General features: G+C 49.3%; 2 protein-coding genes across 5 annotated transcripts in view; both read left to right on the forward strand.

Moving 5' to 3' along the window:
• The window catches only part of LOC133352877 (palmitoyltransferase ZDHHC23-B-like), an 11,678-nt gene extending 2,009 nt beyond the window's left edge, over window positions 1–9,669 (forward strand). The window contains exons 2-7 of one of the 4 annotated variants that reach the window (XM_061568860.1): window positions 46–121; window positions 1,638–1,846; window positions 4,798–5,362; window positions 5,767–5,897; window positions 6,788–6,955; window positions 7,221–9,669. In XM_061568860.1, coding sequence (XP_061424844.1) covers window positions 1,656–1,846; window positions 4,798–5,362; window positions 5,767–5,897; window positions 6,788–6,955; window positions 7,221–7,470 — 1,305 coding nt within the window. In that variant the 5' untranslated portion in view covers window positions 46–121; window positions 1,638–1,655 and the 3' untranslated portion in view covers window positions 7,471–9,669. Of the gene's footprint in view, window positions 122–628; window positions 690–1,405; window positions 1,847–4,797; window positions 5,363–5,766; window positions 5,898–6,787; window positions 6,956–7,220 lie in introns of those variants that run through there. The other 3 variants (XM_061568861.1, XM_061568862.1, XM_061568858.1) reach the window with 3 other exon arrangements.
• Window positions 9,670–23,528: 13,859 nt separating this feature from the next.
• On the forward strand, window positions 23,529–54,281 carry LOC133352864 (cGMP-dependent protein kinase 1-like). The gene is made up of 22 exons (XM_061568840.1): window positions 23,529–23,681; window positions 31,151–31,251; window positions 31,755–31,823; window positions 32,208–32,325; window positions 33,917–34,083; window positions 35,373–35,486; window positions 36,004–36,109; window positions 36,902–36,965; window positions 38,679–38,756; window positions 39,337–39,425; window positions 40,296–40,361; window positions 41,803–41,850; window positions 42,722–42,766; window positions 43,625–43,775; window positions 44,609–44,739; window positions 45,999–46,088; window positions 46,485–46,626; window positions 48,152–48,315; window positions 48,983–49,099; window positions 49,774–49,836; window positions 51,258–51,333; window positions 52,873–54,281. Exons 1-22 carry the CDS (start codon window positions 23,656–23,658, stop codon window positions 52,963–52,965), a joined length of 2,118 nt encoding a protein of 705 aa, XP_061424824.1. The 5' UTR covers window positions 23,529–23,655; the 3' UTR covers window positions 52,966–54,281.
• The last annotated feature ends 13,540 nt before the right edge of the window (window positions 54,282–67,821 follow it).

Genomic DNA, 67,821 nt, shown 5'->3' on the forward strand with positions numbered 1-67,821 from the left:
GTGTGTGGTTTTTGGCACCCCCCCCTTCCCCCCTCCCTCCACCAGGTACGGGCATTCATCATTGCCTCGGGAGGGGTGAGAGATGTCTGCTCGGCGGAGTTTGGAGCCATCCATTGAGTAGGTACGCAAAAATCTGTCGAAACTTGACCCACGCAGAAACGATCAAGGATACTCTTGTATAAGGGGCCGTCCATAAATGACGTCACGCACCTAGGGGGGCTGGGGGGGGGGGTCAGACATTTGTGACGATGTGTGACGAGGGGGGGGGGTGAGAAATGTGACGTCACATCAAAATGCGCAACTTTAAATAAATATAGACAACACGTTCTACTTAATTAAATAGACTTTTTAATAAATGTTTTCTCCTACAACATCAGAGTGCAGCGCCACATTAAATACGCACTACCATGACAATAGTTTAAAGCGATTTAAAGCATGTTTTATATTTGGGGGGGGGGGGGGCAGAGCTTTGTGACGTCATAGTTGAGGGGGGGGGGTCTGACTTTTTGTGACGCCATGCGACGAGGGGGGGGGGGGGAAATCGTCCAAAATCGCGTGACGTCATTTATGGACGGCCCCTAACCGCACAACTGTCATGCAGGGGGCGCTGCAAACCTACTCGCCCCCTGCATGAACGACGGAGGCGCAGGGACTGACGTTCGATTACGTTGGAATCGATCTGCAAACAGGTGAAAGTCCGCATCGAACCGAACCCCCATCAAGGCCATCTACTTAACGACGAGAGAAAATTCACACGAAATGTAGTTTTCAATTAAGTCTTCCAGATGTGAAATGAAATATGCTTTTAATTAAGAAATACAATTATCTAATTCAAAACAAAATACAATTCAAAACATCAAAACGGAGCATCCGGTGCTTGTGTGAATGCGTCGTTCGTGTGCAACTTTTTTGTGACTTTCCTGGCCGAAGGCCGTAAATGATTGTGAGGGTCGTCGCAGGCGCCCCCGAACAACCCCTAGTTAATAATATTGACGCGTTTAAGTAAACAGATAGTCCACCGCCCCTGGACTATCTAACTCATTTGAAGGCCAATGTAGACAAATTATATTATTATTGAGGCGTCACCCCCCCCCCCGTTTCCTATACGCATTTGGGTTAACCCCCCCCCCCCTCCATGCGTACGTACTAAATGGATGGCCCCTTTCCCCACCGTACGAGGGCTCGATCCGACCACGGATTTATCAGAGCCTTGACTCGCCACGTACCGGTGTCAAACTGGTGCGCAGTGGCCGGATTAAACTCGTGCGGGGCCTGTAGCATATGTTTTAAAGGGGCCCTAAATATATTTTAAAAAACACAAATATAAAAAAAAATATGGAACTTGTATAGTAAAGTTATTGTATTTTTTTCCATTTGCTATACAGCCAGATAATACGACAAATCGCCAAACTTAAACACCCAGTCGTTCATAAAAGTTGAAGGCGGTATAGTACTATAGTAATAGGGCAAGTGCAGAATCACTTAACCGGAATTGATAGCTTGAAAGCATTTAGCGCGGGGCCCTTAAAAGTCCGGGGCCCGTAGCATATGTAGCTCTACTCTTTGGTTCCTTCAGTAAAGTCACGTAGCTACTTTTGCTACTCATGATAATCTGGCACTGCCGGTGTGGGTCGCAGGTTAGCAGCCCCTGGGCCATGGAGGGGATGAAGGAGGGAGACCGGGCTCCCGGGAGACCCCCCGCGGTCTCGGGCAAGAGAGGCCGGCGGGCACCTGCCCCGGGCAGCGAGGAGCTGTGCTGCTGCGAGTTCGTCAACAGGCAAGGACAGACGACTCACTTGCTGGCGTGCTGCTGTGACTGCGAGGAGCTGGACTCCACCTGCGACAGGTGAACACACGCGCGTGTGTGTGTGTGTGCGTCTGAATACACCTGTGTGTGTGTGAGGTGTGTGTGTGGGAATACACCTGTGTGTGTGTGAGGTGTGTGTCTGAATACACCTGTGTGTGTGTGAGGTGTGTGTCCGTGTGAAGACACCTGTGAGTGAGGTGTGAGTGTGAGTGAATACACCAACATCAGTGACGATTATCTAAACCGGTCCTGGGCCTCCCCTAGGTCGACTCGGCCTCAAATGAGTGAGCCATACAAAATTATCAACTTAAAAATTAGCCTTGTTATATTTGGTCAAACATTTAATTAACTCACCCCTAATGCGATGGCTGGAACTGCTTCTCTTTGGTGAGGCGTGTGATGTTAGCTGGTATTGATGATGTTGCTACTCGCAACTGCTTTTCCAGGTTTGCTCCTAGTTTTATTGAATTTCGAGTCCCGCCTGCGGTTGCCTTGGCAGGGCCACACCAAATGGTTTTGCGGGCATTCTACGGCCCGCGGGCCGGACGTTCCCCAACCCCTGGGCTAGGTGAACCCGAGAAGGGCACGTGACCAGGAGAGGATAAGGACGGGGGCCAGAAGAGGACCGAGGGGACACGTGATGTGAGGTTCCAGAACCTTCGGGGAAGATCCCGAAGGGGGCGTGGCCAAGGGCAGAGCAAGGCCACGCTCGGGGGATAAGGAGCTGGTCCTGTGAGCCGAGCGGGGCTGTTCTCTGGGATCAACCTGTCATGCTACGCTCTTCGCTCTCCGGGCACGACATCGTGAACCAGGCAGCGCGTTAGCTGACCTGGTCCGATTATCTAGTTAGCCCGTTAAGTGGTCAAGTAGTTTCGATTTAAAGCTTTCATGACTGCAGGGATTCATCTTCTTGGTTCTTTCGGTAAAGTCACGTAGAAGGGAAATAATAAAATAATTAGAATAAAATTATACAAAATAAATCGGACGCTGTCTTTCCGACAGCCCTGTTTGCGTTGTGGCTGCTTGCGTTGTGGCCGAAATGTCGTGAGAATTATTTTATAATGTTTTATTTTTATTATTTTATTATTTCCCTTCTACGTGACTTTACCGAAAGAACCAAGAAGATGGTCAAGTTGTTGCCCGTGGTGGTCACCACCCTATGTCGTTATCCCGCCAAGAGTGTATATAGTTACGTAGTTACCCTGTTGTGGTGTGTAATACGCATGTTGCCTCCAAGTTAGAAGTGTCTGCCTCCGTGGAACCCACTACAATAGTATCATATTTTATCGCCGTAACGCGATTATCCTTGCTAATGTTATGTATTTCATGAACTAAACAAACTGTAAAAGTTGTCAATAAATAACTGCGCTCCACTAAATCAGACTGTTGCTCAATGACGGAATGACGGTTAGATGTCACCGTTTGTGACGTGATTTTATTTGAATGTTGTGCAACTTGGTACACGGGCATTATCCAATGTTTGGGCTTGTAAAGTTGCAATGGTCAAACGATTTACGCCAATGCCTTTGCTGGACAAACTCCCGTTCAACGATTTTACCATGCAGCCTTTGGCACTTATCGTTACGATTCATCGTTGATTGTTATTTTTTTTGGATCAGATCGTTGCGTGAGTATACCACGTGCCAGTGTGTTGTGTCGTAACGCCCCTCCACCACCCGACGCAGTCGAATAGACAAAGCTGTCACGTGAATAAATGCGTCAATGTACAATACCTGTCCACCCCTTATCAGTGCCTACCTTATTACAGACCAATTCAGACCTTATTGGTCACCCCGTGCCCCTTACGAATCTCAAATGTTCATCCTACAAAGTCCCATCACAAGAGAGAAACACAAACAAATAGACAGAAATTCTGTTTGAATGCCCGTATTGAAACGGCTGGACGCCGTATGGACCTACAAACTAAATTTTCCTGTACAAGAATACGGGTAAACTGTATAGGTTGACAGGTATGATGTACCATCGCTTCAGCACTATTATTCACACGATCGGACCCAACAGTAATCGATGATGACTTCGGTTAAATATTTTTCGATTTAAAGCTTTCGTGACTGCAGGGATTCATCTTCTTGGTTCTTTCGGTAAAGTCACGTAGAAGGGAAGTAATAAAATAATAAAAATAAAACATAATAAAACAATTCTCACGACGTTTCGGCCACAACGCAAGCAGCCGTCCTCAGGTGAAGAATGAGACAATGCCAAGCTAAGAGCTTATATATAAGCTGCGTTGGAGGTGGAAGAAAGAGCGCCTTAACAAAAGAATGTGCATATGAAGAGGAATTTAGCATATACATACATACATGTAGCATATACATACATACATGTATATGCTAAATGTGCATATGAAGAGGAATTTAGCATATACATACATACATGTATATGCTAAATTCCTCTTCATATGCACATTCTTTTGTTAAGGCGCTCTTTCTTCCACCTCCAACGCAGCTTATATATAAGCTCTTAGCTTATGTATGTATATGCTAAATTCCTCTTCATATGCACATTCTTTTGTTAAGGCGCTCTTTCTTCCACCTCCAACGCAGCTTATATATAAGCTCTTAGCTTGGCATTGTCTCATTATTCACCTGAGGACGGCTGCTTGCGTTGTGGCCGAAACGTCGTGAGAATTGTTTTATTATGTTTTATTTTTATTATTTCGGTTAAATAACTTTAAAACACCAAAGCATATGGAAAAACAGATAAAATAAAAATGCAAAACACATTTACAAAGGGATGGCAAATGGATGTTACAGTTATCGTCATAGTGTGTACATTTACATCATATATCGCAGCACACGCTGGTGTTAGATTGTATATGCGCGTATGCTTGTGTATGTGTGTGTGAACACAGCGATGGGTGTATGCACCCGTGCGTGTGGATACCCCCGTGTATCTAAATGGTAAGCGGGAGTGTAGCGGTTAGTACACTGCGTGATGAATCCTGCGTCCCTCTCGCCTACGCACCACAGCTGCTTCAGGTGTCAGGGCGTCGGCCTCGCCTCGCTGCATTCGCTGTGCGACGACATCACCGACCGGATCCGCGTGCCGCGGTGGTGCCCGGCGGTCGGCCGCAACGCCACCGGCACCGGCACCGCCAGAGCGAACGGCGGCGCTCGCCGCCTGCTGACCCCGGCGGACGCGGCCTCCATCCCGCCGGTGCTGCTGCTCCCGGCCGCCCTGCGGGTCGCGGCGCTCCACCCGGCCGCCACCCTCGCCGCGGCGCTCGCGGCACCAGCGCTGCTGCTCGCCTACTTCCTCGCCACGCACCGCCGCCGTCGCCGCTCCCCCTTCTTCCTGCGTCTGGGCCTCGCCTCGCTGCTCTACCTCTACGCCGTGTTCTCCTGGGAGCTGTGGTGGCGGCGGGGGCGGACGTGGTTCCGAGACGCGACGGAGATGGCGATGACGAGCGGAGGAGGAGGAGGAGGAATCGGCGACGGACAGTGGCTGTGCGTGACGGCCCTCTTCGCGGCCGTGCTGCTGCTGCTGCACTGCTCACGACGCGACCCGGGATACCTGGACCCCAGCGATGCCGAGGTGCGTGCTCACGATAGTTAATTATTTTTATAATTTTCTCTTTCAAATGAGGTTGGTTTCTAACCGAGGCGATGTGTTCGTGCGTACGTATACCCGGCGACCCAGGTTCGATTTATGCTCATGGCCAATGCCAGTGATGATGATCTGAACCGGTCCTGGGTCTCCCCTAGGTCGACTCGGCCTCAAATGAGCACCTAATGCGGTGTATAAACATTGCCACTACGGAGACAAAGGCGGCCGGGTGTGGTGTTGGCCACTCACCCCCTCGTGTGCTGTGCCGGCCTTCATAGGTGCTCGCTAACAGCACTTGCCCCAATAGTCTGTGCTTGTGCGTGTGTGTGTACGTGCGTTTGTGTACATTGCCGTGTGTACGTGCGTGTGTGTGTGAATGTGGTGGAGTCCAGGAGGGGGCGGCTGGCTCTCCCGGTAGCGAGCGTCGTGCCTGTGAGGTGTGCGGCGCGAGGCGCCCTGCGCGGGCCGGGCATTGCCGCGTGTGCGATCGCTGCGTGCGGAGGTTCGACCACCACTGCGTCTGGTGAGAGCCTCTCACCCTCTCAGCCTCTCACCAGCAGGGGGCCGCAAACTCGGACTTGGGTGCGTCAGCTGGTGAGGCCCCCGTTGAGCCAAACGGATCTGTTACCGGGACGGCCACGGCCCAAGAAAGACGGCAACGGTGGAAGTTACCGGACAGTGCAGGGAGGGAATGGGCCAACTCAACAAGAATAATTGATGCAAAACCCACACCAGAGCTTACTGCAAACAGGGTAAACAATAGGGTTAAATAAATAAACAAAACCGCCGTCAAAATATAATTTCACAGACGCGTGTAAATTAAACAGCCTCGCACATAACGGAGCTTGGTTATAGCATTCGTAGCAATAGCGGCAGAGGGAACAAACCCATGCCCATGGGCCAGATAGAGCCCATGACTTAATTTCATACGTCCTCGTGGCCACGTGAGGCCCTACCACTTTTGACGTGGCCCACGAACGAAGCGGGGCTGCAGCCAGAACAGGCGCCAACAGTTTGCCCGAGCTCCCTGGCCCGACATTGGGATGTTTGGCCAACTCCAATTACGTGTGATCATACGCGTGGGAGTGGAAACTGGAGCGCTCGGAAAAAAAAACCCCAAGTGCGTGAAGGAACCAACACTATATTTTCCCCCCGTACAAATTAGTCAGTACTTTTGCTGTACCGCCTTGTGGCCAACCAGGGTAGGGCCCCTCCTCGGCGGCCCACGTAAAGGGGAGTTGCACAACTTTTGTGCGGTGATCCACCAACCTTCGCTTTTGCCTCCAGAGCGCCGGATCAGCGGTAGCCACGTGCAGCAGCGTCGCCACCACCGCCAATGCCACTGCTGCCACCTGCTGGCCGGCTAAATCGCCATTGATCAGACGTTGTGACGACCGTCTTTCCCAAGCGCAGGATCGACAGCTGCGTGGGCGAGGGAAACCACGTGTGCTTCGTGGCGCTGCTGGCGCTGTTCGTGGCCACGGTGTGCGTGGGGCTCGCACTGGCGCTGCCGATCGTCTGCCCCGGCTCCCCGCTCGCGCTGGCGCTCGTCTACTGCCCGCATGCCTACGAGCGCGCCGAGTGAGTGCGCAAACTTCGTCATTATCATCATCGTCGTCGTCGTCATCAGCATCACCATCATCTCCATCATCATCGCCATCATTGTCACCATCACCTTCATCATCGTCACCTTCATTGTGTGTTCCGCAGGGCCGTGCTGGTGTACGCTTGCGCCGTGCACACATGTTAACATACCCGCGTTCATGCGCTGCGCTGTTGTACGTGTGTGCGGGTGTACATATGTTCGTGTACCCCGTGTTCACGCACACGTGCGCGTGTTCCGCAGGGATGCGCTGGTGTACGCGTGCGCCGTGTACGCGGCGCTGGCCGCCGTCTTCGTGTCGCTCCTCCTCTGCGTGCAGCTCTGGCACGTCGCCCGCAACGAGACGCAGCGCGAGGCCGCGCTGGCGGCGCGCGGGGGCCACCGTCACGGGGGCCACCGGAGCCACGACCGCGGGGTCGTGCGGAACTGCAAGGAGTTCTTGATGCTGGGGCGCGAGCGATCGCGAGGGAAGAGCGCGGCGGAGATCGTGTGACGGAATGGGTCGTTGAGCGAGCAAGCGAGTGAGCGGGCGGGCGAATCGATCGATGGCTTGGCCAGTAACCGCGCCTCCCAAACTAAGGTGCTCTTAAGAAACCTAGGTTTCAGTGCAGTTGCTCTAGACTCCTAAAGCAACTATCACGAGAGTGATGAAGTCACGGAAAACCACCAAGTTGAATACAGACACATGGACAAACACGAAGACGGACACACATACGAATCGGACACACGGACAAACACAGAGGCACACGTGAATAAGACAAAGACTCCCCAGCAAGTGCTGTTAGCAAGTAGCACCTATGATGGCCGGCACGGCATACGAGGGGGTGGGTGGACAGTACCACGCCCGGCCGCCTTTTTTTCTCCCCAATGGCGATGTTTACACATCGCACCAGGCACTCATTTGAGGCTGAGTCGACCTAGGGTGAGCGTGAATCGAATTCGGGTCGCCGGGTTAGTTGCGAATCAGGAGATGACAGATTCCCCCTTGCTTACATGAACCGGGATACACACTTAACTTTTTGACTTCATATTTTCTTTTTTAAATCAAAGTTGTTTCTTGCCATTTTGTAGAGATTCCACATTTTAGAGTAAGGTGCCAGTCAACCCCTGACTTCCCAAAGGTTGTGGCACTCATTTTATCGACCACGTAAGGGGTGATGGGCTAGCAAGAACTCTATTGGTTCCAAAAGAAAACACTATCGAGACCTGGCAGACACAACCATCGTGGAGATCCATGTGTTGATTGGTGTAATTGCAAGCATGCAGTTAGTGTTGTTCGACATATTGGCTCCATCTGGAGTGTTATTCAGTTGAACCTTTTAGATTCAATGTGCTCTCCTTCGCGGGAATAACGTGACGAACACTTTTACAAACGCAAGCACTGTCCGCAGCTGATTAGAAAACGCATCTGCCAGAAAAGTGCACACCGGACAGAGACAATAATGATTTCTTTTTTCAAAATCAGCTCAGGGTTCCCGTAAATCGCGTGGCTTCTGTGTGGCCACCCGCACTCTGAATCTCTCCCCTACCCCCAAATATTTGGGGGCTTTTTTAAAATTCCTGTGATGTAAGTTGTCTCGGGTGAAATACGTTGGCTCTGCTTTGACAGTCGTCAGTGGAGTGCAGCCACAAATGTGCCTCACGGAGAGATTCTGAGCGATCAGTTTGCCCACCGGGGGACAAACGGTTCCACGTTTAAGCGTGCTGTACACAAATAACACATTTCCTTTAATGGTTTATTATTATTTTCAAATTTACAAGCACACAGTGTGCGCACTTACGTCGTAAAGTTGCGCGTGTTTTCAATTGTCATTTTTTTTCAGAGTGATAGATGCAAAGACAAAGATCCCCCGGATAGCCTTGAACAGACTTTTAGGGCAAGTTACTGTTAGCAAGCGCCTCTGAATGCCGGCACGGCACACAAGGAGGAGTGGTGAGGCCAGAACCACGCCCGGTCGCCTTTGTCTCCCTCGTGGCGATGTTTTCACATCCCACCAGGTACTCATTTACTGCCGAGTCGACCTAGGGGAGGCCCAGGTACGGTGCAGATAATCGTCACTGGTGTCGGCTGTGAGCGGGAATTGAAGCAGGGTCGCTGGATTCGTAGCGCAGCGCTAGCTCAGCACGACACTACCGCTTCCCCTAGAATAACTCGATAGTGATATACCACACAGGGCAGGGGGAGCGTTGGTGCAGTAGTTCGCGCGCCGTTACATGAACCCGAGTGCAATTCCAGTTTGAGTTAAGAGCCCACGGCTGACGTCGGCGGCGAGTGTGTTGCCCAGAGCCAGTGTCATGTGCCCTTCCTTCGCCAACCGGCAATGATCATCGTGGTGAAGTATGGTCAAGCAACCCTCCGCCAATCCACCCCCACACCCCATTGCATATGCGGTATTGGGGGTAGGGAATGCCTTCATCCGACAGTTGACAAAGTTGTTCAAGTTATTATTTATTGTACGAGTATGTTTATGATATTTGCTGTGCGTCACGCACACTGTAGAATTATTATCTTGGTTCACTGTGATTTTTCCACGAATTATAATCATAAAAAATAAAGTCGTTGCTGTTTAATGGTGGTGTACTGTTACTTATTAGTGCTAGTTTTAACTGTGTTATTTAAGCACCTCTGTTGTTTCTAAGGCGTAACTTACAGCAAGGGTAAGGACAATAAACAATGTTCGGGTTCTCACAATTTTTTGTTAGCTCCTTTGTTATTCCACTGCTGGATGGGGCCTTCACATGGATGAGGATCTTGGAGGGGAGGAGAGTGAGCTGTGAGGTAGGAGAGAGTGATGACTGTGAGATATGATTTCTCGCTCATGGGTGCCCAATTTAAAATGTGCAAGTCAACATTCGATCCATGCAGCCTCAGCAGCAGCAGCATTCAGGTAGCAGACACAACGTTTGGTAGGTAGCCTTGCATGAGGATAATCCGAGCGAAAATATGCACGTTACCTTACTGTTTGGTTCTTTCGGTAAAGTCACGTAGGTAGAAAAATAATAGATCACGGCGTTTCGATCGCATCAGGCGGGACAACCACAGCAAGAAAAAACTGCTGAAGTAGGCGGTGGTTGTCCCACCTGATGACCATTGCTTGTGTTGCGATCGAAACGTCGTGATCTTTTCTTTTTCTGCCTACGTGACTTTACCGAAAGAACCAAAGAGTATGGATTCCTGCAGTCACGAAAGCTTCAAATCAAGATTGCACTTGACCTTGTTTCGCAAGCGCGTGTGCAGTTGAACACGGGACCACATCGAAGATAGTTCAATAAGACGGTGGTAACGACGGCGCGGGCGGTGGGGGGGGAGATAAGAGATTGGAGGAAACCCAAAGGAGGTAAATTTGGTGGGAAACAAGGAGATGCTGAGAGGAGCTTGTGGAAGGTTACAGAAGGTCGGGGGTGAGGGGGGTAAATACGGAGCGTGGGCCTTGAACTCAGCACTCCGAGAGAAGAGAAGGCTGGTTGAAAAAAGAGGTCACAACGCGTGTGTTACTGAGTCCCCTAGGTCGGCTCAGCCTCAAATGAGTACCTGGTGCGGTGTGTCAACATCGCCACTCGGGAGACAAAGGCGGCCGGGCGTGGTGCTGGCCACCCACCCCCGCGTGTGTCGTGTAGGCCTTCATAGGCGCTCGCTAACAGCACTTGCCCCCACAGTCTGTTGAGGCTATAACGGGGGATCTTTGTCTTGTCTTTGTTACTGCAGTTTTCTTCGCACGACTCCCACACGTATGCCAAGTCCATCATTGCTCCTGTAAACAGGTGGCAAGTGCGAAGTCCGCGTGCCTCACACCACCGTTGGGATTATAAATGCCAAAATAATTACGCTTTCATTGCTATTGTTTCAACAGTAACACGCCACTTTTGCGCCTGGAATTCATGGTAATTGATATGCCCCCCACCAACGACCCCCCCCCCCCCCCGCTGTTGCTGATAACTCGGACTCACAGAGATGATGGGCACGATATGCATTCTGACCACACATGACCGGAGGAGCAATGCAATGCAGACACAGATGACCAATGCAATGTAGGATAATTGAAAAACACCTAATTTACAAACATAATTGCATTGCATATTCAAATGAGGAGGGTCCTTCGGTTTTTCCCTCCACATTTAGAGGACTTGGCTGCTCTAAATGTCCACGTGACGATAAGCCAGGTCGCTTCTGGGGAAAAAAAATTAACTATATAGCTCAGTGGACCTTACCTGGTAGCATAAAATAGTTTTAGTTTAATCGTTTTTTTTAATCAAGATTGGCAACTTTTGGACCATCAAACCCATAGACTCACACGTGGGCCACTATGTATTGTTTTTCGAATGATGCCACGGAACATTCTGACGTTCACTGTGAAGCAGACAGCGCTTCTCATCACGTGGACATGTTTTGCAGCCAAATACTCCAAACGCGCGTTCCTCAATGAAAAAAATAACCTGCAAATATACTCGGTTGAGAAAACACCTCGCAACACCGCTCATCCTACTGTACCTGTCTGTAAAACACAGCTCATTCTTTCGTGATAGCCTCGTGCTATGAATGGCGTGAGAACGAAATGTACCGAATAATTTTGATTTGGTCTATTTTGAGGTGTGCTCTCTCTCTCTCTCCACGTCTCACGCAGACACATGAAGGGATCTGTGTGTGTGTGTCTGTGTGTGTGTCTGTGTGTGTGTCGGTGCTCGCTAACAGCACTTGCCCCAACACCCTGGTGAGGCTATATGGGGTATGTTTGTTTTTGTCGTTGTGTATCCGTGTATGTGCGTGTGGGGAGCGGTGGCGTAGCGGTTAGCGCTCTGCGCTACGAACCTGGCGAGCCGAGTTTGATTCCCACTCACGACCAACAACACCCAGTGACGATTATCTGCACCGGTCCTGGGCCTCTCTCAGGTCGACTCAGCCTGAAACAAGTACCTGGTGCGATGTGTAAACATCGCCACTGGGGAGACAAAGGCGGCCGGCCGTGGTGTCATTCTGCCCCCCCCCCGCACTCATGTGCCCTGTCGGCCTTCATCGGTGCTCGTTAACAGTTACTTGCCCCGAAAGTCTGGTGGGGCCACACGGGTGAGCTTTGTCGTGTGCGCGTGTCGCGTCTCAATGATCTCTCTCCCTCCGACTCCCTCTCTCTCTCACACACACACATACACATCGAGGCGAAGGCCCCCCCCCCCCCCCAATATTCAAATATGCTGAAAATGCCCCCCCCCCCCAATATATTGCTATAAAAAATAATTGCTATGCGATGTAAATAAAAACAATTTGCTAAACCTTGGCCACAATATCTGGACTTGTCTTCATTAAAATCAATGCATAGATTTCTGTTCATATGACCACTCACCATGTCACGTGGCGCTGCTGCCTCCAACGTGCGTCGCTTGCTCCTGATCCAAGGCAGCTGAGCCAGCTTGCAGGCGCGATCCACAAACATTGCCATTACATAGAATGAAACAAGAAATGCTTAAAAAAGTAAAAACAGAGCAATGTAATACAATAGACTATTAGACATTATTGTAAAAAAAAAAAGTCCATCCCATGTGTTAGTGAATTTTTTAAGTATTTTAGGCAGGAAATTAGTATTACAATTTCCATATTTTTCTGGGTTGGGACCCCCAGACACGCTAGAAGATTTGGTCCCCCCCCCCAATGTTGACTCCATGGCTACGGCCTTGCTCGAGGCTGCTGCTGCTGTTTGCCCCAGGTTCCAGCGCGCTCCGCGATCATTTGCCCCATAAACGCACTCGGAGAGCGATTACGGCGCCCGGCCAATCGAGCCCACCCACCGCAGACATTACAAAATGATGAAAACCATCACGCACCGGAGCAAAGGTCCATTGCGACGTGAATCGATATACATATGCAGGCGAGATGCACCCTGTCGTCCAATTATTACACCGCTGAGTGGTAGTGGTGGGTTCGTTTGTCGCGGTGGTGGTGGTGGTGCACGTGTGTGCTCCACGCAGCTCTTCTTCACAAGCAGGGTGGGTGGATCATGAAGGGACCAGCATCATCATGGACCTGAGACTGTGATTCCGCTGGGCGACTGATCATTTTGTTATTATTTAGAGGTGCCTATGAATGTCGTTGGAGTGGGAAAATCAAGAAGACACAATCAATAGACATACACGCAGAGAGGAACACAATACGTATGCACAGAAACACGATACACACGCAGACATGTGTGTGCAGAAATACAAACATACACGAAGACAAAGATCCCCCGCATAGCCTTAAAAGACTGTTGGGGCCAGTGCTGTAAGTCAGCACACATATCAAACAAAGACATACATACACGACGGTCATGTATACATACAATGCACACACATAGGCACATACATTCAGACATACACACGGAGAGAATCGCATAAACACAAATACACGTGCACAAAAACACACTTACTTGCAAACTCCGAGACACACACGTACATATAGACACAAACGCATTGCCCACAAAGAACCACGCACGCACATACACAGACCCCACGTGTAGCCTCAACATAATTTGTAGCAAGTGCTGTTAGCGAGCACCTATGAAGGCGTCCACGAAGACACACACACACACGTACAACCACACACGCACCAACAGCCTGTAGGTGAGGTTGACATCACCACAGCGCTTGTGCCAGGCTAGGTGCACACACACACGCGCTTTCAATGTTTGTGGATCGCGCCTGCAAGCTGGCTCAGCTGCCTTGGATCAGGAGCAAGCGACGCACGTTGGAGGCAGCAGCGCCACGTGACATGGTGAGTGGTCACTCGTGAACTGTGCTGGAGATCACGCCTAAAGGTCACCAGGGGTCACCAGTGGCCCGCGGGCCTTATAATGAAGAACACAGGTCTATGGGTCTCGATGTCAGTCTATGAGTCTGAGGGGGGATCTATAGCTCTCAAGGCGAGTCCATGGATCTCGATGTGAGTCTGTGGGTCTCTGTGTGAGTCAGTGGGTCTCAGGGTGAGCCTATGGGTCTCTGTGTGAGTCTATAGGTCTCAGAATAAGTCTATGGGTTTCATGGTGAATTTACGGGTCTCTATGTGAGCATATTGTTCTTCTGAGCAAATGGGGTTCTCTGTGAGTCTATAGGTCTCAGAATAAGTCTATGGGTTTCAGGTCGAGTTTACGGGTCTCTATGTGAGTCTATGAGTCTGAGGGCGGATCTATAGCTCTCAAGGTCTCTATGTGAGTCTGTGGGTCTCAGTGTGAGCCTATGGGTCTCTATGTGAGTCTATAGGTCTCAGGGTGAGTCTATGGGTTTGAGGGTGAGTCTTTGGGTTTCAGGTCGAGTTTGCGGGTCTTAGGGTAAGTCTATGGGTTTCAGGTCAAGTTTACGGGTCTCTATGTGAGTATATTGTTCTTCTGAGCAAATGGATTCCTTTGTGAGTCTATAAGTCTCAGGGTAAGTCTATGGGTCTCAGGGTAAGTCTATGGGTTTCAGGGTGAGTCTATGGGTGTCTATGTGAGTCTATGAGTCTGAGGGCGGATCTCTCGCTCTCAAGGTCTCTATGTGAGTCCGTGGGTCTCTATGTGAGTCTGTGGGTCTCAGTGTGAATCTATAGATGTCTTCTTCTTAGTATGGCTGATGTTGACGAAGAGCAACGACTGTAATTGTACATTGTGGTGGTGCCAGATGATCGCGTCTGGAGTAGCGGATTGGTGCATCGCTGCTGTCATGGCGATTCGTCCTCCTTCATGTGTGTGCATTGGGCATTGAGTCGTCACGTGTTCCATGGTTCCGTTCTGAGCGGTGACCACGGTCTGCAGGATAAATCGATGTTCTGATTCTGACCGGGGAGGTGTTGATTTTCCCATTGGCGCATCATCATCAGCATCAAGTATCCGCATCTGCTGCTGCCATAGTTTGTGTGCGGAAGCGGTTTAGGGGTTGTGGCCCCAGAAGCTTCAGGGTTGAAGATCTTCTGCGTTGAGAATGACTACAAGATTATGAACACCGGCGTCGTTATGGAGCATACAATGAATAGAATGCATCGGCAACGTCTCCCATCACACACAGCTGTCTCTTCGCATAAAATAAGTAATATAAAAAAAAAACTTTTTTTAAAACACGCTTTTATTAAATGTACTAGTAATGGAGAACTCCACGACTCCAGGAAGTGGCCCCGAATCTTGCCATAACGTAAGGGACCGTGGCCAATTACAGCCAACGTTAGTTGACCGTGGACAATTAGACCAAAGCCGAAACATAACATGTAAAAAAATGTTTAAAAATATGTTATTGTTTATGATAAAATATAGTATTGTCATCAGTATGACACAAGTATACCAAGTTTGCAGTCGATACCACATTGGGAAGTGGGTTAAAATTGAGTTACAAGATTTGAGGATACAACGACGACAACGACAACAACAGAGAGAGCGAGTTAAATGAAGGCGTGTAATAAATGAAAGTGTTTGTCACACAACACATCGGTCGCACCGCCCTTCTGCGAGTTCTCAATATCAGCAGCGTTCGCTTCAAGACGAGCAAAGCAGTCAGACTCGCTCTGCTGAGTCAAAGCTGCTACTCAGCCGCCAGATGTCGCAGGCAATGGAACCCTTTCACTTGACATTGGCACCCAGTCGGACGCAAAATCGCATGTGCAGTGCACGCAATGATCATCAACGTCATTGTGGTGAATACAAAGAACTAAAATAAACAATCAGACTTGAGCAGATAATCACCAATTACAAGTGGGGGAAGGGGGGGTTCTATTTGGAGGAGGGTTTCTATAGAGGGGGGGGTGGAGAGGCGGTGGGGGTAGGGGTGGAAGAGGAGGCTGCGAGGAAGCCAGTCGCGTTATGGGAATCCCCGGCGCTGTCGCCGAGGGGATGATGGAGATGCGAAGCGCGGACTTCGCTCAATGCGCGATGCTCAAAACGGGGTTCAATTCCCCCGGTGCTCGGGTTCATTCCGCATGGAGTTGAGTGAGTGTAGTGAATTCTAACAGCACTTGCCCGGACAGCCTGTTCAGGCTATATGGGGGATCTTTGCCAATGGGTGCTCATGACGAGCGGAGACGATTGGTGAAAAGAGGAAAGTTTCGTTTCACACTAAGAGACTACACATTCAATCCGTTTCACACTAAGAGACTACACATTCAATCCGTTTCACACTCAGAGACTACACATTCAATCCGTTTCACACTAAGAGACTACACATTCAATCCGTTTCACTCTAAGAGACTACACATTCAATCCGTTTCACACTAAGAGACTACACATTCAATCCGTTTCACACTAAGAGACTACACATTCAATCCGTTTCACTCTAAGAGACTACACATTCAATCCGTTTCACTCTAAGAGACTACACATTCAATCCGTTTCACACTAAGAGACTACACATTCAATCCGTTTCACACTAAGAGACTACACATTCAATCCGTTTCACTCTAAGAGACTACACATTCAATCCGTTTCACACTCAGAGACTCCACATTCAATCCGTTTCACTCTAAGAGACTACACATTCAATCCGTTTCACTCTAAGAGACTACACATTCAATCCGTTTCACACTAAGAGACTACACATTCAATCCGTTTCACTCTAAGAGACTACACATTCAATCCCTTTCACACTAAGAGACTACACATTCAATCCGTTTCACACTAAGAGACTACACATTCAATCCGTTTCACACCAAGAGACTACACATTCAATCCGTTTCACTCTAAGAGACTCCACATTCAATCCGTTTCACACTAAGAGACTACACTTTCAATCCGTTTCACACTAAGAGACTACACATTCAATCCGTTTCACTCTAAGAGACTACACATTCAATCCGTTTCACATTAAGAGACTACACATTCAATCCGTTTCACATTAAGAGACTACACATTCAATCCGTTTCACACTAAGAGACTACACATTCAATCCGTTTCACATTAAGAGACTACACATTCAATCCGTTTCACATTAAGAGACTACACATTCAATCCGTTTCACTCTAAGAGACTACACATTCAATCCGTTTCACACTAAGAGACTACACATTCAATCCGTTTCACTCTAAGAGACTCCACATTCAATCCGTTTCACACTCAGAGACTACACATTCAATCCGTTTCACACTAAGAGACTACACATTCAATCCGTTTCACTCTAAGAGACTCCACATTCAATCCGTTTCACACTCAGAGACTACACATTCCATCCGTTTCACTCTAAGAGACTACACATTAAATCCGTTTCACACTCAGAGACTACACATTCAATTCGTTTCACTCTAAGAGACTACACATTCAATCCGTTTCACACTCAGAGACTACACATTCAATCCGTTTCACTCTAAGAGACTACACATTCAATCCGTTTCACTCTAAGAGACTACACATTAAATCCGTTTCACACTCAGAGACTACACATTCAATCGGTTACACACTAAGAGACTACACATTCAATCGGTTACACACTCAGAGACTACACATTCAATCTGTTTCACACTCAGAGACTACACATTAAATCCGTTTCACTCCAAGAGACTACACATTCAATCCGTTTCACATTAAGAGACTACACATTAAACCCGTTTCACTCCAAGAGACTACACATTCAATCCGTTTCACACTAAGAGACTACACATTCAATCCGTTTCACTCTAAGAGACTACACATTCAATCCGTTTCACACTCAGAGACTACACATTCAATCCGTTTCACTTTAAGAGACTACACATTCAATCCGTTTCACACCAAGCAACTACACATTCAATCCGTTTCACACTCAGAGACTCCACATTCAATCCGTTTCACACTAAGAGACTACACATTCAATCCGTTTCACTCTAAGAGACTACACATTCAATCCGTTTCACTCTAAGAGACTACACATTCCATCCGTTTCACTCTAAGAGACTACACATTCAATTCGTTTCACTCTAAGAGACTACACATTCAATCCGTTTCACACTAAGAGACTACACATTCAATCCGTTTCACACTAAGAGACTACACATTCAATCCGTTTCACTCTAAGAGACTACACATTCAATCCGTTTCACACTAAGAGACTACACATTCAATCCATTTCACTCTAAGAGACTCCACATTCAATCCGTTTCACTCTAAGAGACTACACATTCAATCCGTTTCACACCAAGAGACTCCACATTCAATCCGTTTCACACTCAGAGACTCCACATTCAATCCGTTTCACTCTAAGAGACTACACATTCAATCCGTTTCACTTTAAGAGACTACACCTTCAATCCGTTTCACACTAAGAGACTACACATTAAATCTGTTTCACACTCAGAGACTATACATTCAATCCGTTTCACACTAAGAGACTACACATTCAATCCGTTTCACACTAAGAGACTACACATTCAATCCGTTTCACACCAAGAGACTCCACATTCAATCCGTTTCACACCAAGAGACTACACATTCAATCCGTTTCACACTAAGAGACTACACATTCAATCCGTTTCACTCTAAGAGACTACACATTCAATCCGTTTCACACTAAGAGACTACACATTCAATCCGTTTCACACTCAGAGACTACACATTCAATCCGTTTCACTCTAAGAGACTACACATTCAATCCGTTTCACACTAAGAGACTACACATTCAATCCGTTTCACGCTAAGAGACTACACATTCAATCTGTTTCACACTCAGAGACTACACATTCAATCCGTTTCACGCTAAGAGACTACACATTCAATCCATTTCACACTCAGAGGCTACACATTCAATCCGTTTCACTCTAAGAGACTACACATTCAATCCGTTTCACACTAAGAGACTACACATTCAATCCGTTTCACGCTAAGAGACTACACATTCAATCTGTTTCACACTCAGAGACTACACATTCAATCCGTTTCACGCTAAGAGACTACACATTCAATCTGTTTCACACTCAGAGACTACACATTCAATCCGTTTCACACTAAGAGACTACACATTCAATCCATTTCACACTCAGAGGCTACACATTCAATCCATTTCACTCTAAGAGACTACACATTCAATCTGTTTCACACTCAGAGACTACACATTCAATCCGTTTCACGCTAAGAGACTACACATTCAATCCTTTTCACACTAAGTGGCTACACATTCAATCAGTTTCACTCTAAGAGACTCCACATTCAATCCGTTTCACTCTAAGAGACTACACATTCAATCCGTTTCACACTAAGAGACTACACATTCAATCCGTTTCACACCAAGAGACTACACATTCAATCCGTTTCACACTAAGAGACTACACATTCAATCCGTTTCACTCTAAGAGACTACACATTCAATCCGTTTCACTCTAAGAGACTACACATTCAATCCGTTTCACACTAAGAGACTACACATTCAATCCGTTTCACACTCAGAGACTACACATTCAATCCGTTTCACACTAAGAGACTACACATTCAATCCGTTTCACACTAAGAGACTACACATTCAATCCGTTTCACACTCAGAGACTACACATTCAATCCGTTTCACACTCAGAGACTACACATTCAATCCGTTTCACTCTAAGAGACTACACATTCAATCCGTTTCACACTCAGAGACTCCACATTCAATCCGTTTCACACTAAGAGACTACACATTCAATCCGTTTCACACTCAGAGACTACACATTCAATCCGTTTCACACTAAGAGACTACACATTCAATCGGTTACACACTCAGAGACTACACATTCAATCCGTTTCACACTCAGAGACTACACATTCAATCCGTTTCACACTCAGAGACTACACATTCAATCCGTTTCACACTAAGAGACTACACATTAAATCCGTTTCACACCAAGAGACTACACATTCAATCTGTTTCACACTCAGAGACTACACATTCAATCCGTTTCACACTAAGAGACTACACATTCAATCCGTTTCACATTAAGAGACTACACATTAAATCCGTTTTACTCTAAGAGACTACACATTCAATCTGTTTCACACTCAGAGACTACACATTAAATCCGTTTCACTCCAAGAGACTACACATTCAATCCGTTTCACATTAAGAGACTACACATTAAACCCGTTTCACTCCAAGAGACTACACATTAAATCCGTTTCACACTAAGAGACTACACATTCAATCCGTTTCACACTCAGAGACTACACATTCAATCCGTTTCACACTAAGAGACTACACATTCAATCCGTTTCACACTAAGAGACTACACATTCAATCCGTTTCACACTCAGAGACTCCACATTCAATCCGTTTCACACTAAGAGACTACACATTCAATCCGTTTCACTCTTACAGACTACACATTAAATCCGTTTCACACCAAGAGACTACCCATTCAATCCGTTTCACACCACCTTGAGCTGTTATGAAATGCGCTTTATATAAAGCTGTACTCGGTATTATGTTTGGATCGTCTATTGGCACGTAAGTCGGGAAGACACCATTGAACTACAACACTTTACTGCATGATGGGCTCTCATTCCAAATTCCAAACGCCACCGTTTGAAAAGTATCGGCGACGTAGATTGCCCAATGGAATAAGGTCGCGGCCGCTGCTCGCCACCGCACACGCGGAAAGCAGTTCCAGAAGAGAGGTCTCGTCCGCGACCGCCTTTCGCGTGGCCAAGTGGAGCGCATGACAGCCGAGTCTTGGCGCGTGACGAGTTGTCGTGCTGCGTGTTTTTTACGGGGCGAGGCGGCGCATGCAGAGTTCTTGATCGCAAGGCCACTGGCGGCCCCTGGTGGCCTTTAGTGCGGCCCCTGGTGCCCTTTAGTGCGGCCCCCGATAAGACACAAAGAGTGAAAACATCATCATCATCCTCGTGCTGATGTCAAACCCCCAATGGTGTCAAACGTGCGGCGGGCCTCACGTTGATGATGTCTTATCGGTGAAAGTGGCCCCCACCCCACCCCCACTCTTGACACTGCAATACAAACACTTGGGAGCGAATGGCGCAATTCAACCTGTCACATCAGAAGGATGAGAAGTGTACTTTACACCGAGGAGTTAAAGCCCATTGAGCTAAGAAGATGTTTGTCAGGGGCGACTCGGCAGGCAGACAACATCAAAGCGTTACGCAATTACAGATGTATAAACAAAAACAAGCTTAATAATAATACTACAATAATAACAATTATGATGTCGAATTGCATTCGCACGTGAACTGGAGTGATTTTTAATAATACTGTAGAGTCAGATTAAATGAGAGACAGAGAAGGCAGAACGGACAAGCCTGAAGACGAACCTATCGGTGGTGTTTCCAAATCGTCGAGGCTTTGAATACCTTTGGTCCAAAAAGTGTGCGCGAAATCGTGGAATTATCCATCGACAATTAAATTGTGCGGTGAAGCTGCTTTGCCGGTAGGTGCACAAGCACAATGAACAACAACACCACCACGTTTTGTTCACGTGCAGTAGCGGTCGTGACGGCAATGGGTCAGGTAGGGGCCCCAATGTTTGATTCGCCTTGCACGGTCGCCACCCTATGAGGCTTCGTCTATCGCGGCTTCTCTTGCCTAATGACATCACGGCAACGCTCACGGTCTCGAACATTTAACGCTGTAGGGGGCTCTCGGTCTTAGCGAAATGTAGCCGCCGCGACTCCGTGCTACTCCTTTGCGATATTACGTTCACCGCACTGATTCGATTGGAACAAACTTTCTCGCTCCACATTGAGCCGTCACATTCGCTCGCTAGTTTCCGCTCCGCACGTACTCACGATGCACTCATTGTTCCCTAGCTCACGCCACGACATCTTCAACTCCCCATCATAACCGTCACGGCTACTGTTCCCCATTCATCTTCTCGTTATATAGCTATCGCTCATTAACCCCACTCATTCAAACCGTTCATCATCATCATTAACCGTCATCGGTTTCGCTTTCACCGAATTTTCGCATCGTCAAAGTTCCGCCCCCCCATTGCTTCCTCTCATCTGTTTCATTCACCGCATCTTCACCATTATACATCCATAACGTACCGTTGTTAATTTTGTGTAAAGTGTCTTGGATATATAAATCATTTCAAGATAAGAGAGCACTTTAATAAAAAAATATATATACAAATCATGTAAGCCGAGTTTTTAATCAGTTTTTGTTCTTTTACACTGTTGTTGAAAACAAATCTCATGACGGTTTTCAAGGGGGGGCCCAACGCGTGGTTTTTGCCACCAGGGATTGGGGGGAGGGGGGCGGGCAAGGCACCCCCCCCCCCGCCCCTCGCTAGCTACCGCTACTGGCCACGTGACCATCGTGTCGGGTGGAGGTGGGTTCACGACGCATTTACATTTCCCCAAATCCAACACCGTCAGAGCAACTGCGTTATTACGAAGAGCAGAGCTCCTGTTAACGAATGCGGCAGGGACGTTGTGTGTTTACCTGTGCGGGCGCTACAGGTGCTTCCATTCTCAAGGGGGCCGGTGCCAATTCGTCACGAGCTTAGAGGGCAGCGGAGGTTGTTGGGGAGCCGTGGGTTGACCCATGATCGTATTGAGTGGTTTTATGACCTCTCTCTCTACCTCCTCAACATCAATGCCTATCCAATAGCGTGTGCTCTTTCTCTCTCGCGCCCTCATCACCCCCACACTCACCACCAATCATCTTTCATTTCCATCCGTGTGTTCGAGTATTTGTCTTTGCATCTAAGTGCCTATATATGTGACTGTGTATGCATGTATATGTAACTGTGTATGTATGTGACTTGTGCTGTCTGTGTGACTGTGTCTAAGTCACTGTGTATCTATGTGACTTGTGTCGTCTATGTTACTGTGTGTCTATGTGTCTATGTGACTGTGTGTCTGTGTGTCTATGTGTCTATGTGACTGCGTGTCTATGTGCCTTTGTGACTGAGTGTCCGTGGCCAAACATTTCCAAGCGGCACCCTCCTGAAATTCAGGTTCTGGGTCTCATTTCGTTCAATGGAAAATGTCTGACCTGAGGTCCAGATCAATCGGGTAACCTCATCGGGCGTCAGGTGAGTGAGTGGTGTTCGCCTTGCAAATCGCACTCGAGTGTGGAGACAGGGGACGGTGATGAGTCCCAGCGTGTAGCAGCACAGGGAATGGAGAGAGAGAGGCGACTATAAATTATAGATCACAGCAGTGGCGATCTTGTCTCACCCAAAATCACACCTCTCAAAGCATTTCATATCTCCCCCCCCGCCTCTCTTTTTTTTACGATCAGTGGAAACAAGAAGATGCTCGATGTAGTCGGCACTTTGCTTCGTTCATCATTTCGTAATTTTTTTATTTCCCTTATTTCCCCTTTCCTCCTCCTCCCCTCTCTTTTTTTATTTTTATTTTTTTATTTCTCTCTCTCCATATTCACGCATCGATTCTCTAATCACCACCCGAGCGCTCTCTCCACTCACGCATCTCGCATCACACTCAAAAACACTCCGCTCTCGCTACCTCTACACTCACACCCCCTCTCACCACGAAATCCCGTCTCGCTCTCTCTCTCCACTCACGCCTCCCTCTCTACAAATGCACTCCCCTCTCTCTACACTCACGTCTCTCTCCCTCCCCATGCACCCCGCTCGCTTGATTTCTCTCGCTCTCTCCGCTCACGACTGCCTCTCTCCCCATGTACCCTGCTCTCTCGCTCTCTCGCGTTCTCTCTCTCGCCCCCCCCCCTCTCTCGCTCTCTTCACTCACGCCTCCCTCCCTAACTGCGTTTGTCTTCAATCCGAATCGGGCCGCCAGTCTCACGGTTGTGTGCATGCGTGTTCCCGTTTCAGAACATGACGGTGGAGATGGGCTGCTTCAGGTACTGTAAAGAAATCGCCATCGTCATGATCAACGGCATCATCATCACCATCATCATCAGCAGCATCGGCATCGGCAGCATTAGGACCATTCTGAGCTTCGGCATTCGTACCCGTAGGATCATCGTCAACAGCAACAGCAGCATTATTATTAGTGGGATCATCGTTCTCATTCGCAGCATTCGTATTGGTTTTAGCAGGATCATCAACAAACAGTAGTATTAATACTAATATGATTAGCATAATCAACCGCAGCAAAAGAAGTAGTATTGGCAGTATCAGCAGCAGCATCAGCCGCATCGGTAATAGTAATAGTCGGGTAATCAGCAGCAGCAACGATCGCATGAGTAAAAGTAGAATCATCATCAGCAGCAGCAGCAGCGCATTATATTAATTAGCAGCAGCAATGACACCAGTAGTAGAATCATCAGCAGCAGTTGTAGCGGAAACATCAGCATCATCAATTATCATCACCACCAACAGCAGCAGCAACGACTTTAGTATTACACACATTTTCACTGTCATCATCATCAACTGCTGCATTATCAGGATCATCATCATCAACAACATTCTTCCATCATTTACAACAAATATCTATCTGGTTTTCAAATAATCAGACGTTAGTTTTGAGCATCGATGTCAGCTCTCTTCGCTGACCGAGTGGATAAGCATCAGCTGAGTATCAATGCCACTTGCTGCAATGTTAGCCGTCACTCATCGATACGATATCGCTGTCAGCCTTGAGATATCAGCATGAACAGCTGTCCTGCATTGCTCATGCTCTCTGTTAATTCCCCGGTCTACGTGAGGTATGGTGTGTGTATATGTGTGCAGTATATACTTTGATATAGAATGGCAGTGGTTCTTCTTCTTAACCTGGGGTGCACGCTGCACCCCCTGGGGGAGCGAGATGTCCTTTCTGGCGGTGCGAGACACGGCCAGATATATATTTTTAGAAGGTAAATCATCGAAAAACAAATTAAGCACGCGCACGTAAGTAAAACTGCTTTGTTGTTTCATCAAACCCTGTGTATTTATTAATACTTTACTTTTTTTACGATTCAGAACCTAAGGGTGGGGGGGTGCGAGGCTGCAGTAAATGTTAAGAATCACTGCAGTATAGCATAATGAACAATGCAACGTGTGTATAAACACATTGATGATCAATTGTGCGTAAGACGACGTCCCCCGAGGAGACGGAGCGATGAAATAAGTTCACGTTGCAGGTGCTGGGTGGATTGTTACAATGCGTCGCGGGATCGTGGGAGGTCATAATCGCGCCTTAGGGAGGCAGTCATCCAGCAGTGGATAATTATGGTGGTGATGGAAAAATGTTTGTCCAATGTTATGAACATACAGGACAACAAAAACGCACGGAATGTCCCCAGACCTCGTCGGATCTCGGAAGATAATCAGAGTCGAGTCTCGTCTGTTGCTTGGATGGGTGATTGCCTGCGCATGCCAGGTGCTGTAGGTTCAGGGCTGCTCGTGGCCAGGAGGTAGCAGTGGAGCTATTGGTTCGGTCCACAGATTTGGTCAACACTGGACTGAGAGGCTGCGGATTGGAGCTGTCTGTGCCGAGGTTTGAGTTGTTATACCTCCTCGGATGTGCTGAGGGTTCTCCGGATACTCTGGCTTGCTTTGACAAAGAAAACAACTTAGTTTAACACGTGGCAGGCTTTAGCGACCAATATTATTCCTAATAGGTTTTTGGGTGAGATCACGTAAGTATACATGTGTCGTAACCCTCCACCACCCGACACAACCAGTAAGGTTTGTCACGTACACAACGCGTCAATTAGTTACTACTTCCGCCCACCGGTGTGTTGGAGAGTAAATCCACAACATTTACAATCTGAGTACGACGTTTCGCTGGCAATTACATTCAGCATAATCGGGAAATCGCCCGATGATGCTGGATGTAGTTGTAAATGTTGTGGATTTACTCTCCAACACACCGGTGGGCTGAAGTAGTAACTAATTGGCGCGTTGTGTACGTGACAAATCTTACTGGCTGTGTCGGGTGGTGGAGGGTTACGACACATTCATACTTACGCGATCTCACCCAAAAAACTCTATTACTAACAACTCAATGAGTGGAGTTTTTTTTGCCAAACATTCCGATGTGGCAGGACCCTCCTGAAAAGGAGTCTTGAGACTCAGTGAGGTTTACCCGGATAAATACTGGACATCTGTGAAGACGAGCTTAATCGGTCATCGGATTCCTTCAGGGTAAATACATATTCTGATTCTGAAATACCATGAATTCATGATTGGTTATACTCTCCTGTCGTTTGATCAGATCAGAACCGATCCAGAGATTGAAATTCTACATTCCCATGCCTCGGGTTACTCTCCTTATCACAGCCAATCCTCATCACAACCAGGCCCCACAAGATGCGTGATATTTTTTAGTTACCACAGCGTGCATGATCAGTGGATAAGATTAGATCTTGATCTTCACTGTAATACCCCGCGTGAAAACGCAACAGTACGGTAACGATTAATAATTACAATAACCATTACATTTGGTATTCGCACCACTCTGATAGGGCGAGGCTATCGCAAGTGGCGCTGCATTTCACAGATGGCTCTGGTCTTCCAGTAGGGGACGGTGTCACTTTGTGTCGTCCCATTTGAGTAATTGGCGGCGTAATTTTTTTTAATCAATATTTGGTAAAAAAAAAAATGTTGGACCACGACGCCGGCACGCAATGACGTCGGGGGATCTTTAGACATCCACCGTGTAGCGGACGGCGCGTGATATTTGTGCGGTCAATAGACACTCGCAGTTATAACCAGAGTGGCCCGGCTGATTCGAACCACGAACCCCTGCAGCAAGGGGCCGGAACGCACTACCGCTGAGCCACGTCTCAGCATTTGCATGTAGCTAAACTGCTGGGATAAGTGGCTTTTCGAATATAAATTGAGTTGGAAAAATTCTATATTAATGATACTAATTTGGCTCAATTGTAGTGCAGCCTGCACTTCAGAAAAAAACAGTCGAGGTGAGTGGATGTCTGATTTTAGCAATGGGGATGCAATTTGGCAATTTTCTTCTGGTAAAAAGCCCTTCCCCATGCTGTGTTTGTCAGCGGGGTTGATTGACCATACTTCACCACGCTGCTCAGTTTGGGTTAGTGAATGAGGGAGGGGGGATTGGTGGGTGGGGGGGTCACAAAAACGGTTCAGATGTCACTTGCCACTGATGTGAGCCGTGGCCGGGAATCAAACTTAATTTGAATGAACGACTGCATCACCCACCGCTCTACCCCTTAGGGTAGAAAAAAAACAATCCTAATTTTTAAAAAGTTGCATTCATTTATTAATCAAGTAAAGGCTCGCTCAATCTCAAGACTCCTGATAACAGGGTCCTGACTTGACACCATTTTTTTCTACAATATGAGTATAACCCTCGCTATGCGGTGCAAGAGGTAACACTCCGCACAGATAGATTCAAGAATGCACTGCTGGACCCGCCGTCGTTTGGCCCTCCCTCGAAGCTGTTCTACCTGCAGCACGTGTCGAGCTCTGGTGGGCATCCATACAAAGACAAAGATCCCACGTATAGCCTCTCCAGGCTGTTGGGGCAAGTGCTGTTAGCATGCACTTATTGAGACCGGCACGGCGCACGAACCCATTGTATGGGTCGCCCATACAAGGGTACGAACCACGGTCAACTCTGTTTACCAGCCACGCTCGGCTCTGATGAGGTCCGGGTGTTTTTTCTAGGGTCATTTGGTTGCATGAAAATCTTCCTGATGATAACTAATTATTTAGTGATGATGATGACGGCGACGATGCTGCTGCTGCTGAGTTGGCGGTGGTGCACGAGCACAATTAACAACAACAAGTGGACACGTTCGTCAATATCACTGTAGCCTTAAAAATAAACAAAAAAATATATAACAGAGAGGCCACGTTTGGGGCAATGGCCCTTCTTTACAGACCATAGCGAGGCGGTGAAGTGGGGCCATTTGCAGTGCATTGAAGACCCATTGCCCAAAACGTCGCCTATTATATAACGGATTCGTTTTAAGGCCACAGCGTTATTGACTTACATGTTTAGTTTTATATATATACTGTACACTATGTTCTTTCACACCATTATATTTCCCCCTCATTTCACTCATCCAGACCGGGACATACATACACAGGTAAAGGTCCCCCGTATGGCCTTAACATACTTTTGACGGAAGTGCAGTTAGCAATCACCTTGGAAGGCCGGAACGGTGCACAAGAGGGTGGGTGGCCAGCACTACGCCCGGCCGCCTTTGTCTCCCGAGTGGCGATGTTTACACACCGCAGCAGGTACTCATTTGAGGCTGAGTCGCCCTAGGGGAGACCCGGGACCGGTTCAGATAATCGTTACTGGTGTTGGTGGCTGTGAGCAGGAATCAAACTCGGGTCGCTGGGTTTGTAGTGGAGCGTTCTAGCCACTGCGCTGCCGCTCCCCACATAAACACACAAAAACACAAACACATACATGGACACACGCTTATTATATATGGGAGTGTGTGCGCGTGTAAGAAATGAGTGGGGAGCCGTGGCGCAATTGTTAGCGCACTGCGCTACGAACCCGGCGACCCGACTTCCATTCCCGGACACGATCAATTACAGTGGAGAATATTTGAACCGGTCCACGGCCTCTCCTAGGTCGATTCAGCCTCAAACGAGTGGCCGGTGCGGTGTGTAAACATCGCCACTCGGGAGAAAAGGCGGCTAGCCAATAACCCACCCCCTCGTGTGGCGTTCCGGCCTCCATAGATGCTCGCTAACAGCACTTGCCCCAACAGTCTGTTAAGGCTATACGGGGGAGGGGAGGTCATTGTCTTTGTATTAAATGACTGCATTCATTTGGGACTGTGCATGAGAATGGAAGGCAAGTGTGTGGACTTGATTATTATTCTTTATTCCTCCTATTTTTAATCTCGAAACACAATGTACCGCGCGCGTGCGCGCTTAACGGGGACACCCACACACACGGAACATAAATAAATGATCCCGAAACTCAGACCAATCGCGGAACGGGCTGGAGGGGTAGGGAAGGGTGGTAAGCTACTCTGGTGTCCCCAAACCTGACCCCCATAAAAAGGACCCGGTCAGGAATTCTTCGTGTGTGTGTCGTCGGTCCGATGTAACCATCCAGTCAACCCCGAGCAACACAGAGTCTTCCCAACTCACCTCGTTGTTCCCAACTCACCTTGTTGTGCACGAACCTTATGTAACAACCTAGGTTAATTATTGAGGATTTTTAGATCGAGCAAATTGTGTATGAAATGGGTTTGGCTGTGTGTGGGGAGTAGTGGGGGGGGTCATGGAATTCGCAGAGGGATTGGGTCTCCTGTGTTAGAATCAGCACCGTTTGTGGCGATAGTTGAAGGTCAGTGGGAGGTGGGTGGGGGGGTGTGGGGGGAGGGAAATTGCTGTTAAACAGAACCAATGGAATGTGTGAGTTCCTTGGTGTGCGGGGACTTGGTGGCCTAGTCGTGGTGTGTGTGTCAACCTGCCGCTCACGGTAGCGGCTATGCCCTCAAGCAAATGAGTGTTCCATTCTTGGCCGTGACGCACACGACCATCGCTGTCATCACTACAGAGGCCTGGGCTTCCCCTAGGTTCGCTCAGCTTAAAATCTACAGTTTGTGTAAATGTGATTGAGATGCGGGTTTTAACGACACATTTTAATATTTACGCGATCTAACCCAAAGACCTCTATTCTGGATGAGTTGTTGACTTTGGGGGGAGAATATTCGCCCTTTTGTTTGCGTTATAAACCGTGGCGACCAGAGTACGATTCCTGACCACGGCTATCAGTGACAAGTTGTATTTGGTTGGACCGGTCCTGGCTCTCCCCTACCACAATTCAGCATTAAATTCGTACCTACTGTCGTGTCTGAATATATCAGCATTGGAGATATACAGGTGGCTGGGCGTGGTGTTGTCCACACCCCCGTGCCAGCCTTCATGTGTGCTCACTAAGAGCACTTGTCCCAATAGTCTCAAAGGCTGAGCATGGGATCGTTGTCTTTTGCGTGTGCGTGTATGTGCACATGTATGTTATGCACACGTGCTTATGACCGGCTCCAGTTTAACAGCAGAGGTCTCACTCCGAATCAGTCGAGCGGCAATATCTTTTCATCGGTTGCGTAACGCTGTGTGGAAGCTACCTGGTCTGTCGCTCCGCACGAAGCTTCAGGTCTTCTCGGCCACAGTCATTCCCTCCCTTATCTACGCTTGCGAAACGTGGACCCCCCTAATGAAGCATCTTCGCCGGTTGTAAACATTTAGGCTGGCCTGCCTACGATCCATCCTGGGTTTAACCAGGCTGGATTGTGTGAGGAGCTCACAAATCCTTGAAAGATATGGGCAAAGTCCCATCGGTGAGCTCCTCCGGCAAGCAAGGCTGCGTTGGCTAGGTCATGTAGCCCGCATGCCCAGCCACCGCATGCCTAAACAGCTTTTGTTCGGCCGGATCGAGGGGGCTAAACGGGCGCGGCACGGGCTAGAGAAGAGATGGAGTGATGTGGTACAGGAGGACGTGGAGCTGAGTGGACTTGCCGATGACCGGTACCAGCGGTGTCAAGATCGGCCTCTGTAGATAGAAGATACTCGTGAAGGACGCTACTGGGCAGTTGGAGGCAGTCGCCCTCCAACAACAACGGAGGGCGGAGGAGCGACTCACAACAACGAGCGGAGCGCCGGGTGGCTAAAGCACAGCAAGTTGGCACAGTAGGGGGCACAGGTGGTGCATCAGCCAGTCATCTCGGTCATCTCGTTCAGTCGACCCGTGGCACCTGGGTCTGCCCCGTGACCTCCTGCCAGCGGGCGTTCGACACTTCACGTGGCCTCAAGGTGCACATGGCCTGGCACAAGCGTCGTGGTGACGTCACCGCCACTTAGTGGCGAATGGCGGTTGTTGTTGTTATGCACACGTGTGTGTGTGTGGAGAGCTGTAGTGTAGCGGTTAGCGTACACTGCTACGGATCCGGTGACCAAGGCCACTCACAGCCAACACCACTGACGATTATCTGAACCAGTTCTTGGCCTCATCCTAGGTCAACTCAGTCTCAAATTAGTGCCTGGTGCGATGCGTTAACATCGCCACTGGGGAGACAAAGGCGGCCGGGCGTGACGCTGGCCGCCTAGTGCACCGCTTTCGGCTTGATTTGCTAACAGCACTTGCCTCAAGAGTATGTCAAGGCTATACGGGGGATCTTTGTCTTTATATGTATGCACGTGTCCCGCTCTAGATGCGTGCAATGGGGGGTACAATACAAAGGTGTGAAAGTACATGCACTCGGGAGACAAAGGCAGGATGGTGTTGGCCACCCACTTCCTCGCGTGCCATGCTGGCCGACATCGGTGCTCGCTAACAGAACTTGCCCCAAAAGTCTGTTAAAGTTGAACGGGGGGTGGGGGGAGATCTTTGTCTTTGAAGATACGTTCATGTGTTTGTTTTTTTCCATTGCAGGTCTCTGCGGGACCTGGAGCTGCGTCTATTGACGGCGACGAACGAGCTGGAGAAGGAGCGAGAGCAGCGGCAGGAGCTGGAGACTCGACTCCAGTACTTAGGTGAATCCATCTAACTGCCAATCCATCCATCAAACCATTCATCCAACGACGAGCTCATTTACCCATCTATCAGCTAACTCATCCACCCCTCTATCCATCGTATCTATCATTCATCCGTCTGCCAAACCATCGATGAACTGCGTTGGATTTCACGTGCGTGTTGCATAAGCTCTCTGAGGAAGCTCCCAGATTCTGTTTCCTAGCCTTGCATTCACGAAGAGGCTGCAAGGACGTGTTGGAGCGAAACGTCGGACATGTTGCCGTACAACGACGAAAGTATATGAGAGAGCCGAACCATCCATCCATCGATCCATCGATCCAATTACCTTACCATCATCTTCCCACGCACTCAATCCGATTGTTTTTTTTGCCATTCCATTAGCACCGCGGATTAATTAAAACCGAATTTAAACCACGACACATCTACACACTCACTGCACACACCCACACACACACTGCACACACACCCACACACACGCTATATATTGTTTTCTGTGCTGTAGAACAACAGCTCGAGAAGAAGGAGGCTGAGGTGGCGCAATTAAAGAGCGAGCGGTCACTGGAGGCAGCAGGTCTGTGCGTGTGTTTGCATATTCATGTTTTGCATGTATGTGTACGTATGGGGAGCGGTGGTGCAGTGGTTAGCGTGCTGCGCGACAGACCCGGCGACCCGAGATCGACTCCCGCTTTTCGACCAACACCAATGACGATCATCCGAACCGGTCCTGGGCCTCCCCTAGGTCGACTCAGTCTCAAACGAGTACCTGGTGCGTTGTGTAAAACGTCGCCACTGGGGAGACAAAGGCGGCCGGGCGTGGCGCTGACCACCCATCGCCTCTCGTGGCGTACCGGCCTTCGTAGGTTCTTGCTCGCAGCGCTTGCCTCAAAAGTCTGCCAAGGCTATACGGTGGTGGTGGTGAGTGAGTGGGTGGGGTTCTTTGTCTTTTGCGTCTCAGCGAGGAAATCGTGCGAGGTGGCCGGGTGTGACCGAGGTGGTCACGGCCGTCCCATCATGCGCGAGCCGCTGCCCGACAGCTGCTTCCTCCTCGCCAAGCGCGTGCCCAAGTCGACCAGGTGCTCCGCACCACACACCGTGTGGCCAGAGCCGGCCCAGCCACTAAGCGACCCTTGCAATTGCAAAGGGCCCCGTGGCCAGCAGAGGGCCCCCTAGAGTCACTGCTAGCTAGTGGGTGAAAAAAATCATACATCAAAGGGGCCTCCAACCAAATTTTGCTTAGGGCCCCCAAAGGTCTAGGGCCGGTTCTGCGTGGGGCTTTCCGGAAACACGTCCCCACGTAGACAATCCCCGCGCCCCAACGACCCAACCACCACACGGAAGGACGCAAACCCGCAATGGGTGCCGTTTAAATCCACATCATTCATCCGCGGCTGTGTCGACGAACTGGTGAAAGCCTGATAATTGTTTTTTTACCCTTCTATCTGGCAACAAAACTGACACCTTTTTTTTTTACAAGGAGTCATGTTTGCATAGACCACAATACCTGCAGCCATAATCCATAATGGACCAATCAACTGCAAGGACAGTGCATATATTATCAGAGTTATGTGTTTTGTTTGCATTATGGCTGCAGGTATTGTGGTCTATGCAAACATGACTCCTTGTAAAAAAAAAGGTGTCAGTTTTGTTGCCAGATAGAAGGGTACAAAAACCAATGATCATATTTTTTACTGGTAAATGAGGTTCCAATGGTGAAAGCCTCTCAAATAAATAAAGAAATCATCGACGTCGTTTCTCATCTGAAATCACGAGTGCCTTTTTTAGACGGAGCGCTGCCATTTAGGCATTGAAGCTGTCTGGCACGTGCCCGACCTCTATTGGCTTAACATAGCCGGCTGCCACAATGCATTTGCGTGTCGTGATGTAGCCGCAGCTCCGTTAATTTTGAATTTTCCTGTGAGTCAAGCAGCTCTTAAATCGGGTTTAATCAATAAAGAACAACACCACCGCTTCTCCGACAAACGCAACACGTCGCTGTAAAATAAATGAATCATAAATAATAACAGATAAGCGAATGAAAAAAAGATATAGCAAATCATAATCGCAATATAAAAATATATTTCATTATTTTTTTTACTTAATTATAGATTATTAGAAAATAGCACGCTTTTCTCAGAAAAGGGTTGTAAGTTCACGCTGAGGAGAGGGGACGAGGCGCCTCGGCCCCCCATGTGGTGACGTCAGCCGCTAATTATATTGAAAGGTTTCTGGGGGCGTGGTGTCCATTTGGAGGACGTCACCTGCTCATGCATATTAATAAGGGGGGCTGGTCGATGTGGATTGACGTCACGAGCGTTAAGAACAGACATTCCTAGGTGATTATAGAAGGTATTGGCATCTGGGCACGAATTCACATGAAAGTAGCCGTGATTTAAATTGAGTCATCGACGACAATGACTGCAGACCACGTTCCGTGCCAATATTGTTCCACAGACGTTCATTTACTCCGTGCTTTCCCCCGTTAATTTGTAACGGAATTCTCTTAAGTTAGATGCGGCAGCTTTTTCAAAAAGATTAAAAAAAAACATTCTGGGGAACAGCTCCTACCCGTGATCAAGTACGAATGCCGCTAACATTGCAAAGGAATTTCTCCGCGACCCTGACCCCTGACCTTGACCTCGATCTTGCCCCCGTGACCCCGAGCAGCACGGCACACCTGGTGGAGCAAGCTGTTCGCAGTAACGAGCTGCTCAAGCGCATGCAGCCCGGGCAGACGGTGCTGCTGGGAGACTGCATGTCCGAGACGACGCGGGCACGCGGAGAGACGATCATAGAGGAGGGAGATAGTGGCGAGAGCATGTACATCCTCATGAGTATGTATGTTGAATTTCGTTCGCGCCCTACGTAGCCAATTGTGCTAATTAGAAGTGCGTGGCGGAGCCGCGGATACTCTCCTGGCCTCTCTCGCCGTGTCGTCTCACCATATCTCCTCCACGTGCCACACGCTGTGTCGATCTTTGTGTGTAGCGTGTTTGTACGTGCGTGTCTCTGTGTTTATCTTTGTCTGTATCGAGAGTAGTAATACGAATAATCAGAAAAAAAACGTGGTTTGTAACTCGCGCACATCTCGCAAATTGGACCCCAGAACTCGGAGGCGTCGAACCAGAGCTGAATGTCCCTCGTACCCGAGACTGGACTAGGTGAGGACCTGAACAAGTGAAGCCCTGAACAGGTGAAACCCTGAACAGGTGAAACCCTGAACAAGTGAAACCCTGAACAGGTGAAAGCCTGAACAGGCGATATCCTAAACAGGTGTGACCCTGAACAGATCAGAGCTTGAGCAGGTGAGAGAGCCTGATCAGGTGAGAATAAGCAGGTGATGAACCTTGAGCCGTCGCTTGAAGGTGGACGGACGGTGTTTGCATGCTGCTGCTGCTGCTACGGGTGTGTGTGCAGCGCGAGAGACTTCCAGATGGCTGCTGGCGCAGCTATGGGAAACAAAACAAAAAAAATACGCAGCTCAGCCAGGGGCGGTGTTGGGTCTGGGTACCACGAGCAGATTGTTGGGCGTTCTTCGCAGCACGTGGCGGTGTGCCGTGGTCAACGGAGTGAGAAGGGTGGATGGAGGGACCTTGAGAGAGGGCTCGGTGGAACACGATAGCGATCTTTTCACTGTATGCTTGATTTGACGGGGAGCCAGTGCAAGGTTTTTAGTGCGGCATGGGAAGCCACGTGGCTGTTCTTAATGTCCAGTAAACGTGAGTCTCTCTGTTAATGTCTACGTAAGGATTATTTGTCTGTCTCCGTATCTGTTACGATATGTATTGTACATATATATGCATGGTGTGTTTTTTGTGCAGTCAATAGGGCACTGTGCCACGAACCCAGCTATCTCAGTTCGATTCCAGCTCACTTCCAACATTGGTGACGTCTATCTAAACCCATCCTGAGCTTCCCCTAGGACCACTCAGCCTTTAATGAGCACATGCTGCAAGTGTGTTAACATCAGCACTGGGGAGACAAATGCAGCTGGCCGTGGGTGTTGGCCACCCTACCCCTTCATGCGTCGTGCCGGCTTTCGTAGGTGCACACTAACGGGCCAGCACTTGCGCCCATAACAGGTCTGTCGAAGGCTACACGGGGGATCTTTGTCTTTGCGTAGAGGGCCTGCTGGACGTGTCCAAGCAGGGCAAGTCGCTCTGCACGTTGCAGCCCGGCGCTCTGTTCGGGGAACTCGCCATCCTCTACGACTGCACCCGCACGGCCACCGTCAGGGGTAAGCGGCGGTCTCGCAGGGCCGTGCCACGCCGGGTGCGGTGCAGTGCGAAGTGCCGTGCAGTGTATTGTGTGGTGCAGTGCTGAGTGGCGTGCAGTGTGGTGTAGTGCGGTGGAGTGCTGAGTGGCGTGCAGTGTGGTGTAGTGCGGTGGAGTGCGGAGTGTGGTGCAGTGTGGTGCAGTGTGGTGTAGTGTGGTGCAGTGTGGTGTAGTGTGGTGCAGTGTGGTGTAGTGTGGTGCAGTGTGGTGTAGTGTGGTGTAGTGTGGTGTAGTGCGGTGTGCAGTGCACAATGTGGTGCAGTGTAGTGTGGTGCAGTGCTGGGTGGCGTGCAGTGTGGTGTAGTGTGGTGCAGTGCGGAGTGTTGTGCAGTGCGGTGCAGTGCGGAGTGGTGTGCAGTGTGGTGTAGTGTTGTGCAGTGCGGAGTGGGGTGCAGTGCGGAGTGTGGTGGAGTGCAGTGGTGTGATATGACATCCGTGCCTCTACGCCACCCCCCCCTGCCCCCGCCCCCCCGTCTCAGCGCTCACGGACGTGCGGCTGCTCTACCTGAGCCGCCACGCGTTCCGCTCCGTACTCATGCGCGAGTCGCAGTTACGGAGGAAGCTCATCATCAAGTTCCTCAAGACGTGAGTTCCCCGGCCACCAGCCCTGTGTGGAGGAGCTGTAGCCCAGGGGATAGGACACCAGGTGACAGATGAACATGTAAAATCAAATCCCCGCTTTTGTATTCATAGAAGAAAAGAATCCGCTGCGGTGTCTCTCCGCCGCGCAGTGCCATTTTTAGCACGAGCCCTCTATGCGCGCTGCATCTTTAATGCTCGACAGAGTTCGTGTTAACACAAAATAAGACGTTGAAATTAAGCCGCTTGCTCTTACCCTACCAGTTCGCGTGGATCGTTAGTGGCCATGGATAACGTCGGTGGCATGTATGTGCCTGTTTTGGGCCTCCCCTAGGTCGACTCAGCCTAAAATGCGTACTTGTTGCAGTGTGCAAAACATCAGCACTGGGGAGACAAAGGCCGCCGGGTGTGGTAGCTGGCCACACCACCCCTTGTACCTCCTTGTGCACTGATTGGACTGGCCTTTACATGTGCTCGCTAACAGCTCTTGCCATATCAGTCTGTATAGGCTATGCGGGAGATCTTTATGTGTGTACAGTTTGTGTGTATTTATTTACGTGGATTAGGTGCATGTGTATCTGTTCTGCCCCCCCCCCAAGGTAGACTCAGCCTTAAATTAATTAACATCGCCACTAGAGAGACAAAGGTGACCGGGCATTGGGCTGGCCACCCACCCCCTCATGTGCCGTGGCGGCCTTTGTAGGTGCTCGCTAACAGCACTTGCCCCAACAGCCTGTTAAGGCTATATGGGGGGATGTTTGTCTTTGAATGTGTGTGTGTGTGTTTTCCTTTGCCTAGCGCAAAGACCCTGAAAAACCTTCCAGATGAACAACTTTCCAAAATGTTTGATTGCATGGAGGAGGTGAGATTATTTGCTGCCACAATCAGAAGCTACTGTGCTCTAATAAAAAAAAAAAACAACGTACGACATTTTTAACAACACACATTGTTATACGTCCAACATGCAGTTTCCTGCCACGTGCTGTGGTGGTCATTGCAGATGTTGTGACAGTCTGTAGGGTGCTTCAAAAAAATGTTAACAATTACATGGAACTATCGTTTATAATGGAAAAAAGAACTGATAATTCTACACTGTAACATGATAACAATTGTAATTTTAATTGCTTCAAAAAGTCAAAGAGTCTCCACTTGTTCGCCATCGTTGTCAACACGTGGCCTGGAATCTTCTCCAGGTGGTCTCCTGAGCCCGGAGGTACATTACTCGTGGTATTGTTGCAAATTGAAGCACACTGCATAACAGCAATTTTTGTCGGTGTTCTGATATTTGTATTCGAACATCGAGTTGGTGAATCACCGCACAAACGTCACAAGAATCCATTCCTGTGGGCGTCGAGGAGGTTGCCGTACCCTGGCTCGCTAGGAAAAGGCGCGGTACAGCAAAAGTGTGGACTCACACCATCTGTCCCTTCTGTACGGGATCGAGCGTTGCCCCTTCGCACACGTGGGTTTTCTCCAGTTTTCTCCCACGTGTATAAACATGCGTTAAGTTGATAAAAACGTATTGATATATAAAGGTCTGTAGAGCTTGGGTAATGGTTGCTATAGCCGGATCACTGCCTTGTTGCTACCTTACGGATTGTCCTTAATTCCTCCGCGATTGTGGGAGATGGTAATTTGCAAGAATAATTCTGTATAAAACCACACGCTATTATTATAGCATAGTCTTGTCACGTTGGTATATAGTGCAATTAATCATAATGCCCTTGAGTTATCCACAAAAGCCTAATTTATTTGAGATTTTTTTTCCTGGAGGGTCCTGCATTGTGATGTTTGCCCAATTCCAATGATGTGCGTTTGGCTTCACGTGGGAGAAAACCTGAGTGCCCGGTTAGGACTTTAAACATGAGCGTGAGGGAGACAAAGACGGTCGGGCGTGGTGCTAACCGGACAACCCCACTCGTGCGCAAGCTTCAATAGAAGCTCCGCTAACATCACGCAAAGTTCCTCACGGACAGATTCACGAATCCATTGTCACGTGCTGGATACCTCACAGTGCAGGCCTCCAAACACCTGGCTATTCCCAGGCAGACCCCTAGGACACAGCTCTTCCACACAGCTTGGAATCAGCATATGTATTCATACTGGAGGAATCCGATGAGTTGTGAAGCTCTTTTTCAAATATGTCCAGTGAGGGCGGGTCAGAACGTTACAACAACAAACAACACGAAAGGACGACAGGAGGGCAAAGTGTGTATAGAAATAAAACTAGACTTGTTTTTATCTTGGCAGGTAAAGCCCACTGGGCTATCAGCTTCTTGTTTCAGAAGCCACCGGCCACAAATGATAGCTCGACGAAGTGGGCTGATTGTGTGGAAATTTAGAGCAGCAAAATAATCTATAAATATATACTCAGCCTGCCCTCGGCTGCAGCTCCTCCACACGCTGCTGGTGACCGGGGAACTCACAACACTGGGCGCGTTCAGTGCGATTCAGTTGCGGGTGAGTGTTTTTTTCTAAATTCGCGGCCGTCATGAGGCGGGGGCAGAGAGAGGCCACGGGGTTGGAGGGTTGAAGGTTCGACCCCCGTCGACGCTTGTTCTGTTCTGTCGGGCAGAGTGCGTTCGCGGACGGGGAGGCCATTGTGAACGAGGGCGAGGTGGGACACATCTTCTACGTCATCTTGCGTGGACAGGTGACTTGTGACCAGGGGGCACGGGGGGGTGGGTGCGAGGTGTGAGTGTGTTTGTCATGTCTTTGGGGTCCGTGTGTGTGTGGAGGGTACGTGTGTGTGTGTCTGGGTCTATGTGTATGGGGAGTCGTGGCGGACCCAATTCGATTCCCGCTCATGGTCAACACCGGTGATGATTGTCCGAATTGGTCCTGGGCTTCCCCTCGGTTGACTCAGCCTCAAATGAGTAACTGGTGCGACCTGTTAGCATCGCCACTCAGGAGACAAAGGCGGCTGGGCGTGGTGTTGGCCACCCACCCCCTCGTGTGCCGTGTCGGCCCTCATAGGTGCTCGCAAACAACACTTGCCACAAAAGTCTGGTAAGGCTATACGGGGGATCTTTGTTCATGCATACCTATTTGTATGTGGATCACGCAGAGCAAGCTCGCAATTCGCGTCGTTCTCACTTCTCTGCAGGTCAATTTCCCAACAACAACAAGAACAACGCAAATCTGGCAATTCCTCTGCGAACCTGTTGCGTGCCTCCTTTGCGTCGACTCAGCCTGAACTAACGGCTACGTGTGCGGCGTGTGTGTGGGACCAGGTGCGCGTGTCCCAGGAGGTGGAGGGGAGCCCGAGGTTGATTCGCGTGCTCGAGCCCGGTGATCATTTCGGAGAACTCGCCCTCATCCGGTACGCGCTCGTCCACCAGCGTTGACAACCTTGCGGCTCTGTCGCTAAAACGCCTCTCGGGCCCTTCGGGCTTTCCCCGAGGTTTCTCTTTGAGCGACAAGAAAAAACGCCTGGTGACTTTAGCTGCAGAGGGGTTTTTGTGCCACGGTGGCGAGACGTCATCTACCTCGACCTGGTATACAGGAGGTCGTGGGTTCGATCTCGACCCTGACGCCTGCTGTATATTTGGAGTTTGCATGTTCTGTCTCCCCTTGGATTCCCCTTGCGTGGATTTCTCTCCGGGTCCTCTGGGTTTTCCTTCCACATTTAGAAACGTGCATTTAGAGTATATGACTGCGAAACATTTATACGCGATACGCCGCTTAGTTGAGCCATCATTTGTCGTTTTTAAATATTTGTGGGAGTGATTCCCGGTATGTATTGAGGGTCCTGATTTAATTTACGATTTTCTTTTACTCATGCCACATTACGGGAAGGGGAGTTGAGTCAAGGATTGAATGTGGACGTCGGGGATGATGCGACTGCAAGGCGGAGATGAGGGAAGCGATGTCTGAACCATTTCTTACCTTGCTGATGTCGTCAAGGAGCATAAACCATCATGACGCGAACTCCGGTCATCCTCACAGCAGCGGCTTTTGGCTACTCGTTGAACAAAGATGATAACCGACGTGGAGTGCGGAGGCCATCATCCAGCAGTGGATAGACAATGGTCTAATGAATTGTTATTGTTCGTATACCTGCGACTTGGGCGTGGCTCTGGTCACACCCACTTCCTTCGTGTGCCGTTTGCCGCGCCTTCTTAGGCGCTCGCTAACAGCACTTGCCCCAACAGTCTGTTAAGGCTATACGGGGGATCTTTGTCTTTGGCAGGAATATACGACGCACAGCAACCTGCACGGCGGTGGGAGCGGTCACGTGCCTCACGCTGCACAGCGAGTATGGATCCCAGCACCTTGCAGCGCTCTCCAAACCCTCACCCCCTCCGAACAGTATCCATTAACGTGATCAATTTATACTCTCTGGTTCTTTCGGTAGTCACGTAGGTTTAAAATAAAATACCAAAAAATTGTTATTAAAAATAAATTAAATTAAATCACGACGTTTCGGAAGCAACACAAGCGTCCGTCATCAGGTGGGAACACCAAAGCAGCAACAAACTTGCTGTAGTTGGCAAAAGAGTTTCTTATGACAAGAGATTATATAAAATCAATTTACACGTAGCACGTGAGTACACAACATCAGCAGTCGCGTAGTGGCGACGTCATCATCCCAAGGGGAGTGCACTGATCGGTCAGGTGGGGCCCCAAATATTGGATTTGTCTTGCACGGTTGCACCGAGCGGCTATTGTATATTGCGGCTCCTCCAGCAGAATCGCCATCATTACACTCACGGTCTCGAATATTTAACGCTGTAGTAGGGGCGCTCCCTCCGTCTTCGCAAGATTTTTTTTTTCTGTTACACTCTTGTGGAAAACATATCTCAAGGGGGGGCAACTCATAGCTTTGGACACAAGAGGGGGCAAGGCACCCCCCACGCTCGTTACCGCTACTGCACAGCAGTTGCTCATCGGCGGCTCTCCTGGCTGGCAAACTCACAGGCCATGATGCTGGTTGTTGTAATGACCGGCGAAACGTCGTACTCAAATTGTAGACGTTGTGGGCTTACTCTCCGACACACTGGTGTGCCGAGCTAGTAACGAATTGTCACGTTTTGCTTACGTGACAAACCTTGCCAATCAGGCTGTGTCGGGTGGTGGCGAGGTTTCACGACACATTTCTATTTACGCGATCTAACCCACAAAACCTTTTAACATGGATAAGGTTGGTCGCGATAGCCCTACGACGTGTGAAAGAGACTGAACGCCCCCCTTTTGCAGGTCTTGTGCCACACAGAGACAGATCTGCTACTGGGGGCGCCCCTTTCGAATCGTGTTGAGATGAGATGCCAAGCGCTCTTGAGACGCCCCGGTGTAAAGCAGGGCGCTATACATTAAACACGAATCAGATCGTTGTGAAGTACTATTAATGTGTGCGTGTGCGGGAAAGCGGTAGTGTAGCGATGCGCTAAGAACCTGGCGACCCGAATTCGATTCCCGCTCACGGCCAACATCAGTGACGATTATCTGAACCGGTCCTGGATCTCCCCTAGGTCGACTCAGCCTCAAATGAGTACCTGGTGCGTGCATAAAAACATCGTCACTAGGGAGACAAAGGCGGCTGTACGTGGTGCTGGTCACCCACCCACTCGTGTGCCGTTCCGGATTTCATCGCTGTTCGCTAACAGCACTTGCCCCAACAGTCTTTAAAGGTTATACGAGGATCTTTGTATTTGTATGTATACGTAGCTGTGTGTATGCGCTCGCGTGTTTGTTTACAGAGTGTTCGCAGAGACAATCCCCTTGGAACAAATCGAACTCCCAACTGAGTAAGTGCCGTGGCATTAACACAATTCCTCCCACGTATATTCATATCCTCATGTACACACCACATGCATACACACACTATATAAACAATCCACACACTATCCATCAATCAGCTTTCTGGAAACATGTACAGCCTTCGCTGGATGGGGGGGGGGGGGTCTCCCCAACACTTGTGCGGGTCGTTTTCAGTTTCAGTTTCATTTATGAGGTATAACCCTGTGAGCCATGCGGCTATGCGGCTCTTGACTCGGGTGCAACCGCAACAAACATAAGCATGAACAAGAAACATCTTAAAGTGACTACACGCAACAGAAAAATCCAGGAAAAAACAGCAAGGGTTACTTGACCATACTTCACCGCACCGGCCAGTGCACGTGGTTCGGTGCTGGTGGAGAGCAACGTCCTTGGGCTATAGAAGGACAGATGAGCCACCACCACTGAGACCCTGAGTTCGAATCCAGGTTTCTGTCGCCCGTGATGAAACTGAGTTCTCAAGTGTAGCAAGTTGATGCTGTCAACCCGGTCACTAACGACTGCACAAACAAATCACATGCATTCGCTTTGTTAAATTGCATAATTAGGCTTAACTGCCATGATGTCGCGATCATTTTCTCAGCGGCGGGTAGTTCTTTGATATTTATCTAACAACACTGCACTGTGATGCACTGTCTTGCTGTGAGAGTTTAAGCCCACTTCACCACCCTGGCCTGCAACACTCCGGTAGTCCCAAGGCCTTCTCCCATCCATGTGCTACTAACCAGGATAAAAAGAAACCTGCTTAGCTTCCACAAGATTTGATGTGATCGGGCGCGCCAACGGGTTCTGTTGACAGACTCGGAGAGGTGACACGGAGTGTCTTGTTGTGCCCCTTAGGCTGGATTGCTTCACTCAGCCTGCGGTGGCGAACAGCGTGGCTACGTAGGTGACTACACCTTCGACGATTACACCCCCCCCCACACCATAATTAATGACAACAAAGTACGTAAGGATGTGATTTATTTATCCCTGGGTAAATAAAATAAAACTGAACCTTTTTTTATTTTGCCAGGTAAGGCCCACTGAGCTATATAGTTATTTTTCATAAGTGACCTGGCCACAAATGATAGCTCAACAAAGTGACTTATCGTGTGGAAATGTAAAGCACCCAAATACTCTAAACGCGTGTTTCTAAATGTGGAGGGGAAAAACGGGAGGGCACGGAGAAAAAGCCGCACGACCACAGAGAGAACCTGCAAACTCCAAATTTACGGGCATCGGGCTCGGAATGGAACCCACGACCTCCTGCATACCAGGCGAGGGAGTTAACATCTCGCCACCGTGGTGAGATTTTAACTTCCCGACTTGTGATGGCGATGCCATTGTACGAGTGGTGATGAGATTGTACGAGTCAGCTGTCTAGTGACGCACAGCTGTAATCCAGCACTGTGGAAGCGAGGGTTGATGGATCGCGACGATGTTGTGATACTCTCTTTCCCCGTGGGCATCTCGGAGGTACCCATACCCTGGCTCGCCAGGAGGAGGCGGTACAATGAATATGTGGACTTCCACCTGTTCCATCTGCACGTGATAGAGTGTTGCCCCCTCGCACGCGTGCGTCTCCTCTGGGCGCTCCAGTTTCCTCCCACGCGTGAAAAATACTCATTAAATGGCCAATGACACCTTCATATATGAAGGTCCGCAGTGCTCGGGCGACGACGGAGGTGCAACGGCACGAGCGGCATTGGCCTACCAGCGTCCTTGGCCACGGTCACCCCCCGACGACCTCTCGTCCCCCAGGGTCAGCAGGGAGCGGCTCGTGGCCAGCGACACGGAGGAGGAGGAGGCGGCCGCTGCCGTGTGCTGCCTCTCGCACCTGGAGCCCGTGCGCTACGCCGACACGGACGAGCCCGTGACCCTGGGGGTCGGCGCGTTCGGCCGCGTAGACATGGTGAGGCGAAAAAGCCATCGCAACAGAGTTGGTGACGCTCGACGCGTTCGTCACGAACAGCAGCGGAAACGTTTCTTTCATAATCGTTATTTATCCCGGAAGGATCTGATGTGCCGTGAAGCTGTCTTTCATGAATGTCCAGTCGTGTGGCCTTGATAAAGGGTAAAAGTGTTTAATAGGCGACGTTTCAGGAAATGGCCATTCACTAGAGCACATCAGCCAGAGAGGTAGAGGCCCATGGGCTATGAATAAGGGCCATTGTTCGAAATGTCTATACTTTTCGGTGTTATTGACGAATGTGTTGAGGGTTTAAAAAAATGTTTTTATTATTTGGTCTTATGGACCACTGCAAACGCAGCAGCAGCAGCAGCGGCATCACCAAATAATATTGAAATACATTTTTATTTAAATGGCAACACCGTATTAAACTGAAACTGTTCAACTAAAACTATACTATAAACTATTCTTATTTCATCAGGGAAGGCCCACTGAGTCGTATAGCTCTTTTTCAGAAGCAACATGGTCATAAATAATTGCTCAACGTAGTGGCATTTATCGCAGTCAGATAATCTAGACGCACGTTTCTAAATGTGGAGGAAAAAGCCGGAGGATCCGGAGAAAAATCCATGCAACCACGGGGAAAACATGCAAACTCCAAATATGCAGGCGTCAGGGTCAGGATTGAAACTATGACCACCTCCATACCAGGCGAGGTAGTTAACATCTCGCTACCGCGGCGCCCCTTGGCCCTGTTGGGTGGAGGAGGTCTATACGACACACACACCACTGGCATCTTACTGACACGCGGTCACGGCCGCTCCGGCATGGCGCAGGTTTGCTGCGGAAGCACCGTGTTCGCCCTCAAGAAGATCGGCAAGGCCAACGTCGTGCAGCTGCACCAGGAGGAGCACGTGCGCGCCGAGCGGCACATCCTCGCCGAGGCCCGGTCTCCCTTCATCGTCAGGTGCGTGGACTTCTTCCTCGTCCAGCGTCGTTGACGTCCAGCGTATAACGACGCAACGCCCGGTCCACAAATGCGAAGGGCACATTGCGGCGATACCACTCCGCTTGCTCCTGACGCGGTCGTCTGGCTTGACCGCCTGAATGTGAAATTGTAGTTGTCGCTGTGTGTCTACATCAGCGGTACGACAAGAAGAAGAACGTCATCATCATCTTCATCGTTATATTCGGAATCGTATTTATAACTGTTGTCATCAGATGAATTAAACGCGATCGTTAACGATATTAAAAGAGCCCCGGATGAGGTTTTTGAGATATGAATGCGGTGATATTTACATTACCTTTGTGCTGTTCGCCTTTTTGGAGTTCTCTGGTCTAACACTGGCAGTTGAGACAAGGCCAGAAAGGTGGATGTCTCTGGTGTAGGCCGATCAGCTCCAAGAACAATGCATACATTATCAAAGCATGTTTGTTTGCATTGTCCTTGTACTGTTCACATTTTGGCGTTCTCTGGCTTAACACTGGTGGGCCAAGACCACAAAGGAGGCTGTCTCTGGTGTAGGCAAATCAGTTCCAAGGACAATCCTTACATTATTATCAAAATATGTTTGTTTGCAAGCATGATGTGTGGCTTAGGCAGACCTGATGCAATACGTGTCTATTTAGTCATTGGACTTTGCCGGTTAGATTCAATCTCCCTGCGCTGCGGTGAAAACAATGGGGCAAGTTTCTCGAATCAGAAAACCACGAGGTTCAAATAATGCACAAAACTGTGTAAAATAATATTCAGCCTTTGCGTTATGAGGTTATTATATTATTCTTTTTTTATGAATTAAATCATGTTTACCATCTGTATTCTTATTAGCGCTATTACCGATACCCCAGTGAAGCCCTCATATATTGCTCGTATGAAGGAAGTAACACTATCGGAAACGCATCCACATATATACAATGGTACAACGACCCCTTTTAGCTCTGATTGGGTTAGCACTCAATGTCTCCAGGAACGCATCTTGAGCGCTAAGCGAGGTCTGCCTGTACATGGAAAACCCATTAGCAGTTCCTGAAGCAATGCATTGTGGTCCTCTTGGGTCACGATCATAAACAATTTGAGCAAATCCTCACCCCCTACTAATCCTCATCCCCTAAAAATCCTCATCATCCCATACAAATCCTCACCCCCTACAAAGCCTCACCACCAACAAATCCTCACCCCTACAAATCGTCACCCCTACACATCCTCACCCCCGACATTGTCCGCAGGCTCTACCGCGTGTTCAGGGACACCAAGTTCGTGTATTTTCTGCTGGAGATGTGCGAGGGAGGGGAGCTTTGGAGCAAGCTGCGTGATGCGTGAGTACACCAACATCATCATCATCCACATCATAATCACCATTGTAATCATCATCAGCAGCAGTAGCGACACTGTGTGAGCGTTTGTGTACATGCCCGCGCGTGTGTGTGTGGAGCGGGAGTGAAGCGGTCAGCGCGCTGCAATACGAACCTGGCGACCCCAGTTCGATTCCTGCTCACGGCCAACACCGGTGACGATTATCTGAACCGGTCCTGGGCCTCCCCTAGGTTGACTCAGCCTCAAATGAGTACCTGTTGCGGTGTGTAAACGCAACAAAATGCGGCCGTGCGTGGCTTGCTGATAACGCACGTGCCGGCTTGTTTTAGAGGAGCGCTCGCTACAACAGCACTTGCCCTGCACGTGGCTGGGGAACCTTTGCCTTTGCCTGTGCACAGGGGGAAGTTCGACGAGACGACGGCCGTGTTCTGCTGCGCGTGCGTGGTGGAGGCATTCGACTACCTGCACACGCGCGGCATCATCTACCGCGACCTCAAGCCCGAGAACCTCATGCTGGACCGATATGGATACATCAAGCTCGTAACAGCTCTCACACACACACACAAAGACCCCCCGTGTAGACTTAACAGACTGTTGGGGCAAGTGCTGTTAGCGAGCAGCTATGAAGGCCGGCACGGCACACGAGGGGGTGGGTGGCCAGCACCTTTGTCTCCCTAGTGGCGATGTTTACACACCGCACCAGGTACTCGTTTTGAGGCTGAGTCGACCTAGAGGGGGCCCAGGACCGGTTCAGATAATCGTTGTTGGTGTTGGTCGTGAGCAGGAATCGAGCTCGGGTCGCCGGGTTCGTAGCGCAGCACGCTAACCGCGACACTACCGCTCCCCACTACATACAAAGACAAAGATCCCTCGAATAGCCTTAACAGACCGTTGGGGCAAGTGCTGCTAGCGAGCACGGCACACGAGGCGGATGGGTGGCCAGCAACCACGCCCGGCCGCCTTCCTGGCAAATACGAACCCGGTGACCTTTGGAAGAACGTTAATCAACCAGGTAGGATGTTGACTGTTGTGTTAGCCGACTCTCTGGGTTGTATTGCATGATATTTCTAAGTTTGCTATGTTTGTTTTCTCATTCAGTCGTACCTGATGACGGTAACTTTACCGAAAGAACCAAAGAGTAATTCCTGCAGTCACGAAAGCTTCGAATCTTGGTGTTAAGATGTTCAAGCACAAAATAGTTACCTATCGCAAGGCATCAAGGCAGCATTAGCAACACACGTGCGACAAGAACATGCAAACAAACTCGATGCCTTGCAATAGTTATCTTAGGTTGGTGTTTGTGTATCTTAACGTCTGTTATATTGCCAGGAAGGGTCAATCCTTTTCTTATTTTATTCAAGCGCAATGATAGCAATAACTATGAAGGTAAGAATCCCTGTTCACGAATCAATCGCCTGATGTCAGCTGGTATCCGTGGACCCTCTGGGGACACCGTCCCGCCCAAAGAAAAGAAAAGGAGGCAGACTTTAAAAGGGAAACACGGGAACCCATTCCAGAATAACCACATCCATGATACAGGATTTCTTAGATCACGTAAATATCAATGCGTCACTAAACAACCACATTTTAAACAACCCCACCTGGCAACAGAGATCTTCGGGCCCCAGCGTGACCAGGACACACGCCTTGTGACAACCTCCACCGAGGGGTGCAACGATCTATTTCAACGGGATGGCTACGCAAGATACCACTGTGGGCACCCCCCCCTCCTTTCTCCTGACTCACTTTGACTGAAATAGCTACGGATGGTTTTTAACCCCATATATACAATATGTAGGCTATAACTATATATTTTAGTCGCACCGTGTATATTGGGTTTAGAGGAAGCCAGTCCCACGGTGACAGCATCAATACAACTGGTTTAAAGGTACAATACGCGCAATTAAGTGATCGTGCGTCTTGCTTTCAGGCGTGTGTCAGCAAAGAAGCCTGGTGGTCTTCAGTAACAAACACCAGCACTAGCGCTGCTATATTTTTACGCTCGATAGTAATGCATAAAATGAATGTGTCGCCCCTTCTCGCCCTCGTCCCGCCCTCCCCCCAGGGAGATTTTGGCTTTGCGAAGGAGCTGCAGCGGGGAGAGAAGACCTACTCGTTCTGCGGGACTCCCGAGTACCTGGCGCCCGAGGTTCTGCGCAACGAAGGTCACGACTTCGGTGTCGACTTGTGGGGGCTGGGAATCCTCGCCTACGAGCTGCTCACGGGATCGTGAGTGCGCGCTCGCGCAGAGATATAGACAAAGATCCCCACCCCCAAACGTCCCACCGCTCCGCCGCCACATGGCCTTTAACAGACTGTTGGGGCAAGTGCTGTTAGCGAATACTGAATGAAGGTCGGCACGGTACACGAAGGGGATTGGGTGGCTAACAACCACGCCCGGCCCGCCTTTGCCTTCCCGAGTGCTGATATTGTACACACAGAGCAGCAGGTGCTCATTTAAGGCTGAGTGGACATGGAGGAGAGGCCTAGGACCGATTCAGATATTCGCCACTGTTATTGGTCGTGGATGGGAATCGGCACTCAAGTTGGTATGGTTCTGAGCGCGGTGCCCTAACCACTGCGCCAAATCCAGGGTGCTTTTGAACATGCATTGCTGCAACGTTTACCCAAATTTTGATTTTTTAAGTAGAACATTTAAATATTAATTAACAACTTCGCGGTGCCATCATCATGAGTATCGGAAAAAATCATCATCATCCTCAGCCACAACATATTTCTTCAGCTGGAGCATCATCACGAAGAATAACAGCACATTGCTACGTGAAGATTCACACGCTCATCATCACCATCATTATCGCCGTCGTCGTGTTTGTTATTGGTCCGTATTGTCGTGTCTTCTTCACGTTGCCTGCCCCCCCCCCCCCCCCCTGCTCAGCCCCCCGTTCACGAGCATGGACCCCAACCGGATCTACAGCAAGATCCTGGAGGGCAACGTGATGTATCCCCTCTACGTGGGGGACAGCGCGCGCTCCTTCGTCCACAGGATGTGCAGGTGAGCAGCACCAATCAGCACCGGCAGCGCTAATCCAGCATGGCACACGCGGCCAGGAGACACAGCTACCGCACGCGGCCACTACGTTTGGTCGTCCCACACGGCTGCCGCACGTGGTTTACGGCGCACGGCCCAACTACACGCACCACACACGGCTACCCCACACGGCTACCCCACAAAGTAGTTTTTTCTTCTTCATTTATTTATAACCTGCTTTTTGTGTTTAGTTTGTTGTCCTTCCCCCGCGCCTACGATTAGCATGGTTGGCTACGTACGGTGCGAAAAAAGTTCAACATACATACATACAACTACCACGCATGGTTACCACCTGCAGCTACCACACGGTTACCATACACTGCTACTCCACACACAGCCAGTATACAGTGACTCCATACAGCTAATTTCACATACCACACACATAATTGTCACACACACCAACCACACAAACTTACCACACACACACACCTGTCATACACACTTACCACACTCACCCTTCATACACACTTATCACATACATACAGACACACCCATCATACACACTTACCACACAAACACACCTGTATGGCCTCCTACTGTGCAGACCCACCACAAACCCCGCTACGCACACTGCCCTGGTGTGCGGTGGTGTGCCTGCCTGCGTCACGTGGTGTGTGTTTGTTGTGTGCACACAACAGACCACGTCCTGGGCAGCGGCTGGGCAACGGCAAGAATGGGCTGGCGAGCGTGCGCAACCACAGGTTGATGCGCAGAGACACTCGCAGAGACACCGTCAGTTCCAAGCGTAGGGTTTTCCGGCCAACGCTACTTTCGGGCGAGCCATCGAACAAAGACGGTTGCCGCATCGCGCGCCTTCAGATGCGCTTCTGCAGCCGTCTGGAACGCTCCTCCGATATTAGGACGCCACTGGACTTGTGCACTTTTTAATTATCTCGATTGAACACTCATTGCTTTACAACTGCTTTTTGTGTTTAGTTTGGTGTCCTTCCCCCGCATCTTTCGATAAGCACGGTTGGCTATGTATGGTGCGAAAAAAGTTCTAAATACATACAGATTCGATTCACGGTCTACAAATATATTTTTACAGTATGATTTTAAATTTCAGCATATGACGATTATCTCTATATAGGTTTCCCATAATTGTTCTTGCATTTCACATTTTTATTGTTTTTTTTTGCGGTAATTTGCTGAACTCCCTGTCCGCACGAAAAAATGATCATTTCAAAAATTCCTCAAATGCACCTTCGCTCAACCCGATTAAACCACGAGTCTTCGAATCACTGCAACTTTAGAATCTGTCAATCTTATAACGCACGTGGTGCAAGTGACACGGGTTTCAAATTTCTACAATTAAAATGGTGACGTCTTATAATTGCCATGGCATCACCCAGTAAAATGGAACCGTTGACCCAACGTTGGGTCAACTACATTGCAACGTTGACTCAATTACTGGGCAATTACTGCAGAATCTATATATATTTAAAGGTATAAATGTGTAGGTGTGATAGGGACTGTGTATTAAGACAATAAACAGTGTGTGCCATAAAGAAGTTTACAAGTCCGTCCCTTTACAACACTACAAATGTGTAATGGATAGGGGCTATTTAGTTACAACTTGCAGAGTTATTTCATGAATCATTTATCAGCAAATAAAATAAAAACATAGAAGAAATCTGAAGTGAGCAATGGTCATTACGATGCAACAATATTTTGCAAAACGGACGACGCGATTATCGTGTATAGTATATTATGTGATTTATCGTTGTATCGCCATATCGCGGCAACCCTCGTTCAGACACGCGCACATTATGCAAACACACATGCACAGACAACGATCCCCCATGTAACCATTCACGAAATGTTGGGGCAAATGCTGTTAGCGAGCACCCGTGACGGCCGGCATGGCCAACGAGGGGGGTGTGTGGCCAACCACCACGCCCGGCCGTCTTTGTCTCCCACAGTGCTGATGTGTACACGCTGCACCAGGTACTCATTTGAGGCGGAGTCGACCTAAGAGAAGCCCGGGGACACGCTGATGTCACTCACCACTGAAGTTAGCCGTGGCCATGCGCACGTAGGTTTCGCTGCTGGCCCCGTCACAAAAATGACATCCTGATCTCGGCTCCCTCCCTGTCCTCCCCCCTTGTGCACTGCGTCTCAGTTGGTTCCGAAACATGGACTGGAGGAAGCTGCAGTCGTGTCAGATCGAGGCGCCCACCGCTCGACTCATCCGGAAGGTGAGCACCCAGCACCCCCAGGCAGGACCCCTGCCGAGAGCGAGGCTTAAGCCTCGGTGAGGATTTCGCGGCTAACGATAGTGGGCTGAGAGGAGGTGGTGCCATCGTTCTGATGCTGGTGATGGCGTCGATGATGATGAAGATATTATTGCTGTTGATGATTGCGCTGCTGCCGCTGTTACTGCTGCTGGTAAAATATAACGATGACTATGTTAATACTTCCGCTGCGGTTGCTGCTGACGACGATGATGACAACAATGATTGTGTACACGGTGAGGATGATATTGTTTAGAGTCCCTTTAACCTGCCACGTGGTTGATGAGAGTGCCTCTTTATATTTTCATGAATCGCGCCTACAAACTGCCCTGTGTTTTTGCACTGATCCCATGATGTATGTTGAACTTCTTTCGCACCGTACGTCACCCACCGTGCCAATCGCACCTCCATTAAGTGAAGGCTCCGCCCACTCATGCATATGCAAATGAGCATGAACCTCGTTAAACTGTACACACTAAAAAGATACATCCGCTTAAAACAACACCAACAGGAACACAAAGCATCTGCAGAGGCTCACAGTTAATTTTGGCTTGTGTTGTGTTTTAATGCAACAATAAGGCAAAGTAGATTTTTCTGTGTCAGCTCATTAGGTTCATAATGGGACCCAATGCTGAGCGTTGCCAGCATGGGGCCATTACGGGTTTGGTGATGTTCCACTGGACATTTGTTCTGCTGATCCAGAAGATTAATAAATATTACATCCGGTGGGCTGGATCGTTGGGACTCTGAAGTGACGAATATTTGAACCGGTCCTAGGCCTCCACTAGGTCGACTCAGTCTCAAAAGAGTACCTGGTGCGGTGTGTAAACATCGTCACTGGGGAGACAAAGGCGGCCGGGCGTGGTGCTGGCCACCCACCCCCTCTCTATTTTGTGTGAATGTGTGTTTGTTACATCGCCAACACGCATCTGCAGTTAAAAAACATTTTACACGTGCGTCGGCTTAGCTCAATGCGTGCCTTGGCATGGCTCAGATGTGCCAGTGGAGAATCGAAAAATTACAGCAGCACCTTACACATCACTGTTTATGCCTATTGAGTATGCGGATCGTGCATTTGTCAATTGTGGTTATTTTGAAGAACGTAACCCCCGCGCGATGGGCAAGGGTTTTCTGTATTGACGAGATGTTAACTACCTCGCCTGGTATACAGGTCGTGGATTTGATCCTGACCCTGACGCCTGCTGTATATTTGGAGTTTGCATGTTCTCCCTGTAGTTGCGTGGACTTTTCTCCAGGTCCTCCGGTTTCTCTCTCCACATTTAGAATCAACATCAGGTGTTTAGAGCATTTGGCTGCGAAACATTTCCACGTGATGAGCCACTTTGTTGAGCTATGATTTGTGGCCAGGTCGCTTCTGAAAAATAGCTTATATAACAGCTCAGTGGGCCTTACCTGCTAAAATAAAAAAATAGTTCATAGTTTAATTTAGTTTAATATCTGTGATCTCAGCACTGCCACTGTCAAGCGTTGATGTCGTTGCAGGGTTCCCCATACGTCAACTTTGACCGCCTGCCCCGCGACCCGCAGGAGCCACCCGACGAACTCTCCGGATGGGACATCGACCTGTGCACTTAAGACGATACACATCTCCACGCGTGCGTCCGTGCGTGTCTACCTGTGTACATGGCGCAGTGGTTAGCGCACCGTGATAAGAAAAAACGGCGACCCGAGTTCGATTCCCGCTCATGGCCAACATTGGTGAAGAATATCGGAACTGGTCCTGGGCCTCCCCTAAGTCGACTCAGCCTTAGATGAGTACCCGGCGTGTGTAAATAGCACCGCTGGAGAGACAAAGGCAGCTGGGCGTGGTGCTGGCCACCCACCCTGTGGTGTGCCGTTATCAATCTTAGCACTTGCTCTAACAGTCTGTTAGACACTCTACTGGGATCTGTCTTTTTACAAATGTGCAAGTGTATATGTGTATGATTGTATCTGTATGTCTCCTAGTATGCCTGTGTATATCGGGGAGACAAAGGTCAAAGGTTGCCGGGAGTAGTGCTGGCCACCCATGCCCTCGTGTGCCGTGCCGGCCTTCATAGGTGCTCGCTAGCAGCACTTGTCTCAGCAGTCTGTTAAGGCTATACGGAGGGGAAAGGGGCCTTTGTCTTTGTATGTATGCTTGCGTATATCTTAGTGTGTCCTCGGGAAACGGTGGTGCAGTGGTTCGTACACTGCACCACGGAACCGAGACACCTGAGTTAAGTTCCGAGCCATGATCACCATCAATGGCGAGTAGTAAACAACTGTTCTCGGCCTCCCCTAGGTCGACTCAGCCTTAATTGTATACTCGTTGTCTTACGTGTATATATCGGCACTGGGGGAGACAAAGGCGGATAGGCGTGGTGTTGTCCACATCGCCCCCTCGCGTCCACTGCCAGCCTAAACAGGTGCTCGTTGACTGACAGCACTTGTCTCAACAGTCTAGAAGCTGTACGAGGGATATTTTGTTCTTAGTCCGACAGAGAAAATGAGCGTTGACAAATATGGAACCGTTAGATTTTCGTTTGTGGAGAATATTAACGGAAGAGATCAGAAGACGATTGTTTCTTTCACACGTCTCTCTGCGTAGAACATACAATTTTGAAATAAAACTAAAATCTTTCTTTGTAAAATGCACGAGGCCCCAAGGCCTTCTGGGAGTGCGTCGTTTTTCGGTAGCGTTGATTCGGCACAAGCAAAACTCACTCCCCTGTGCAGAATTAGTGTTTTTATGGTTTAAATTGTGTACACAGGTGACGTACATAATGGTAGGTTTAGTATATTCATAGAATGTTGACGCGTTAACAATGTGAACGGTACAGTTATTGCACACAAGTTGGTCTTATTATGATTGAGAATGTGACACTTCAACACAGTGCTGCAAATAAATATGATTGATGGTATTAGAGTTTTCAAGATTAAAAAATATATCTTCACAAAGCATGTTTTTTGGAATCAGTTGCGGATGTGTGTGGAGTGTGTGTGAGGCATGCATGTGTGTGAAGAATGCGTGTGTGGTGTGTGTAGCATGCATGAGTGTGTGGAGTGTGTGGAGCATGCATGAGTGTGTGACGCATGCATGAGTGTGTGAACTTTCGCGTGTGTGAAGCTTGGCCACAGTCAACCTCCCCCCCCCTTTCTCTACGCTTGCGAAGCGTGTAGCCCCTTCAGAAGAACGTTTTGCACCGGTTTGAAACGTTTGGGCTGGTAGCGCTGGAGCAGTGGTTCTCAAAGTGCGGTCCTTGTACTACAACCGGTGGTGGTCCACAATGCTCCTCCAGGTGGTCCGCGAAGCTGCGATGTAAACGCAGGTTGAGCGGGACAATAATCGCCTTTTGTTTCAGACATGAATTCATATTTTACTTATATTTAATAATACAAAAACTAAGTTAGGTAAACTGCCCTGATTGAACCTCCCTAAACGCTGAGATCTAAATGCTTCCGCCTCTCGAAAAAAAAAACTTACAGCTGCGTTTAAAAAATATAAAGGATGTTCCGGGTTATATTAATACATTTGCATTCCTGGTATTTAGAGAAAGACGTGAATGCTTTTTATCACCAGGCATAGGGGGGCTGGGTGGTCCGCGGAAATGTTTGCATCGGCTGAGTGTTTCCTCGGGCCAAAAAAAGTCGCGAAACACCGGGCAAGAGGATGGTTGGCGAGTGTGGTTAGTAGTTTAGAGTACAGTATTTGGCTGCTATAAATTTCCGCATAAGCCACTTCGTTGGGCAATCATTTGGGATCGTTCTTTAGGAACGATTGTGTGTATTACAGATCCTGGTAAAATGTTCGTAAAAATAAATGTTTACCCATGGGACACCACGGGAAGGGGAGTAGAGGTCGAGGATTGAATGTGGACGTCGGGGATGATGAGAGGGCAGGGAGGACATGAGGGAAGCGATGTCGGAGCCAATTCTGGCCCAGTCCACTTCACTGATCTGCACGGACCAGCGTGGCAAAGTATGGTCAAACGAAACCTCATAACCAACGTGGCGTAGGGAGGCCATCATCCAGCAAAGAGCTATAAAGCTCAGTGGGCCTTACCTGGTATAATCAAAAAAGTTTAGAATAGTTTAGAGCAGTGGTTCCTAACCTGGGGTGCACTCGACCCCTTGGGGGTGCGAGATGCCCTTTCTGGGGGTGCGAGACATGGCCAGATGTTCTTAGAATGTAAATCATCGAAACACAAACCTACGTATTTAGTAACATAACCCATTTTTTTACAATTGAGAACCAAAGGGGTGTAAGGCTGCACTAAAGGTTATGAGCACCACTGGTTTCGAGGTAGCGCTAGTCTACGATTGGTGAGTGGCCTCTTCATTCTTGTTGCTCGCGGCGCCACCCGCAGCTCAAAGCAGCAACAGCAGCAGCGGCAGCATCATCACGTGTGGCCGGGTTCCCTGGCCGCCGTGGGCGCACGCAGCAGCGCCCCTGTCCGCAGGCGTCGTGGGTTTGGCGGCGCAGGGGGAGCAGCCGTAGGATCGGCAGGGATCTTGGGAATTCGCTGCTCGGGAAAGGACTCGAACCCGAACTGCGGAGGTGTGCAGACAATGGGGGAGACAAGAGAAGGGAGGGGATGTTAGGGAGTTACCATAAGAACAGCAGCATCCCGATGGCCCCAGATCGCATTCGGTCTCGGAAGCTAAGCAGGATTTTTTTAGGCCTGGTTATAGATAAGGATTTGCTTAGATGCCTCAGCAACTCAAAGCACCGTACGTCTGATATGAACAATTACAAAGCCCTGCTGCAGTCTAGTCTCGGGGACCCCCCTCCAGTGGCAGTTATCCCTGTGCAAAACGATGTTTACGCTTGTGTTCTTCACTAATTTTCAGGGGGGGGGGGGGGGGCACTTTTTGCCGATAAGACATCAGTATGAGGGCAGCCACACATTTGAAATGGTTGGGAGTTTGACCGCACGACGGGGTGTTTTGACATTTGCGTATTATCAGGGGCTGCACTAAAGGCCACCAGGGCCCGCCAGTGGTCCGCGTGCCTTGCAATGAACATTAGTTTACGCAGCACCGGCCTGTAAATGGGCACTAATCTGCTATCAGGAGGTGTTATTGGGTTTGGAATTTTGCAGACTTTGACCACGGTATTTGCAGGCAGGAGAATGCCCGTGAGGGGGGGGGGAGGGCAAAGACACTTGAATCTGGCCCTGCCTGGCCAGATTTGTGCAAACTGGAGCATACACGGGATCGCCAAAGGGGACGCCCACGCTCAACCTGGGGCTGCTTCTGGTTCTTCGCGCTTGACGATGCTGAACCGTGCCTATCCAGGAGGCCCGGCTAAGGGAGCGACGCCTGGAGCGACATTCGAAATGGCCCCATTGATGGCTTCACGACGAATAAAATATCACGTGGCTCATATGAAACGGGAGCGTGGTTTACACCCCCCCCCCCGCCTCCCATTCCCCTGCCCCCGCCATACGAGCATCGAGTCGCCGCGCTCGCCTCACCGGGGCCACATGCACCGCGTGCTGCCTGGCCGTGCACGCCGCTTTTTCCACGAAGTGGATCGTCTGCTCCACCCAGTTCACCTTGTCGTAGATGAAGAAGATCGGCTTCTCCTTGACCGCCTCGGGGGTTATGATCGGGTGTGGGTAGCTACTGCGAGGCAGGCAGAGGACGCCTTCGTCATCGGCATCAGCTGCGACATCTTCCCGCACCTCCGATTAAGCACGGATGGCTACGTACGGTGCGAAGGAAGTTCTACATGCATTTGCAGCATCTAAAATGTTGCCAAATTCGAACAAAAATTGCCCGGCAAATAATCGACTGTAATTCCACATTCAGTGACAATCGTCGCTCCAACCTGGGGGCAGACAAATGCCCCCATTTGGAGGCCAAGTGCCAAGTCGCCTTGTGCCACACAGGGACAGGCTGCCACTGGGGGGGAGGGTGCCTTTTCAATTGTGTTGAAAGAAATGTAAAGTGCTCTGAGACGCATAGGAGAGCGTTATACTGTGCAAACAACAAATCAAGATCGATATTATCATTATCACTGTCACCATCATCTTCAACATTATCATCACCATCTTCAATGACATTACGAACATCAATGCCATCATCGTTATTGTCTTCACTGAATCACAAATTGCATGATAACATGTGTAGTGGTGATAACTACTCGCTGTTCGCAAGCTGTGAGAGAGCAGTTGGTAAACAAGGTTTTCCCGCTCAATCAAACAGTTAGGGTCAAATGGGGTGAGGTAGGATCCAAATGCCAGATTGGGAAGGACCAATCGGAGGGGTCCAAGCGGTGGCCGGGGATTGGTTAACCCGGCCACGAACAGGTATAAAAGCCGGAGCTGCTGAAAGCTCTTGGTTAGTTCTGCTACACGAAGACCCAAGTCGGCTGAAGACAGCTAGGACCCTGGACCAAGCCTTCCAGCCCTTCTCAGGGCTGGGGCTCAGTGTAACCAGTGGTCAGGGGAGATAGGTCCTGGATAGGACTCTGGCTCCCAGCCTTCCCGCCCTTGTGAGGGCAAAGGTCTCGAGCGACCAGAGGTCGGGGACCCGCCGGGCCAGCGGCGGGTCAGTGTGCCTCCCTTAGGTCCCAGCCGGAGGACGCTAGGCTAGCGGGGGAGATAGCCGGCAAGTCCGGAGTCTGTGGCTCCTCAGGATAACCCCTTGTGTTAGGTGTAGTATTATTCATAATCAACGTTTTTGGGTTTAGATTGCGTTATTTATAAATGTGTCGTAACCCTCCACCACCCGACACAGCCAATCAGTAAAAAAGTGTCACGTTGACAAAAGACAAATAGTTCACTGCTTTAGCCCACCGGTGTGTTGAAGCGTGAAACCACAACATTTACAATTTGAGTACGACGTTTCGCTGGTAATTGCATCCAGCATCATCGGGCAATTCTGGCGAATTGCCCGATGATGCTGGATCAGTAAAAAAGTGTCACGTTTTGTCAACGTGACACTTTTTTACGGATTGGCCGTGTCGGGTGGTGGAGGGTTACGACACATTTATAAATAACGCGATCTAAACCCAAAAACGTTGATTATGAATAATATTGGTCGCGAAAACATACGTGTTAAACTGTAGTAAGTATTGGTGAATAAAAGCGTGTGGCCTCTAAGAAGCCTGCGTCTCCTTCAAGAACGTTACACATATGTGCATTCACACAACATGTAGTCACTGCATTACTGCTGTGATGCTGATACATTTTCTACTGCTGATAATAATAATGAAGCTGCTGCCATAATGGTAAGCCTGTTGCTGCAAGTGCTTGTAATGATTATTATGCATGCTGCTGATGACGATTATGCCACTGCTGAGGATTATAATTATGCCACTGTTTCTGCTGATAAAATGCTGCTCATGAGGAAAATGCCACTGCTGCTGTCACCGCCACTTCTGCCGCCTCTGACAATCAGGTTGCTCATGCTGCTGCCGATGATGCTGATGATGACGAAAGTGCTCACGGGGAGACGATGTATCCGAAGGCGGGCACCACCTCCGTCATGTCATAGATGCTGAGGCATCGCGACATGTTCACCTTGAGATAGTCGTAGATGAAGCCGAGGCATATCTCCTCCTGGGTGCTAACCCCCCCTGTAAAGAAAACGAACGGCGAAAGATCGGCCAATGTCCTTTATTTGGCCAGGAAATAACGTATTAGTTTGATACGCAGCGTCACGGTTCACAAAAAACTGCATCTCGCAATCTCGGTGAAACCACAGAATCGAGCTGGAAGCCAGCAGCTGGGTGGTGAGCCAGTGCTACCAAGGATTGCCCCAAGCTCTGCTGTCCCCTACATATTAAGATGTTTTCAACCAATTATTGAGCATTCATGGGCATGGGCGGAAACCTATGTGTGTGAGAGGGCAACGCTCTATCCCGTAGGGCAGGGACACGTGACATCCGGTCCACAATTTGCTGTACGCGAAGGTATGGCACCTCCTTGACGCCCAGAGGAAGGGAGTTTCACAACGTTTGTGTGATCCACCAACCCCTGCTGCCTCCACAGTGCCAGATTACAGCACTGTCACAGTGGCCGTCCTCTGCATTCCTTAGGGAAAGGCTCGGAAGAAACAGAGAGCTTGCTCCCTGTGTTCAGGCTCTGCAACTCTGGAACTCTGCCCAATTGTGTGAGCGGTTCTCTTCTCCGAACCTCTGACACTTCAAGTCTATTTCTGTAATGTGACCTTCTGTTTTTATTCTGGCACTTTATGATTGTGTAATGGGTTCCGGAGACACTTTTCGTAGGTAACTTCTTTATTACAACACACCACTGCAACAGTACTGACACTGCCTAGGGACACAGCCTACTTCTAGCATGCCTGATACTGGCTACGCTCTCGGGTCCTCCGGCTATGATTACCCTAAGATCAGGCCACCTGACCCGACCCAGCCAAGGTGTGGGTCTCGACTCTGGCTTTCTCGGACCTCGCCCTTACAAGTGCCAAGGGCCGAGAGTCCCCGAGTCCCACCACTGGCCCGCACAGCACACCGGCCCTTACAAGGACAACGGGGCGAGGGGTCCAGGGTCCTAAGCTGGCTGGTCTTGGGTCTTCTGCTGCAACTGGTCCCGATCGGCTGAGGTGCCCTTTAATCCCCCTTGCCCATCGAGGGGTGGGGTTGCGTGGGATCATAGATCCCATGCAGCCCCCCATTGGTGGCGCCAAGGGGCTCAGCTGTCTGGGATCCTGAGGCCCCGGCGCCGAGGGCTTAGCTGCCTAGGATCCTGAGCCCCCAGCAGCCCCTCCCCTTTTGAGCTGGCACAGTGGCCCCTCCCCTGGGGGTCCGAGGTACCCTTGCAGATGGGCCCTGTCTACCACTGCCGGTAAGTGTGGCCCATCTATGGCACTACAATTGTTTTAATGTTTTATTCATTTTTTAAATATATATTTCTTGTGTGTTTACAACATTTGTTGAATGCGGTGCTTTCCAAGTTCCGATCGATAAAAGAGTTGACGCGTTTCTTCAACCGAGCCAGGTTATTGTGTGGCAACTACGGACACCTGTAATCCGTCACTGTTGAGGCGGGGAGTGGATTGATGCATCGTACAAACATTGGAAAACTCCCTTCTCGTGTGCGTCGTTCAGGAGGTACCCTAACCCTGGCCTGCAGTGAAAAAGGTGGAACAGCAAACGATGTGGACACCACACGTTCCCTCTGTATGGGATAGAGCAACGCTTCCCAAACTTACTTCCAATATGACCTCATTTTAACACCAAGGAAATTCCTACGACCCCGGCAATGACGACAAAAAAGCGTGTCAATTAAGTAATACGTTGCACAGTGTTAATTGTGTTTATGTTTCAGCATTGTGGAACAACTAATATGAACGTACGATTATAGTCAGAAATGGTGACGTAATGATTTGATGGGCTCACCAGGTCACATAGTGAGGAGACACGTCGTCTTCCGGAAATACGAAATGTCATTGATTCAATCAACTCGTGTGAACGATGCTCACGTCGTCTCCTTGCGTAATCATTTCATTTTGTTTGCTAAATACGTCAGTCGCGTAGGCAGAGAGACACTTGTTCTGCTGATCACAGAGAAAGCCAACAACGTTCCATGCATCTGTAGTGACACAGCGCCGACTGCTGGCCAGCAGCAGCAACTGCGGTGGACAGAGGACACACCGTTGAACATATACACGGGTGTGCCGGCAGGGCGGAGGAACTGAGGCGAGGGTCATGGTAAACCTCATTGGGAGGCCCCTGGTGGGTTCGAGAAGGGAGGCACGGCTAGGGCGGAGCCAGGCTGCGCTGAGGGGAATATAAGCAGTGGAGAGCAAGAGCTCCGGGCTGCTGGTTCTGGGAGTGGACTTGTCCCGTCGTCGCTGTCGTCGTCGCCGCCTTCGTCGCTGCCACCTTCGCCCGATCATTGCGCAGCCGGACAGTAGTTGGCTGTCTCGGTCGACGCCGTCGGTGCAACAGACAGGGTTGTGTCTAGGCCGGGCTGTACGGCAGCCTGGTCGAGATAGAGCAGGCCGCAGTTGGTGTGGACGGATAAATAGAGAGACAGTGCCTCCTCCAACTACCTCGTCTCCGACTGAGTGTGTGCGCCGCACACCAAAAACACACACGCCGGGAGGAAGGACACTACACATCTGTAAGAAGGAACAAGGAGGCTCAACACACGGGGAAGGGCTCTCTTTATATGCCACGTGCAGCTCCCAGTCTCGGCCGTCATCTTGCCCCCCCCACCTCTCTCCCTGGCCCCTCCTCTAAACTAATCCCTGTGTCTCACCACCTCCCTCTGACATGTTCCCTCTGACATGTTCCCTTCACACGAACGCACGCACACCCCCACTAAACACACACATGCACCCACGTAAGGTCTCGTGGGGGGGTCATCTGGTACCATGGGTTTTTACTCGAGGGGCCCCTGGTGGGGATGTCCCACGGTTTCCCATTGCCAGGAGATTTGCCGATCCCCCCCAGGCCAAATTGCATTGCGGCCCCCGTGAATTGGTTTAAAATTGTATGGGCACGATGAAGCTCACCGGGCTAACCGCAATGAGACACTCACAGCACGGGGAAGGGGCCAGGGTGGGGGGGAGAATATTACGCGGGCAGCGCAGACGAGGAGGTGGGAGGGAAATTCCTGGACCCACTGCAGATGTGTATTCCGCGGGACGGCCACCCCGATAAAAACGGTTGAGTCTGTGGTGGGGAGGACGGGTGCATAGACAATGGATCGAGGTGTAATGGGAAGCAACGCTCCAGGTAGGGGCAGGGCATCGGTTTAAAATCGAAAGGTAGGCGCCCGATTGGCCGCGCAGGATAACACCACGTGACCCTGGATCTTTGGATTCCGAGGGCATAAAAGGAGTGGGCAGAAAAACGTTAAGCAGTTCTCATCCAGCCGTTCAGCCGCCCGGTTCGACTCCCAGCTGCTTGCAGCGTCCGAGAGACGCTAGCGAGTGCTGCTACGACTCGACCCCAGGCAGAGACCTCTCAAATCCTTGTTCCTCCGACTCCCACAGCATCCGTGGGACACCGTGCGTGTATCTGCGAGGTGAGAAGTAGAGTGGGGGTACACCTAGAGATTGAATAGGGATAGGCTAGGCACTGCTCGTAGAATATTTACTCCGGGAGCGCACAGGGTTTTCTTTAGACGTGCCATTAATAAAGTTCAGTTCAGAAGATCGGTGTAGTGTGATTTCTGTGTATGGGTGAACTTCGGCGTGGTGTGTGATTTTTGAGTGGAGCGACTGTGTGCGGGGTGCGTGAGAGAGCGAGCGTGGGGCTGCAGGGTGTCGGCGCGGGGTTGGTGTGTGAGGTGCGCCTCTATTACCATCTATACGACCTTCATTGTTTACGCGGGTTTTCGTTCGAGGGTGTAGAAAACGCACACCTGCTGTGGTAATCTATGTGCCGTTTGCACATAGATTACCATCTCTACGACCACGACGGCTTGCGAGTGATTTGAGCGTGCGGTGCATTTACTGCAGCACGCAGAGCCGGTGTTGTTTACGCGCGCTTTACACAGCGCATTTACACAGAAGAAATAGCCTTAACGGCTAGACGTGCACCCAGGGTCCTGCCGCAGGTCATCTTCTTATTTTCGTGTAGCATCAGTAGTGGTACCCCGCGGATTAAAGCTTATCCAGGCGGGGGGGGGTATGCATATTCATACAGCCGCAGTTTTTCAGTTTACATTAGCATTGCGGGCACGCAGATTAGGGCTTAGCCACGAGGAGGGGGGAGCAGCGCATGCATATTCTATTTTTAGCGCTAGCCGTGGTGGGCAACATGCGTCTGCACCGGCACGCGCGTGCACGCAGCCACCTCGGCATTAGTGGTGGTGTATGTGGGAGTGTGTGGGATAACTCCGGGTGGTGGTGAGCCAGCCACTTAGCCATGTCCCTCAGGGAGGGCGCTGGTGCAGGGGGGGGTGATCGCCCGATCAGCAGGGGCCTGGCGAGAAGTGGCCGAGGAGGAGGGTGGAGTGGAGGGGGTGGACGTCGCACCCCGCCTGCTCACAGGGAGCGGGGAGGTGGGCATCAGCCCCCACACTATCTTATGCTATTTTGCGAAGGGTTGCTTACATCTAGGTCTAATGATGTAGATGTAGATGCTCACCCCAAGCCCTCATTACTTTGATAGTGCAGTCTTTGAGCTGTACGCCTTTTGGCGTCCTCTGGTCGAGCACCAATTGGGTCGAGACTCAAAAGAAAGCCGTCCCTTGGTGTAGACCAATCAGTTTCAAATACAATGCATATATTATCGTGTTTTTTGTATGCATTTGACTGCAAATATTATCATTAATGCAGACATAAATCCTTGTAAAAAGGTTTCAGTTTTGTTACCAGAAAAAAGGGGAAAACCCCTATTATTATATTTTGGTACTGGCAAAGGATGTCTAATGATGAAGCCCTCTGATGTTGACATGTAGAACACCAACACCTTTTCTGCCAGAAAAATCTACGGAAATTAGTTATTTACATTTGGGCCAGGGTGAAGCTCAATACCTCCCATAAATAAGAAAAGTAGAATTAATAGTTTGCACAAGTATTTTCTGTGAAAGGATGAAGAGCAACGAACCTTGGACGAAGAGCAGCTGCTTGCATATGGCGACATTTTTAAGAGCAGAATGAAGTTAGGAAGGAGTGATGGTGAAGTAATAGGACAGAGAAAGGGTTTAAAAGGATACAATGATAGCGTGTAGAAGTGGCTATAAGCTGTTTCACTAGCAGATGTAGTGGCAAATTGAGCATCAAGTATGGACGAGAAATAACGAGGGCTGCCAGTGGTGGAGTTGTGTTTGGCACTAGATATGGCCGGGAGGGACAGCAGTAGAATACACAGCAGAACTGCCATCTTTAAAATAACAAAGATCCACAACAGTTAAACACACAAGTGAAAACGTACAGGTAGGCCGAGCGTGAGTAATGTCTTGCCACACTCGTCGCACATGTACGGCTTCTCGCCCGTGTGCTTGAGTTTGTGGTGGCGGTCAGCTCCAGGTCACAAAGTTGACTAGTCATTCAAGTTATTGCTTTTTGTAAGCACACCTTTGTGCGTTGCTATTTCTCTACGCTAGCGTGCATGTGACCTAACACTTAACTTTTTTCTCTCAATGAGCATCTTCGCGAACAGGGAAATAACCTGATCAAGCAGGTGAAGGGTAAAAACCTCAAGGAGCGGGTCAAGACGGTCGAGGGCTTCCTGCAGAAGCTTCGGCTCATTGCTAACGGAGAGCGTTTCTGAGCAAACCAGGCAGCAGTTAAGGCAGACCCAAGGAGCAGCAGCTCAGGCAGGCCCAGGAAGCAGCAGCTCAGGCAGACCCGGGGAACATCAGCTCGGGTAGACCCGGGGAGCAGCAGCTCAGGTAGACCCATGGAGCAGCTCAGGCAGACCCATGGAGCAGCTCAGGCAGCCACGGGGAGCAGCAGCTCAGGCAGGCCCAAGAAGCAGCAGTTCAGGCAGACCCGGGGAGCAGCAGCTCAGACGTATACTGCGGTATGGGATTGCTATTCGTATGAATGACGCTCTATAAAAAATACTGCATGTGATAGCCACAGATCTTATGAGCTGTTATTGAAGAGGCATAATGTCTTGTTCCTTCATATCCAAGTTGAGTGTAATCATGTTACCTTGTTGGTTTACCCCATGAAGGCCGAGAACATATTATGTGCTATACGCCAACACAGTAGGGATTTTAGGAAGATCTCATCAGGCTTTCAAAAGCTTAACTCTCGTGGCGGCATGAGCCGGCAGTTGCAGGACTGCACCTTTACTTCTGCAACGTTTATGAACAGCTATAACCATGATAACATCACAGATAATTAATCCCCAAATTACATTTAACAAAATAGCTTATAGATTAAGGGGTGACTATAATCTGCAATTTATGGATCTCAGTAAAAATTGTTAAGTTATTAAACACCTTCTATGAGTAAACACATTTAAAGTTTATACATTTAGGCCTACTAATCTGGTACTAGGCGAAGCCTGCGGCAAGATAATTGATCCTCAATTAGTTTTTAAAATACTTATAGATTAAGAGGTGACCTCTGTAAAATTGTTAAGTTATTAAATACCTTAGACGGGGAACTAAATTAAAGTTAAAATACTTAGGCCTGAGGCCTACTAATCTGTTATTGGACGAAGTCTGCGGCGTGAGAATTAATCCTCAAATTAGTTTAAAATGCACTAACAGATTTAGGGGTGACTGAAGATCTGCCATCTAACGATCTCTGTAATTGTTAAATTAAACACCTTAGTTAAATTAAAGTTTAAACCGTTATGCCAAGGCTTGATGCCTACTAACCTGTTTCTAAGGCAAAGCCCGACTGCTCAATTACGTTTAATTACTTATAGATTAAGAATGTTCCATGAGAACATTTATTGATTACCGGAGTGTTGATGATGGGTGATGGTGTTGGTGATGAATGGTAATCATGATGGGTGGTGAAGATAGATTGTGATGATGATGATGGGTGTACGTGCACGCGGGAGCACACAAACCTGCCTGTTCAGACTGAGACGAACTGGAACCGATTAATTAAACCCCCCTGAACCTGCCAATCTCAATTTAAACACACACACAGCTCACTCGCTCACACGCAGCTCATTATCATTCTCACTCATTCTCACGCACAGCTCAACTCACACAGATTACTCACACGCCGCCATCTTTGTGATGATCGATGCATGAGACTGGTGATGGAATGTAAGCCAGTTCATGTGCAGGATTGGCGTGGATTGTTGCAACTCAGGTCAATGACGGATGGTGGAGGCCTTCACTGCTGATGGCGAACACTGAACGTCAGATGGTAATGGTGACACTGAGAATAAATCATTTGGTTAAGCTCGCATCTCCGATTTCCACGGTTCACTACTTACAGTGTGAAATAAGTTCAACATAGATACCCAATTGGTCCTTGTAGGGTATGTCAACTGAGTAACAAAGGGTTAGACCTAATTCCAGATTGTGGTTGTGACCATGAGGCTGTGGCCATTTGAGGAGTGGTCCTGTGAGGATGGATATTGACTCTGTAAAAGCTGTGGGATCTGGCAGGAGGCAATGTGGTGACGTGATGTGGCATCACTGGCAAAGGCCATGGTGTTCCTGAACTTGTATATTTCATCAAAGTAGTTTGAGTCACAGGATGGCACATGGAGGGTCATGCAAGGGTGACCGAGTGGGATGAAAGGTCGTGATGTTTTTTTTAACCAAAATATCAGCAAGAAACCTGGGCTGGTGGTAACGCCACACTCGATTAGTTTATTACCTTGTAATGTGAGATCCACGATGTATGAATGAGGTCCCTTATCAGTGAATTCATTTATTGGCCACACTAGTGACTGCAATTATGTTTATCTACTCCCAGCCACACCCACAAGCTATACAAACACAATTAAGACAAACTTACACATGCTAGGAACTTGGTGGAGTGGTGGTAAAAGGCATTTATTTTAAGGCTGAGTCGACCTAGCGGGATGGGGGGGGGACCAGGGCCAGTTGAGATAACCGCCATTGTGATGATTGTGAGTGGGAATCGAGCTCAGGAAACCAGGCTCAATAGGAGTGGGGACAAAGACATGAACACCCAGAGAGGGAGGCCATTTTCACACTTAAAACACACGCGCTACAGACACACAAACACACACCACATCTAGGGGCCAACATTTCTGAGTCGATAGACAATCACGAGGGTAATTCAGTGGGTCTGTGTTCAAACAAATCTTGGGGTGACCTCCCAAACGAGGAAGTACAGCAGAGTTTATGACATCAGGCACCGGGTTGTCTGCAGAGCTCGAGCCAGGGTTGAACTCAGGATGATGAGTGGCGTGACAGTGAAAGGAGTTTTTGGCTCTGACATGACCAAGGGAATTAATTAAATAAGCTAGACATATCTTAGCTACATGGCGAGCCGACATCCCCCCAAACAGGACCCCAGACGCTCCCAGTGACGTCACCATCCCTAACCCAGCACACATTATCCTGGCCCCGCACATCTAACGGTTACATAATGACCCCCTCCCCTTCATAAAGTTAATCTAATAATTGCTGTTTGTGTAAAGTAGAGCCAGCACGAGGTGGGGGGGGGGTCCGTTCATTCTATTCCCCGAGTCCACGCTTGCCCACAGCCATCTCCAAATCTGTTCCCCTCCAGAATGCCCCGAGCCCCCCCCCCGATGCCCCACTCCTCTATTTCCTCGCCAGCTCCTCCCCCTACCACTGTTCCCGCTCCACTGCCCCTCTCCTTTTGGCCAGAATCCTCTCCATGTCCAAGTATTGTGGTTAATGCAGACATGAATCCTTGTGGAAAGGTTTCAGTTTTGTTGCCAGGAAAAAGGGGAAAAACCCTATGATTGTCTTATGGTTGTTATTGTTTGACTTGCATCATATTGGGATTTTTGCACACAGCGTTGTAATAGTGTTTTTTTTTCTGGAAGATTTGCTGTTTTTTCCAGGATGTTTCTGTTGCGCGTCGTCGCTTTAAGATGTTCTCTGTTCATATTTTGTTTGT

This window comes from Lethenteron reissneri, chromosome 42, assembly GCF_015708825.2.
Source record: "Lethenteron reissneri isolate LAM-NWPU_2019-01 chromosome 42, ASM1570882v1, whole genome shotgun sequence".
Lineage (NCBI taxonomy): Eukaryota > Metazoa > Chordata > Hyperoartia > Petromyzontiformes > Petromyzontidae > Lethenteron > Lethenteron reissneri.

What these genes read in the sequence shown, in the direction of transcription:
- LOC133352864 (XM_061568840.1), top strand. Translation starts at nt 23,656, where the DNA reads ATGACGGTGGAGATGGGCTGCTTCAG. An exon ending in CGTTCGGCCGCGTAGACATG is followed by an intron (nt 43,776 to 44,608) that starts GTGAGGCGAAAA and finishes GGCATGGCGCAG; the next exon opens with GTTTGCTGCGGAAGCACCGT. An exon ending in GATATGGATACATCAAGCTC is followed by an intron (nt 46,627 to 48,151) that starts GTAACAGCTCTC and finishes CCCTCCCCCCAG; the next exon opens with GGAGATTTTGGCTTTGCGAA.